This window comes from Mustelus asterias, unplaced genomic scaffold (genome assembly GCF_964213995.1).
Source record: "Mustelus asterias unplaced genomic scaffold, sMusAst1.hap1.1 HAP1_SCAFFOLD_814, whole genome shotgun sequence".
Classification (NCBI taxonomy): domain Eukaryota; kingdom Metazoa; phylum Chordata; class Chondrichthyes; order Carcharhiniformes; family Triakidae; genus Mustelus; species Mustelus asterias.
In genome coordinates this window covers 111,355-183,443 of record NW_027590761.1, presented here as the reverse complement: position 1 = coordinate 183,443, position 72,089 = coordinate 111,355, and the positions used below count along the sequence as shown (strand labels likewise).

Here is a 72,089-nt window from a genome sequence, read left to right as displayed (position 1 = left end):
TGGGACAATGGAAGATAGGTGTGCAAAAGATGTATGGATTGTCAGCTTCAATGTGGCTATGTGCTTAAAGAGAGACTTACGAATGTTCATAAGCATTCCACTGGAAAATTATTCACAAAATACACAAGCAGTTGATCAGCAAACGTCATTTCCGTTTACGTAGTCACATCCCACTTAATATACATTTTGTAAATCGCCAACGAATCAACTGTGAGTGAGGCCGGGAGAGCAATGTGGGTCAGGGACACTGATGAATTGTGTTTTCTTTCTCAATCTGTCCCAGGGACGTGTCTGTGTTTCTTATGACCAATCTGTGTTTCCATCTCTGAGTGCACGGCATAAATATTCAAATGCGAATCAATATATCATGAAATTTGCATCTTACTATGTCTCTTCATTCTCAGCTACCCATACTAACTGCTGATCCATTGGAGCTCAGAAACTTCCTTGGCCGACTTCACCTTCATGTACGCGATCAGACGCACCACAAACGGCCAATGCAACCAAGAACTTTTGGTTGATCAATGCCTGGGAGCGGCTGCTGGCTTCGCGAATGGAAATTTAAACTGTGATTGTGACATTCCCCGCAATCTAGCTCAGCGGCTGTGGCTTTCGGGAAAACTTCACTGGACGACGTGATGAGCGGTAAAGGACAAATATTTACGTACTGCTTACAGAGGGGTTTGTTCATTCTAATATGAATGCAACATGAGTATGCGCTGACAAATTGGACAATGACTATCATTCCATTTCTGGTGACGGACAGTTCCAGGTTAGTTCCCTCGTCGTCGGGAAAATAAAACATGGAGAAAGCAGAAAAGTAAATACCTGAGCAGATGACAGAGGCATCATAGGAATGTGACAAGTCATATCGCGACCATCCACCTGACTGACATTTCCGCAGGGCGTTCTCGTTCCCTCTGCACTGAACATTGTAGGTCACAATGTATCCGGATCCTTCGCCAAAGTAAGCCCCACGGGGAGCAGAGAGTGCAGTCCCACAGCCGAGCTCCCGACACACAACAGCAGCATCTGCCAGGTCCCAGGGAGAATCTTCCACAGTCCCCCACTGCCCTAAGTAGCGAATCTCCAATCTCCCAACGCATTCACTGATCCCGCTCACCAGTCGTAGTTTTTCTGTCCAGTACAAATGATAGCAAGATTCAAAACCAGTTAAACCCCCAGTCTCCCAGCACAGGGACAACACATTCACGATTATAATGAAGAATCAATCTGCCAGTTGGACTATCCTAGGTTCGCAATAAAGGACGAAATTAATTTGAAACATGAAACAATAGAAAGATAAATATATGGAAACCACGTGAGTGAGCAGGTACCAGGAGTCAGAGAGAAGATTCCGCCAAGGCAGCTGCTCAAGAAGAATCTTGGTCGCTGTGGGCCCGGAATTTATTCTGTATTCCAAGGAGAGCTGACGGGGAACGGGACGAGCAGGGTGACAGTGCTCTTAATCACCTTGATTGGCACTGATTGATAGAAAACCGTTCTCAGAGTCCCAGGAATGCTTGGGCCCGGAGTGAATGCTGAAATGCACCTGTCTCTGGCAGTCAATAAGAAAGGCTGGTGTGTGACCTTCTTGTCTGCACGTCAATGTTGCTGAGATAGAAAGCATAGCCCTTTTGTCAGAGACAGTCGTGTGAGTGAAGAGAACCCTACAACCTCTGCACTGAAGGGAACCACCTCAATTGTCACTATGCATGAACATAACAGCAGTCCCTCAACTGGGATGACACACCTTCCGGAAATGCCCGGACGAGCCTCTCTTCTTGTGATTGCTAAAGGGCAGGGGCGCTGTTTACTGACCAGAAATGCACTGAGATTCTCGGCCAGTCTCTGGATGTAATGATCTGGATTGGAAATGATAGAATCAGATAATGTGTAAATAAAGGGCAATTACCTCGACGTTGACTGTTTCCGGGTCCGCCTGTAATGAAATGCTGAGAGTTGGAGTTTGCCCAGGCTCGGAATGAGTGAAGGTTTCATTTAAATACACCAAATGGCTGTGGAAAAAAAATCCCTTCACTTTGCAGAAGTGGCATCTGTGATTTCATTAGATTCGCATGAAACAATATATACAATTCCTGCAGAAATCCAACATTGGTAATGTGATAGAAGAAGGCGAATTGTTTTCACAGATACACACTGATAACTTGGTACAGTCTCTCTTTGTCGTGTCTGTGGTTGGGTCTCTTGTTTGAACAGTGCAAATGCGGTTGCGTTTGGGCTTTTCATTTTGGAAGAGTCGACTGAAACACCATAGTGTTGCCATCCCTGCAGAGAATAATGACATTTAAAAGACGATATTACAGTTTTTAATTCTGAATACCATTGACCAATTATCCCTGATGGTAGTCAATGACCGAAAAAGAACATATTTTTGCTGTAATACGATATTAGAATCTACAGCGAGTAACATTTAATTATATTCGGGATAATGTTCAGAATGTTAACAGTTCTGGGAGGATTCTTCAATATATTTGACTTTTCATATTCTCCTTCGCTAATACTTGCAGCCCATGACCATTTAGATAAATAGCTTGATTTGCTGCTTGATTGCTAATCAATTCAAATTTCAGTTGGCCTTATTGCGGCTGCTGATACTCAAAGACTCACGGGCGACACGGTAGCACACTGGTTAGCACTGCTGTTTCACAGCTCCAGGGACCTGGGTTCGATTCCCGGCTTGGATCAAAGTCTGTGTGGAGTTTGCACACTCTCCTCGTCTCTGCGTGGATTTGGTCCGGGTTTGCATGTGCTCGTCTCTGCGTGGATTTGGTCCGGGTTTCCTCCCACAGTCCAAAGATGTGCGGGTGAGGTTGATTGGCCATGCTTAAAAAAAATGGCCCTAGTGTCCTGAGTTGCGTAGGTTAGAGGGATTAGCGGGCGGGATATGGGGATAGGGCCTGGGTGGGATTGCGGTCGGTACAGACTCGATGGCCGAATGGCCTCTTTCTGCACTGTATGGTTTCTATGGTTCTAATTCGCTCACTGGCATTCTCTGCTCTCATTAACCTACAGCGACTCTGAAACATCAATGCTTCCTGTTATTTGGAACTAAGAGTATTTGTCAACTAAAATCAATAGGTGTCAGTAAAAGTGGTGCTGGAACTGATTATAATCGCCAACAAAATACAATGAAAAAGAAGAATATTTAAGGCTGATGTAAAATGTTGGAAATTATGTTTATTAAAACAGGACATTTCTGAAAAGAGAAGGATAGATTCGGACAATTCAGAAGTTAGCTCTGTTGTGATCTTTTGATTAGAGCACATGGTTACTGTGTTGTTTTACATTCATGTTTTTCAATTCGGATTCGAGCAGCTCCCTGTTAAATATTGTTTTGCTGGATGTCCTGAGAACGTTACTTTTAACCATACATTTGAGACAATGTTAAAATACTGGCCAAAAGGAACACACACTATACAAATATGACCAGTTGTACGAATCACATAACTTTCAATAATTATGTATTCAAATAATCAGCTCTTGACTGAATAAATATTTTCCTGGTTGTAAAATCAGAAAACTCTGATCACTATAACTGTAACCATGAATTCCGTTTTACTGCACGACATAATGTAAATACCTAACAAGTGAGCAGAGACTAATGAACATAAGAAATATGAGCAGGAGTAAGGCACAGATCTAATTCATGCTGCGGATATAATTGAAATCAATGATAATGTCATTCCTAACCTATTCCGTCAACTTTAGGCTAGCAAACAAGTTTATCTCCAGAGATTGTGAAATTTTGATAAGACATACAGAAAAGATATTGGCCATTATGTAAGGTGATACAGAAAAAAACGTATGGCCAAAGTGATATGGGCCATTAACAAAGAGTCTGTGAAGACGATTAATTATCGGAAAGAACTGAACATAAAAATATATGAAATAAAAGATGCCATTGAATGATATAGTTCAGAATGTTGGAGGCCATCAATAACCAGACATAATTGTTCATGCAATCCATGTACGTGAAATCAGTGGTATTATTTTGAATGTTCTCGCTGCTATGTCAGTCTTAATATTTAATAGCAAGAAAGCTATTTTTTCCTTCCTCCCCTGAATACATATCTGCAGCATACTTTTTCTGAATATTCTAAATTCAGTGCAAGTGATTTTAAATTAATAACTTTAATTCCCTGCGCCACACGAAAATTCTAGTTTGAAATCCCATTGACAGAATGGTTGGTGTGGGAGGAGTCGGCACAGCTGCAGTTTTCCCCCTGGATTCTGATTTAGAACTCGCAATATTCTGACACTGAGCTCTCTCTCTCTCTTCCTATCTGTCTGGAAATCGCAAGAGGATAAATCCCCCTCCAGGCTGACGGCAAGGAAAATGGGAAATAAAATCGCCTATTTCAAACGGTAGAGCTGAAAGTCAAATAACACTACATACGTATTAAGTTGTGAATTTTCCTCGACACAAACTGTTCCATATTCGCTACAGATGATCATTCATCGGAATTAAATGCGCACTTTTCATGTTCATTGATTTTGATCAGCTGTCGATTGGTAAAAACGATTCATGGTGCAACATGCATTTCAGACAAACGCAGGAGTAAACTGCCAAGTACATGCTACATTCCGTGTCCATTCACTCCGCCGCTTGCTGAGTGGAATCAGTATTTTAAATGGGCATATTTGACAAAAATGAATGATTTCTTTCCTTCTGCCATGAGGTGAAGAGTGAAATTGTTTACTTTAATGGCAAAACTCATGCTTAAAACAAATCTTGGAAAATTCTATTCGAAATTTCAACAGCAGCAAGAGAGATAATTTACCTAATTTTGTCATAGGCAATACTTTTGCATTATATAATTCATTGGAACTGATTAAGCAACATTCTAATTTTGCAAATGTGAATATTAGATTTTAACATTTTACGGACTGCAGCCCATTTTTGCTGCCACTACGACTCTTTCAGATGCATAATAGACAGGAACTGCAAACCCGAACACATCGTGCAGGAAGCAAAGTTGTTAAAATGTGGAGTGTGGAGGGAAAGTTAACTCCCTGAATGCAGAACATCAACCAAACCAGCACATGCTACCGACTGAACTCACGCGGGTATTTTTCCCATCTATTTCTCAATAAAATAAGTTTCTGAACCCGTGCAAAATAATCTATGGAATTCCCTTCCCCACATGAAGCGTAGTTTTTTGATCCAGTTAGTTAATATTCCATGATGTACAATTCGTGAAAAGCATAAATGTTGTGACAGCGATATCCCGTCAGTTAAACAGTATATTTTTAAATTATTGGTTGAGTAATAAATGCCACCAAACACGATCTGACAATAGTGAGCAAGGAAACTGAGCAATCTGCATTGGAACTCAAACAAACAGACTCGCCCTCGGAAGGAAGCCTATAATACTGTGCAAATACAGCATATTCATCAAAGCATTTTTACAAATGTGCAATTCAAAGTACATGCAATCATGAATATATGTACTGGACATATCAGTTAGGTATGTAACAATTGGATCGTCACACATATTTCTGTCACAGAGATTTCTGAACAGACACCACCACTGTGTGTCAAAATTCATAGAAATAAAATATATGCCGAGAGCCCACACTAAGTGCATTATCTCTTACTCCACAGCACATTACATTCTGCGTAATAAAATGACGCTCCAATTCTATAACATTTGGTTCACAGTAAGTGGGGAGGATCAGTATTTTAGTCTGTTGTGCCTGGAAAAGAACTGCAGAGTTCAAAGTCACATAATCAATGGGGTTGGACTGGGTGTCAAATCTAAGACTGACACAATTCAACAGAGAGCATAACACATATTTGTATCGATGGAAAGTAACTATTGAAAGCTGCCAGTAAAAGGGAAACGGTGAAAGTTGGCTCATTGTTGGCACTCTCAGTTTAATATCATTGTATCAGTCTGTTTTCAAAGTCTCGTTCTACAGACTTGAGCACAATTTCTCGAGAGATATCTCAGTTCAGATCGGAGTGTGTGCTGCATTGTCTGAGGTCCCCGCTTCTGGACAAGACCTTAACGCAAATGTCCCATTGTCCGTTCATAAGGAGCACTCGAACAAGGCAGGGGAATAACCCGGCTGGACTGTTTAATATCTGCCGCTCAAATATCATCGCAAAAGTGGTCTCAGGTGGCCGTTATCAAACTGTTGCACGGAGCAGCACATATAGTTTAAACTGACTTCAACTTTTCCTACAGTACAATAGTTGATACAGGGATTTTAAATGTATCTCATTGAAGTTAAGCTGGTGAAATTCCGCCACGAAATAAATGGCATGAAATTTAATGGTGTTTTTTTTTTCTCGATCGGGCGCGGATGATTACCTTTCAAAATTTGATAGAACTACGAAAGGTACACTCCAAAATTTGTTTTATTAAAACAAATGAGTTAAAATACTTCAGTTTCCAAATTAAGCGATCATGCAAAAAGACAAATTTGAATGAGATCGAACATTTTTTTCTGTAAATTGAACCCAGGCACCACAACAGCCTGTTCAAAAGTGTTCAACTGTATTTCTCACAAGATTCAGCTTAAATAATTAGATTGTCAGTTTCAGCCATTGAGCTGTGCTGGGGAGGCGGGTGTCCCACACCCCGCAGTTACATTCTCACACAGCAGAGTATACTCTAATGTAACAACAGTGAGCTCTTATCCTAGCAGATTATGTATAACTGAAACGGTTATCATCCGAATTTGAGGCCTGTCTGGTAAACTAGCGCAGGGGCCCATCACACGGAATCAGCCGTGCTAATTGTATTTGATTCGACTTACAATCTGATTTTGACAAACTCTGAGTAATAAGAAAAAGAAGCTTTAATTTAATCAGAGTCAAAACATTGTAAACTCTCGTCCTGCCTTCTGTTAAGCACTCTTACCTTTGTGTCAGTCTATCTTCTGTTTAAGTCTCATTGTAGAGACTTGAGTATAGAGTCTCAGCTGATCTCCCAGTTCAGTGCTGAGGATGTTGTCCGAGATTTTCCCTTTCTATTTAGACATTAATGCGTTTTCTTGAACGTCTGCTCAAGTGGATAATTCAGACAAGGCAATGGTGTTCCCCCTTGCTTTTATGGCAACAACATATCACTCAAAACACTTACAAAACACCTTTAATTGGAAATTGCCACAGAATTGTCCGTAGCAATAGTCTGGATTTAAGTAGACAGCAGCGTTTCCTACAGTGGAATACGTGTTGTGGACATTTTAAATGTATCTCATTGGCATTTTAGTATTTCACTTTCCCTGAAAACGTGAATGGAGTGATCTGAAAGAGGATTTTTTTGGCATGAAATAAGGCTGAATTTTTATTGAAGTGTGACAGAAATTAAACATGAAGCAATCATTCAAAAATATACAACACAATATAAATTTGAGACCATAAGGCATTGAAAAATTTGAATTAATGAGCACATAATACTGTAAATTGAAACTTGGCCCCAGAACACGCTGTTCAAGAGGAATCAGATTCTATTTCTGGGAGATACAGGGTAAATAATCAAACTAGAATGTTAACTTCATTGTCTGTGCTGTGCTGAAACTGTGGATTGATTGTGATCGACAAATAAGTCATGATACCGAATACAACTTTCCACAATTTCTTTAAAATATAAGAAAACATCTTTCACTTTCCAAAATAAAGTAATACGTTCCATAGCAAAAAACTGATTAAACAAAATAATGGTGCTCATATCTGAGAAAAGAACAGCGTTACAGTAGATAGAACATAGAACATAGAAAGCCACAGCACAAACAGGCCCTTCGGCCCACAAGTTGCGCTGATCATATCCCTACCTCTAGGCCTATCTATAGCCCTCAATCCCATTAAATCCTATGTACTCATCCAGAAGTCCCTTAAAAGACCCCAACGAGTTTGCCTCCACCACCACCGACGTCAGCCGATTCCACTCACCCACCACCCTCTGAGTGAAAAACTTACCCCTGACATCTCCTCTGTACCTACCCCCCAGCACCTTAAACCTGTGTCCTCTCGTAGCAACCATTTCAGCCCTTGGAAATAGCCTCTGAGAGTCTACCCTATCCAGACCTCTCAACATCTTGTAAACCTCTATCAGGTCACCTCTCATCCTTCGTCTCTCCATGGAGAAGAGACCAAGCTCCCTCAACCTATCCTCATAAGGCATGCCCCCCAATTCAGGCAACATCCTTGTAAATCTCCTCTGCACCCTTTCAATGGCTTCAACATCTTTCCTGTAATGAGGTGACCAGAACTGCGCGCAGTACTCCAAGTGGGGTCTAACCAGGGTCCTATAAAGCTGCAGCATTATCTCCCGACTCCTAAACTCAATCCCTCGATTAATGAAGGCTAGTACGCCGTATGCCTTCTTGACCGCATCCTCCACCTGCGAGGCCGATTTAAGAGTCCTATGGACCCGGACCCCAAGGTCCTTCTGATCCTCTACACTGCTAAGAATGGTACCCTTCATATTATACTGCTGCTTCATCCCATTGGATCTGCCAAAATGGATCACTACACACTTATCCGGGTTGAAGTCCATCTGCCACTTCTCCGCCCAGTCTTGCATTCTATCGATGTCTCGCTGCAACTTCTGACATCCCTCCAAACTATCCACAACACCACCTACCTTGGTGTCGTTAGCAAACTTACCAACCCATCCCTTCACTTCCTCATCCAGGTCATTTATGAAAATGACAAACAGCAAGGGTCCCAGAACAGATCCCTGGGGCACTCCACTGGTCACTGACCTCCATGCAGAGAAAGACCCCAACACAGCCACTCTCTGCCTTCTGCAGGCAAGCCAGTTCTGGATCCACAAGGCAACAGCCCCTTGAATCCCATGCCCTCTCACTTTCTCAAGAAGTCTTGCATGGGGGACCTTATCGAACGCCTTGCTGAAGTCCATATAGACCACATCCACTGCTCTTCCTTCGTCAATGTGTTTGGTCACATTTTCAAAGAACTCAACCAGGCTCGTAAGGCACGACCTGCCCTTGACAAAGCCGTGCTGACTACTTTTGATCATACTAAACTTCTCCAGATGATCATAAATCCTGTCTCTCAGGATCCTCTCCATCAACTTAGCAACCACTGAGGTTAGACTCACCGGTCGGTAATTTCCCGGGCTGTCCCTGTTCCCTTTCTTGAATATAGGGACCACATCTGCAATCCTCCAATCCTCCGGAACCTCTCCCGTCTCCATCGACGATGCAAAGATCATCGCCAAAGGCTCCGCAATCTCCTCCCTCGCCTCCCACAGTAACCTGGGGTACATCCCATCCGGTCCCGGCGACTTACCAACCTTGATGCCATTCAATAGTTCCAACACATCCTCTTTCTTTATGTCCACATGCTCGATCCTTTCTGTCCACCGCAAACCAGCAGTACAACCACCCAGATCCCTTTCCACCGTGAATACCGAGGTAAAGTATTCATTAAGCACCTCCGCCATTTCTAACGGTTCCGCACAAACTTTTCCCCCTTCACCTTTTAAGGGTCCTATGCCTTCACATCTCATCCTTTTACTCTTGACATATTTGTAGAAAGCCTTGGGATTCTCCTTAATCTTACCCGCCAAGGTCTTCTCGTGACCCCTTCTCGCTCTCCTAATTTCCTTCTTAAGCTCCTTCCTACATCCCGTATACTCCTCTAAATCCTTAACACCTCCTAGCTCTCTGAACCTTCTGTACGCCTCTCTTTTCTTATTCACCAGGTTCATCACAACCTTCGTGCACCACGGTTCCCGTACCCTACCAACAACCCCCTGTCTCATCGGAACGTTGTCATGCAGAGCTCCAGACAAACATTCCTTGAAAATCCTCCACTTTCCTTCGGTACTTTTCCCCAAGAATGCCTCCTTCCAATTTACCCGTCTAATTTCCTCCCTGATGACACTGTATTTCCCTTTACTCCAGAGAAACACTTTCCTAGCCTGCCTGATCCTATCTCTTTCCAATGCTATCGTGAAGGAGATAGAATTATGATCGCTATCCCCAAGATGCTCACCCACCGAGAGATCCTCCACCTGTCCAGGTTCATTAGCCAGCACCAGATCAAGTACAGCCTCTCCTCTAGTAGGCTTATCCACATACTGTGTCAGGAAACTCTCCTGGACACACCTAACACACTCCTCTCCATCCAAACCCCTAGCCCTAGGGATATTCCAATCTATGTTTGGGAAATTAAAATCTCCCATCACGACAACTCTGTTATTCCTACATCTCTCCAGGATCTGTTTCCCCATCTGCTCCTCAACATCTCTGTTACTATTGGGCGGCCTATAGAAAACACCCAGCAAAGTTACCGACCCCTTCCTGTTCCTAACCTCCACCCACAGAGACTCCGTAGTCAATCCCTCCACGGCGTCCACCTTCTCTACAGCCGTGACACTATCCCTGATCAACAGTGCCAATCCCCCCCCTCTCTTGACTCCCTCCCTGTCCTTCCTGAAACATCTAAAACCCGGCACCTGAAGCACCCAGTCCTGTCCCTGAGACATCCAAGTCTCCGTAATGGCCACCACATCACAATTCGAAGCAGCAATCCACGCTCTAAGCTCATCCACTTTATTCACTACACTCCTGGCATTAAAATAGACACATCTCAGACCTTCATCCTGAGCACTTCCCTTCTCCATCACTCGTCTAACCTCCCTCTTACCCTGTCTACATTCCTTATCTATTTGCGAGCTAACCTCCTCGCTCTCAGTCCCCTCATTTCGATTCCCTCCCCCCAACCTTTCTAGTTTAAAGTCTCTCCAGTAGCCTTAGCCAACCTTCCCGCCAGGATATTGGTCCCCCTGGGATTCAAGTGCCACCCGTCTTTTTTAAACAGGTCACACCTGCCCCTAAAGAGGTCCCAATGATCCAAGTACCCAAATCCTTGTCCCTTGCTCCAGTCCCTCAGCCACGCATTCATTCTCCACCGATTCCTGTTCTCACTCTCTCGCGGCACAGGCAGCAATCCCGAGATTACTACCTTTGCATTCCTCTTTCTCAGCTGTCTACCTAACTCCCTATATTCTCTTTTCATGACCCCTTCCCTCTCCCTACCTATGTCAGCAGTACCTATATGCATCACGACCTTCGGCTCCTCTCCCTCCCCCTTCAGGATTTCTGGGACTCGACCAGAGACATCCCGGACCCCTGCACCAGGGAGGCAAACCACCATCCGAGAGTCCCGTCTGTGTCCGCAAAAACGCCTATCTGACCCCCTCACCGTAGAGTCCCCAATTAGCACTACCCTCCTTTCCTTACCCTTTTGCACTACTGGGCCAGTTCTCCATATTCCATATTCTCCATATTCCATATTCTTCATATTCCAATTTTGGAGCAGAATCTGAGAACAAGAGACTGCAATGTTAATCGTTGATCAGAATCTGAACAATAGACTGTAATGTTCCAATACTGGATCAGAATCTGAGAACAATGGACCGGAATGTTCCAATACTGGGTCAGAATCTGACAACAATAGACTGCAATGTTCCAATACTGGGCCAGAATCGGAGAATATTAGACTGTAATGTTCCAATACTGGTCCAAAGTCTGGGAACAATGGAAAGGGATTATCCAATAATGGATGAGAATCTGAGAACAACATCCTGTAGTGTTCCAATAATGGATGACAATGTGGGAACAATGGACCGGGATGCTCCAATAATGAATCAGATTATGAGAAAAATAGACTGCAATTTTCCAATAATGGATCAGAATCCGAGAACAATAGTCCATCATGTTCCAATAATGGACGGCAATGTCGGAAAAATTGACCGGGATGTTCTAATAACGGATCAGATTCTGAGAACAATCAACTGCAATGTTCCAATAATGGATCAGAATCTGAGAACAATAGACTGAAATGTTCCAACACTGGAACAAAATCTGAGAACAGTACACTGTAATGTTCGAATACTGGATCAGAATCTGAGATCAATAGTCTGCAAAGTTCCAATAATGGATCAGAATATGAGAACAAGAGAGGGCAATATTCCAATACTGGATTGGAAGGTGGGAACAATGTACCGGGATTTTCCAATACTGGACCACAATCAGAGAAAAACGGACTGCATAGAACCATAGAAAATTACAGCTCAGAAACAGGCCTTTTGGCCCTTCTTGTCTGTGCCGAACCATTTTATGCCTAGTCCCACTGACCTGCACTTGGACCATATCCCTCCACACCCCTCTCATCCATGAACCCGCCAAGTTTTTCTTAAATGTTAAAAGTGACCCCGCATTTACCACTTTATCCGGCAGCTCATTCCACACTCCCACCACTCTCTGCGTGAAGAAGCCCCCCCTAATATTCCCTTTAAACTTTTCTCCTTTCACCCTTAACCCATGCCCTCTGGTTTTTTTCTCCCCTAGCCTCAGCGGAAAAAGCCTGCTTGCATTCACTCTATCTATACCCAGCAAAATCTTGTACACCTCTATCAAATCTCCCCTCCATCTTCTACACTCCAGGGAATAAAGTCCCAACCTATTCAATCTCTCTCTGTAACTCAGCTTCTCAAGTCCCGGCAACATCCTTGTGAACCTTCTCTGCACTCTTGCAATCTTATTTACATCCTTCCTGTAACTAGGTGACCAAAACTGTGCACAATACTCCAAATTCGGCCTCACCAATGCCTTATATAACCTTACCGTACCACTCCAACTTTTATACTCGATACTCCGATTTATAAAGGCCAATGTACCAAAGGCACTCTTTACGACCCGATCCACCTGTGACGTCACTTTTAGGGAATTCTGTACCTGTATTCCCAGATCCCTCTGTTCAACTGCACTCTTCAGAGCCCTACCATTTACCCTGTACGTTCGTCTTTCGTTTGTCCTTCCAAAGTGCAATATCTCACACTTGTCTGCGTTAAATTCCATTTGCCATTTTTCAGCCCATTTTTCTAGTTGGTCCAAATCCCTCTGCAAGCTTTGAAAACCTTCCTCACTGTCCACTACACCTCCAATCTTTGTATCATCAGCAAACCTGCTGATCCAATTGACCACATTATCATCCAGATCATTGATATAGATGACAAACAACAATGGACCCAACACCGATCCCTTCGGCACATCACTAGTCACAGGCCTCCACTCAGAGAAGCAATCCTCCACAACCACTCTCTGGCTTATTCCATTGATGTGGAGATGCCGGCGTTGGACTGGGGTAAACACAGTTAGAAGGTTTACTGTGTTTATCCCAGTCCAACGCCGGCATCTCCACATCATGACTACCATAGACACCGCAAACTGCCAGCTCCAAGTGGAGAGGATCTCCAAGAAGATCGCGCATATCGACACAGACATCAAGTTTCTACAAAGATGCAAGAAAACAGACAAAATACCGAAAGGACTACGGATCACGAACCCACTCAGGTCAACCTATAACACAGACGACACTGAGAGACTTTGCTGTCGCACCTCTCTCACCCTCCTCAACCACCTCATACACCAACTCTACAGCAAACGCCGTAGACTGGAAACCAAGATAGAGTCCATATTCTCAACTTGCACTCAGGATGCAGACCAGCTGCGAAACTCTGCCAAGCAGACGAGACAAAGGAACTACACCATCTACATGCACACCAAGAACAGAAAACTTGAGAAACTCGGCATCACCACCAGCAGCAACCAAGCCTCCCCCGGTACCACAGTAGAAAACAGCACCACTGCAGGGAAGTCCATTGTCAACTTATCGGACCACACACTTCAACCAGATGAAATCGAAGTTCTCAGCCGAGGGCTTAATTTTTGCCCCACCACCAAAATAGACCCCATCATTCTCGCAGCAGACATAGAGGAATTCATCAGGCGAATGAGGCTGAGGGAGTTCTTCCACAAACCCCAAGAGGCCAACAACGAACACAATGGGACAGCCAATGAACCGGAACAGCCGACAGAGAGATCCGCAGTGCATCCGAAGAGGAAAGAGTCGAATTGGACTCCTCCGGAAGGCCGCTGCCCTCGACTTGACATGTATGCCCAAGCCGTCAGGATGTGCGTCAACACCAAATTCATCAGCCGCACTCACAAGACAGCCCCGAACATCACCCAAGCACAACGTAACGCCATCCACGCTCTCAAGACCAACCACAACATTGTCATCAAACCAGCAGACAAAGGAGGAGCCATCGTCATACTGAACAGAACGGATTACTGCAAAGAAGTGTACCGACAACTAAACAACGAGGAACACTACAGACAGTTACTGACAGATCCGACCAAAGAACACACCCGTCAACTCAACACTGTGATCAAGACCTTTGATCCGGACCTTCAGAACACCCTCCGTGCTCTCATAGAACATAGAAAGCCACAGCACAAACAGGCCCTTCGGCCCACAAGTTGCGCCGATCACATCCCCACCTCTAGGCCTATCTATAGCCCTCAATCCCATTAAATCCCATGTACTCATCCAGAAGTCTCTTAAAAGACCCCAACGAGTTTGCCTCCACCACCACCGACGTCAGCCGATTCCACTCACCCACCACCCTCTGAGTGAGAAACTTACCCCTGACATCTCCTCTGTACCTACCCCCCAGCACCTTAAACCTGTGTCCTGTCGTAGCAACCATTTCAGCCCTTGGAAATAGCCTCTGAGAGTCTACCCTATCCAGACCTCTCAACATCTTGTAAACCTCTATCAGGTCACCACTCATCCTTCGTCTCTCCAGGGAGAAGAGACCAAGCTCCCTCAACCTATCCTCATAAGGCATGCCCCCCAATCCAGGCAACATCCTTGTAAATCTCCTCTGCACCCTTTCAATGGCTTCAACATCTTTCCTGTAATGAGGTGACCAGAACTGCGCGCAGTACTCCAAGTGGGGTCTAACCAGGGTCCTATAAAGCTGCAGCATTATCTCCCGACTCCTAAACTCAATCCCTTGATTAATGAAGGCCAGTACGCCGTACGCCTTCTTGACCGCATCCTCCACCTGCGAGGCCGATTTAAGAGTCCTATGGACCCGGACCCCAAGGTCCTTCTGATCCTCTACACTGCTAAGAATGGTACCCTTCATATTATACTGCTGCTTCATCCCATTGGATCTGCCAAAATGGATCACCACACACTTATCCGGGTTGAAGTCCATCTGCCACTTCTCCGCCCAGTTTTGCATTCTATCTATGTCTCGCTGCAACTTCTGACATCCCTCCAAACTATCCACAACACCACCTACCTTGGTGTCGTCAGCAAACTTACCAACCCATCCCTCCACTTCCTCATCCAGGTCATTTATGAAAATGACAAACAGCAATCCCACGTACTCCCCGTGTTGGAGATCTCTACTGCCTCCCGAAGATACACAAGGCAAACACACCCGGCCGTCCCATCGTATCGGGCAATGGGAACCTGTGCGAGAACCTCTCCGGCTATGTCGAGGGCATCCTGAAACCCATTGTACAAAGAACCCCCAGCTTTTGTCGTGACACGAAGGACTTCCTACAGAAACTCGGCACACATGGAGCAGTTGAACCAGGAGCACTCCTCGTCACAATGGATGTCTCGGCACTCTACACCAGCATCCCCCATGACGATGGCATTGCTGCAACGGCCTCAGTGCTCAGCGCCAACAACTGCCAGTTTCCAGATGCAATTTTACATCTCATCCTCTTCATCCTGGACCACAATATCTTCACCTTCAACAACCAGTTCTTCATCCAGACACACGGAACAGCCATGGGGACCAAATTCGCACCTCAATATGCCAACATCTTCATGCACAGGTTCGAACAAGGCTTCTTCACCGCACGGGATCTTCAACCGATGCTAAACACTAGATACAGCGATGATATTTTCTTCCTTTGGACTCATGGTGAACAATCACTGAAACAACTCTATGATGACATCAACAAGTTCCATCCCACCATCAGACTCACCATGGACTACTCTCCGGAATCGGTTGCATTCTTGGACACACGCATCTCCATGAAGGACCTCAGCACCTCACTGTACCGCAAGCCCACGGATAACCTCACGATGCTCCACTTCTCCAGCTTCCTCCCTAAACACGTTAAAGAAGCCATCCCCGACGGACAAGCCCTCCGTATACACAGGATCTGCTCGGATGAGGAGGATCGCAACAGACACCTCCAGACGCTGAAAGGTACCCTCATAAGAACAGGATATGGCGCTCGACTCATTGATCAACAGTTCCATCGCGCCACAGCGAAAAACCGCACCGACCTCCTCAGAAGACAAACACGGGACACAGTGGACAGAGTACCCTTCGTTGTCCAGTACTTCCCCGGAGCGGAGAAGCTATGGCATCTCCTCCGGAGCCTTCAACATGTCATTGATGAAGACGAACATCTCGCCAAGGCCATCCCCACACCCCCACTTCTTGCCTTCAAACAATCGCACAACCACAAACAGACCATTGTCCGCAGCAAACTACCCAGCCTTCAGGAGAACAGTGACCATGACACCACACAACCCTGCCACAGCAACCTCTGCAAGACGTGCCGGATCATCGACACAGATGCCATCATCTCACGTGAGAACACCATCCACCAGGTACACGGTACATACTCTTGCAACTCGGCCAACGTTGTCTACCTGATACGCTGCAAGAAAGGATGTCCCGAGGCATGGTACATTGGGGAAACTATGCAGATGCTGCGACAACGGATGAATGAACACCGCTCGACAATCACCAGGCAAGACTGTCCTCTTCCTGTTGGGGAGCACTTCAGCGGTCACGGGCATTCAGCCTCTGATATTCGGGTCAGCGTTCTCCAGGGCGGCCTTCGCGACACACGACAGCGCAGAGTCGCTGAGCAGAAACTGATAGCCAAGTTCCGCACACACGAGGACGGCCTCAACCGGGATATTGGGTTCATGGCACACTATTTGTAACCCCCACAGAGTTTCACTGGCTGTCTTGTCTGGAGACAATACACACCTTTTTAGCCTGTCTTGATGCTCTCTCCACTCACATTGTTTTGTTTCTTAAAGACTTGATTAGTTGTAAGTATTCGCATTCCAACCATTATTCGTGTAAATTGAGTTTGTGTCTTTATATGCTCTGTTTGTGAACAGAATTCCCACTCACCTGAAGAAGGGGCTTGCAGCTCCGAAAGCTTGTGTGGCTTTTGCTACCAAATAAACCTGTTGGACTTTAACCTGGTGTTGTTAAACTTCTTACTGTGGTTATTCCATTGAGCCAGTATCTTCGCCAATTTACTACGTCCCCATGTATACCTAGCGACTGAACCTTCCTAACTAACCTCCCATGAGGAACCTTGTCAATGGCCTTGCTGCAATCCAGGTAGACAACATCCACCGCCTTCCCTTTATCCACTTTCCTGGTAACCTCCTCGAAAAACTCTAATAGATTGGTCAAACATGACCTACCACGCACAAAGCCATGTTGACTCTCCCTAATAAGTCCCTGTCTATCCAAATATTTGTAGATCCTATCCCTTATCACACGTTCCAATAACTTGCCCACCACCGACGTCAAACTTACTGGCCGATAATTTCCCGGATTTCTTTTGGAACCTTTTTTAAACAACGGAACGACATGAGCCACCCTCCAATCATCCGGCACCTCCCCCGTGAATACTGACATTTTAAATATGTCTGCCAGGGCCCCTGCAAGTTCAACACTAGCTTCCCTCAAGGTCCGTGGGAATACCCTGTCCGGTCCTGGGGATTTATCCACTCTGATTTGCCTCAAGGCAGCGAGCACCTCCTCACCTTTAATCTGTAAAGGTTCCATGACCTCCCTACCAGTTTGCCCTATTTCCGTAGACTCCATGCCCGTTTCCTCAGTAAATACGGATGCAAAGAAACCATTTAGTATCTCCCCCATCTCTTCTGGTTCCATACACAGTCGACCACTCTGGTCTTCAAGAGGACCAATTTTATCCCTCACTATCCTTTTGCTCCTAACATACCTATAGAAGCTCTTTGGATTTTCCTTCACTCTGTCTGCCAAAGCAACCTCATGTCTTCTTTTAGCCCTCCTGATTTCCCTCTTAAGTAGCTTCTTGCACTTTTTATACTCCTCGAGCATCTGATCTGTTCCTTGCTGCCTGTACATTTCATACAACTCTCTCTTCCTCTTAATCAGTGTTACAATCTCCCTCGACAACCAAGGTTCCTTATTCCTATTTACTTTGCCTTTAATCCTGACAGGAACATACAAACTCTGCACTCTCAAAATTTCTCCTTTGAAGGCCTCCCCCTTTCCATTTACATCCTTACCAGAGAACAGCCTGTGCCAATCCACACTTCCCAGATCCCTTCTCATTTCATCAAATTTGGCCTTTTTCCAGTTCAGAACTTCAACCCGAGCACCAGATCTATCCTTATCCACGATCAGGTTGAAACTAATGGCATTATGATCACTGGATCCAAAGTGTTCCCTCACACTCACATCCATCACCTGCCCTAACTCATTTCCCAATAGGAGATCCAATATTGCATCCTCTCTAGTTGGCACCTCTATATACTGATGTAGAAAATTTTCCTGAACACATTTTACAAACTCTACCCCGTCTAAACCTTTAACAGTATGCGAGTCCCAATCTATATGTGGAAAATTAAAATCCCCTACTTTCACAACTTTGTGTTTCTTGCAGTTGTCAGCTATCTCTCCGCTGATTTGCTCCTCCAATTCTCGCTGACTATTGGGTGGTCTATAATACAAGTCCATTAATGTGGTCATACCTTTCCTGTTTCTCAGCTCCACCCATAGGGCCTCTGTAGACAAGCTCCCTAATCGATCCTGCCTGAGTACCGCTGTAACATTTTTCCTGACCAACAATGCCACCCCCCCCACCTTTTATCCCTCTGCCTCTATCCCGCCTGAAACATTGGAACCCTGAAACATTGAGCTGCCAGTCCTGCCCCTCCTGTAGCCAAGTTTCACTAATGGCTATAATGTCATATTTCCACGTGTCTATCCACGCCTTCAGCTCATCCGCCTTCCCCACAATCCTCCTGGCATTGAAATAGACAAACTTCTAAAAATTATTTCCACCACACTCTACCCTTCCATTTGTGACTTGCAATGTTCCAATACTTGATCAGAATCTGAGAACAGTAGGCTGCAAAGTTCCAATAATGGATCAGAATCTGAGAACAAGAGACGGCAATGTTCCAATACTGGATTGGAATGTGGGAACAATGGACCGGGATTTTACAATACTGGACCAGAATCAGAGAACAATGGACTGCAATGTTCCAATACTGGATCAGAATCTAAGAACAATCGACTGTAATGTTCCATTATGGAACAGAATCTGGGAACAATACACTGTAATGTTCCAATACTGGATTAGAATCTGAGAACAATACTCTGTAATGTTCCATTATGGATCAGAATCTGGGAACAATAGGCTGTCATGTTCCAAAAGTGGATCAGAATCTGGGAACAATAGAAATGGATGTTCCATTAATGGATCTGAATCTTAGAACAATACACTGTAATGTTCTATACTGGATCAGAATCTAAGAACAATACAGTGTAATGTTCCATTACGGATCAGAATCTGGGAACAATAGGCTGCCATGTTCCAAAAGCGGATCAGAATCTGAAAACTATAGGCTGTAATATTCCAATACTGGATCAGAATCTGAGATCAAGAGACTGCAAAGTTTCAATACTGCATCAGACTCCGAGAACAAGAGACTGGAATGTTGCACTAAAGGATCACAATCTGAGAACAATACTCTGTAATGTTCCAATACCGGATCAGATACTGAAAACTATAGACTGTAATGTTCAAATACTGGAGTAGAATCTGGGAACAATAGAAACATAGAAACATAGAAACCCTACAGTGCAGAAGGAGGCCATTCGGCCCATCGAGTCTGCACCGACCACAATCCCACCCAGGCCCTACCCTCACATATTTACCCGCTAATCCCTCTAACCTACGCATGTCAGGGGCAATTTTAACCTGGCCAATCAACCTAACCCGCACATCTTTGGACTGTGGGAGGAAACCGGAGCACCCGGAGGAAACCCACGCAGACACGAGGAGAATGTGCAAACTCCACACAGACAGTAAACTGGGATTTTACAATACTGGCTCAGAATCTGAGAAAATTCGACTGCAATGTTCCAATACTGGGTCAGACCCTGAGACCAATAGACTGCACTGTTCCAATAAAGGATCAAAATCTGTGAACAACAGACTGCAGAGTTAGAATAATTGAACAGAATCTGAAAACAATAGACAGTAATGTTCCAATACTGGATCAGAATCTGAGAACAATGGACTACTATGTTCCAATACTGGATCAGAATTTGAGAATAACAGACTGCAATGTTCCAATCATTGATCAGAATCTGAACAATAGACTGTAATGTTCCAATACTGGATCAGAACCTGAGATCAATCAATCGACTGCACAGTTTCAATACTGGATCAGAATCTGAGAGCAATAGACTGTAATGTTCCAATAAAGGATCATAATCTGAGAACAGGAGAGTGCAATGTTAGAATAATTGAACAGAATCCGAAAACAATAGACTGCAGTGTTCAACACTGATCAGAATCTGAGAACAATAGACGGTAATGTTACAATAAAGGATCAGAATTTGAGAACAACAGACTGTAATGTTCCAATCATTGATCAGAATCTGAAAAATAGACTGTAATGTTCCAATACTGGATCAGAACCTGAGAACAATGGGGCGGGATATTACAATGATGGATCAGAATCTGAGATCAATGAACTGTAAAGTTCCAATACTGGATCAGAATGTGAGAAAAAGAGATTACAATGTTCCAATAAAGTATTAGAATTTGAGAACAACCGACTGTAATGTTCAAATCATTGATCAGAATCTGAACAATAGACTGTAATGTTCCAATACTGGAACAGAATCTGAGAACAATAGACTGTAATGTTCCAATAAAGGATCAAAATTTGAGAACAACACTGTAATGTTCCAATCATTGGTCAGAATCTGAACAATAGACTGAAATGTTCCAATACTGGATCAGAATCTGAGAACAATGGACCGGGATATTACAATGATGGATCAGAATCTGAGATCAATAGACTGTAATGTTCAAATAAAGGATCAGAATCTGAGAACAATACACTGCAATGCTCGAATAATGGATCGGACTCTGAGAACAATAGACTGTAATGTTCTAATACAGGATCAGAATTTGAGAACAATAGACTGCAATGTTTCAAAACTGGATCAGAATCTGCGAACAACAGACGGCAAGGATCCAGTACTGGTTCAGAATCTGATAACAACAGACTGCAATGTTCCAATACTGGATCAGAATCTGAGAACAATAGACTGAAATGTTGGAATAATTGCACAGAATCTGAGAATAGTAGACTGCAATGTTCCAATAATGGACCAGAATGAGGGAACAATGGTCCGGGCTGTTCCTATAATGGATCAGAATCTGAGAAAAATAGACTGCAATGTTCCAATACAGGACCAGAATCTGAGAACAATACACTGCAATGTTCCATTATGGATCAGAATCTGGGAACAATAGATTGCAATGGTCCAATACTGGATCGGCATCTGAGAACAATAGACTGTAATTTTCCAATACTGGTTCAGAATCTGAGATAAACAGACTGTCATGTTCCAATAATGGATCAGAAGCTGGAAACAATGGCCCGGGATGTTCCAATAATGGATAAGATTCTAAGAACAATAAACGGTAATGTTCCAATAAAGGATCAGAATTTGAGAACAGCAGACTGTGATGTTCCCATCGTTGATCAGAATCTGAACAATAGGCCGTAATGTTCCAATGCTCGATCAGAATCTGAGAACAATAGACTGCAAAGTTCGAATACTGGATCGGACTCTGAGAACAATAGGCTGTAATGTTCCAATCATTGATCCGAATCTGAGAATAGTAGACTTCAATGTTCCAAGACTGGATCAGAATCTGAGAACAGTGGACTGGGATATTACAATGATGGATCAGAATCTGAGATCAATAGACAGTCATGTTCCAATACTGGAGCAGAATTTGAGAACAACCGACTCCAATGTTCCAACCGTTGATCAGAATCTGAACAATAGACTGTCCTGTTCCAATACTGGATCAGAATCTGATAACAGTGTACCTGAATATTACAATGATGGATCAGACTGTAATGTTCTAATAAAGGATCAGATTCTGAGAACAATCGACTGCAATTTTTCAATACTGGATCAGATTCTGAGGGCAATAGACTGTAAAGTCGCAGACCTCCAGCCGGAAAAAAGACCCTTCGACTGCTACCCTCTGTCTCCTGTGGCCAAGATGTGAAGATGCTGGCGTTGGACTGGGGTAAAAACAGTAAGAAGTTTAACAACACCAGGTTAAAGTCCAACAGGTTTATTTGGTAGCAAAAGCCACAAACGCTTTCGGAGCCCTCACCTGAGGAAGTGGCTTGGAGCTCCGAAAGCTTGTGTGGCTTTTGCTGCCAAATAAACTGTTGGACATTAACCTGGTGTTGTTAAACTTCTTCCTGTGGCCAAGCCAGTTCTCTCCCCATCTAGCCACCTCTCCTTGGATCCCCTGAGCCTTAACCTTCTTAACTAACCTGCCATGAGGGACTTTGTCAAATGCCTTACTGAAATCCATATAGACGACATCCACAGCCCTTCCTTCGTCAACTGTTTTTGTCACTTCCTCAAAAAACCCCACCAATTTTGTAAGGCACGACCTCCCTCTTACAAATACTGGATCAGACTCTGAGAACAATAGACTGTAAAGTTGCACTAAAGGATCATAATCTGAGTAAAATACACTGCAATGTTCGAATAATGGATCGGACTCTGAGAAAAATAGGCTGTAATGTTCCAATCCTGGATCAGAATCTGAGAACAATAGACAGTAATGTTCCAATACTGGATCAGAAACTGAGAACAATAGACTGTATTGTTCTAATTCTGGATTAGAATCTGAGATCAAAAGACTGCAATGTTCCAATACTGGATCAGAATCTGAGAACAATAGACTGTAATTTTCCAATACTGGTTCAGAATCTGAGACAAATACACTGCAATTTTCCAAAAATGGATCAGAATCAGAACAATAGACTGGAATGTTCCAATAACGGATCAGAAGTTGGAAACAATGGACCGGGATGTTCCAATAATGGATAAGATTCTAAGAACCATACACTGCAATGTTCCAATACTGGTTCAGAACCTGAGAACAGTAGACTGCAATGTTCCAATAATTGATCAGAATCTGAGAACTATAGGCTGTAATGTTCCAATACGAATTAGAATCTGGGAACCAATGACTGGGATGTTACAATACTTGGATCAGAATCTGAGAACAATAGAATGTAATATTCCAAAACTGCATCAGAATCTGAGAACAATACACAGTATTGTTCCAGTACTGGATCAGAATCTGAGAACAATAGACCGGGATGTTCCAATAATGGATCAGATTCTGAGAACAGTAGGCTGCAATGTTCCAATAATGGATCAGAATCTGAGAACAATGGACTGTAATGTTCAATAGAGCATCATACTCTGAGAACAATAGTCTGCAATTTTAGAATAATTGAACAGAATCTGAGAGCAATAGACTGTAATGTTCCAATAGTGAATCCGAATCTGAGATCAATAGACTGCCAAGATTCAATACTGGATCAGAATCTGAGAAGAAGAGATTACAATGTTCCAATACTGGATCAGAATCTGAGAACAATAGACTGTACTTCTCCCATAAAGGATCAGAATTTGAAAACAACAGACTGTAATGTTCCAATCGTTGATCAGAATCTGAACAATAGACTGCAATGTTCCAATATTGGATCAGAATCTGAGAACAATGGACTGGAATATTACAATGATGAATCAGAATCTGAGATCTTTAGACTGTAATGTTCCAATTTTGGATCAGATTCTGAGAACAATAGACTGTAATGTTCTAATACTGGATCAGAATCTGAGAACAATAGACTGCAATGTTCCCATAATGTATCAGAATCTGAAAACGATAGACTGTAATGTTCCAATACTGGATCAGGATCTGGGAATAATAGAACGGGATGTTACAATACTGGATCAGAATCTGACAACAATAGACTGTAATGTTAGAACATAAGAACATAAGAAATAGGAGCAGGAGTAGGCCATCTAGCCCCTCAAGCCTGCTCCGCCATTCAATAAAATCATGGCTGATCTGATAGTGGGTTTAGTTCCACTTACCCGTCCGCTCCCCATAACCCTTAATTCCCTTAATGGTTAAAAATCTATCTATCTGTGACTTAAACACATTTAACGAGGTCGCCACGAATTCTTCATTGGGCAGAGAATTCCAAAGATTCACTCCGCTCTGGGAGAAGAAGTTCCTCCTCAACTCTGTTCTAAATTGACTCCCCCATATTTTGAGGCTATGCCCCCTAGTTCTTGTTTCCATTGGAAGTGGAAAAAACCTCGCTTCTTCTACCCTGGCTCGCCCCTTCATTATCTTATATGTATCTAAAAGATCTCCCTTCAAGCTTCTAAACTCTAATGAGTACAGGCCCAGTCTACTCAACCTCTCCTCATAAGCTGACCCCCTCATCTCCGGAATCGACCTGGTGAACCTTCTCTGTCCCCCCTCCAAAGCTAATATATCCTTTCTTAAATAAGGGGACCAAAACTGCACACAGTACTCTAGGTGCGGCCTCATCAGTACCCTGTACAGTTGCAGCATGACATCCCTGCTTTTATACTCCATCCCTCACGCGATGAAGGCCAACATTCCATTTGCCTTCTTGATCACCTGCTGCACCTGCAAACTGAGTTTTTGTGATTCATGCACAAGGACCCCCAGGTCCCTCTGCACAGTAGCACGTTGTAATTTTTCACCGTTTAAATAAGAGTCCATTTTACTATTATTCCTTCCAAAGTGGATAACCTCACACTTACCAACGTTATACTCCATCTGCCAGATCCTTGCCCACTCACTTAGCCTCTCCAAATCTCTCTGCAGACTCTCTTTGTCCTCCACGCAATTTGCTTTCCCACTCATCTTTGTGTCATCCGCAAACTTTGTTACCCTACACTCGCTCCCCTCCTCCAGATCGTCTATGTATATGGTAAATAGTTGAGGCCCCAGCACCGATCCCTGCGGCGCGCCACTCGTCACTGATTGCCAAGCGGAAAAGCAACCATTTATCCCGACTCGCTGCTTTCTGTTAGATAGCCAATCCTCAATCCACGCTAACACTTTACCCCCAACTCCGTGTACCTTTATCTTATGCAGCAACCTTTTGTGAGGCACCTTATTGAATGCCTTCTGGAAATCTATTTACACAACATCCACTGGTTCCCCTCTGTCAACTGCACTCGTCGTATCCTCAAACAATTCCAGTAAATTAGTCAAACATGGCTTTCCCTTCAAGAATCCATGCTGCGTCTGCTTGATTGAACCATTCTTTTCCAGGTGTCCTGTTATTTCTTCCTTAATGATAGATTGCAGCATTTTCCCAACTACGGATGTTAAGCTAACCGGCCTGTAGTTACCTGCCTTTTGTCTACCTCCTTTTTTAAACAGTGGCGTTACATTAGCTGTTTTCCAATCAGCTGGCACCTCCCCAGAGTCCAGTGAATTTTGAAAAATTACAACTAATGAATTTGCGATTACTTCTGTTGTTTCTTTTAGAACCCTGGGATGCATTCCATCCGGACCAGGGCACTTGTCTACCTTTAGTCCCATTAGCCTACCCAGCACTACCTCTTTAGTAATAGTGATCGTTTTAAGGTCTTCACCCCCGACAGTCCCGGGTAAGGGCAGAAGTTGTTTTTTGTAGTTCAGTTAGGGCATCATGATCGGCATAGATTTGGAGGGCCGAAGAGCCTGTTCCTGTGCTGTACTTTCCTTTGTTCTTTGTTGATTATTGATTACCTTGGATGACACCCTCAGGATGTAGTCTCCTTTACTGACAACTTTGCTTACATTATCATCAAAATGGTCTCACGAATGGACCCTGAGGAAGAGTCACACAGTCGTGAAACATTGGCTCTATTCTCTCTCCACAGATACTGTCAGACCTGCTGAGATCTCCCAGCATTTTCTGTTTCTGTATTCATTTATTGACTCCATTTGCTTTCATTCCCACGCAGCTTTCTCCTGTTCAGTTGATATGTAAATGTTGAAATGTTCAGCAAACTGCTGGATAATTCCTGGAAATATTAAGGCAAGTCCCCGAAAAATACATCATTCCTCAATCCATCTCGCGCCAGCTCCCCCATCCTTTACGTCTCTCCTATACATTGCAACAACCCTTTCTTCATCCTTGCCAAGAGTATCGTCACCTTGGCTCATTCCTCTGCCAGGTCACAAGCTCCGCATGAAGCCAAGAGCCAGAGACTCAGTTGGGAGCAGCACACTTGTTTATAAAGCGAGAATTCACAATACAGGAGACGCTGAGGTTGAGAATTTACCATAATGTGGACGTTCCAGAGCATCATCCTTCTGTTTGGACTGCTGGATACAGTCATGGGGGAGTAGGGACTTCGAGGGCCGAAGGGCCTGTTCCGGTGCTGTCCTTTCCTTTGTTCTTTGTATGTATGGGTGACATGGTGGCACAGTGGTTAGCACTGCTGCCTCACAGCGCCAGAGACCCGGGTTTGATCCCCGGTTTGGGTCACTGCCTGTGCGCAGTCTGCACGTTCTCCCCGTGTCTGCATGGGTTTCCTCCGGGTGCTCCGGTTTCCTCCCACAGACCAGAAGACGTGCTGTTTAGTTGCATTGATCATGCTAAATCCTTCCTCAGTGTACCCGAACAGGCGCCGGAGTGTGGCAACTAGGGGATTTTCACCGTAACTTAATTGCACTGTGAATGTGAGCCTACTTGTTTCATGAATAAATAAGCTTTAGAAACGTGATCAGCCCTGTGTGCAAAGCAGAGAATGCCTGTCTTACACCATTGTATCAGTAACATTCTCAAAGGGGCCACACAGCGCCAGGGATCCTGGTTCAAATCCGGCCTCTGTGTGGAGTCCGCACATTCTCCCCGTGTCTGCATGTGTTTCCTCTGGGTGCTCCACTTTCCTCCCACAGTCCAAAGATGTGCAGGTTGGGTGCATTGGCCGTGCTAAAAATTGCCTGTTATTGTCAGGGAGACTATCAGGGTGGATGCGTGGGGTTACGGAAATAGAGCCTGGGTGGGGTTGTGGTCAGTACAGACTCATCATAAATTGTATCACAGAAACCCAACAGTGCAAAAGAGGCCATTCGGCCCATCGAGTCTGCACCAACAACAATCCCGCCCAGGCCCTATCCCCACAACCCCACGTAATTACCCCACCAACACCTCGAACCGACACATTCCGGGACACGAAGGGGAAATTTAGCCTATAATTCACCCCACTGACAGCCTGAATAAATTGCAATTATATTGTATCTTTAATGTAATGAAACAGACCGGAATGAAAAACATGAAACTTATTTCTGAACTGAATTTCTCATCACAATGAAACACTATTTTCATTGAAAATTGGGGATGAAGTGGAAATGATCGAGAGCTTCAGGTTTCTAGGTGTCCAGATCGCCAACAACCTGCCCTGATCCCCCCACACCGATGCAAAAGTTAAGAAAACCCACCGGTGCCTCTACTTTCTCAGGAGGCTAAGGAAATTTGGCATGTCAGCTCCGACTCTCACCAACTTTTACAGATGCACCATAGAAAGCATTCTTTCTGGTTGTATCACAGCTTGGTCTGGCTTCTGCTCTGTCCAAGGCTGCAAGAAACTATAAAGGGTTGTGAACGAAGCCTAGTCCATCACTCAAACCAGCCTCCCACCCATTGACTCTGTCTACACTTCCCGCTGCCTCGGGAAAAGCAGCCGGCATAATCAAGGACCCCACACACCCCGGACATTCTCTCTTCCACCTTCTTCTGTCGGGAAAAAGATACAAAAGTCTGGGGTCACGTACCAACCGACTCAAGAACAGCTTCTTCCCTGCTGCCGTCAGACTTTTGAATGAACCTACCTTATATTCAGGTAGCCGCATAGAACATATAATATATATATTATATAATACTGAATTATTATGTGAAGTTGATCCTTCTCTATACGGTTGCCATGACTGTAACACTACATTCTGCACTCTCTCCTTTCCTTCTCTATGAATGGTATGCTTTGTCCGTGTAGCGCGCAAGAAACAGTGTTTTTCACTGTATACTAACACATGTGACAATAATAATTCAAATCAAATCCAATCATTGCTCCTTCTCAGCGCCAGCATTGCAGTGTGTTGTTTGTTTTCTCACCTGTAATTGATTACTCTAATAGGTTGCTCTGCCGAGTCTCAGGAGTGTTTCTGCTGTTTATTAAAGAGAAGACATTCAGTGTGAGACCTCAGTCAATGGCCATGGTTTATGCCATAGACAGACACCATCGCTTCTCTCAGAAAACACACATCCACTATCGGTCAAGCTGGAGCCAGTTACTATCCTATTCTCGCTGCCATTGGAGTTCCTGGTCGGTGATTGCAACAGATTAAAATATGTTTATTCGTGTCACAAGCGGGCTTACATTAACACTACAATGAAGTTACTGTGAAAATCCCCCAGTCACCACACTCCGGTTCCTGTTCGTGGACACTGAGGGAAAATTTAGCATGGCCAATGCACCTAACCAGCACGTCTTTCAGACTGTGGGAGGAAACCAGAGGAAACCCACGCAGACATGGAGAGAACCTGCAGACTCTGCACAGGCAGTGACACAAGCCGGGAACCGAACCCGGGTCCCTCGCTCTGTGAGGCAGCAGTGCTAACCACTCTGTCACCGCTACACCCGAAATAGATTGGACATAACGTCTGCTATGAGGAGGCTTCCTCCCACCACCTCCTAACTTTGGAGAGAGTGAAGTTGTTTCCCCGCAGCAGAATACCTGGGCTGGTGGAACGGCAGTGGTTCCCTCCTGACCAGAGGGACGGCTCACGGGACCACAGACCCGACCAGCGTCTATAGCTGCTGAGGTGTGATGAGGGGTTGCCAGCGATTCGTCTTTGCTGGAATATTATTGTTCAACTTTGTCAATCGGGGTATAGATTACAAAAACGTAGAGGTCATGATGGAGTTGTATAGGAGCGTTGGTTTGGCCACAGCTGGAGTACTGTGTGCAGTTCTGGTCGACACATTATAGGAAGGATGTGATTGCACTGGAGGTGGTCCAGAGGAGATTCACCAGGATACTGCCTGGGATGGAACATTTAAGCTATGAAGAGAGGTAGGATCGGTTTGGTTTGTTCTCTCTGGAGCAAAGACTGAGGGGTGACCTGATCGAGGTGTACAAGATTATGAAGGACATGGACAGGGTGGTGAGAGAGCAGCTGTTCCCCTGAGCTGAAGGGTCAGTTACGAGGAGGCAAAATTTAAAAATGAGGTGTGGGAGATTTAGGTGGTATATTATGGACAGTCTTATTAAAATTCCAGTTGGTGAGAATAGTCTTATAAGCACTTTCATAGATAGAACATAGAACAGTGCAGCACAGAACAGGCCCTTCGGCCCACAATGTTGTGCCGAGCTTTATCTGAAACCAAGATCATAGAATCATAGAATCCCTGCAGTGCAGAAGGAGGTTATTTGGCCCATCGAGTCTGTACTGACCACATTCCTACCCAGGCCCTATCCCCATAACCCCACATATTTACCCTGCTACCCCACTGTTAATTTCTTGTCAATTATCTCTTCCAGATGTTGATCGATCAAATTCCAGAAATAAGACTCAAGGCAAAACTGCTATCACAATATTCAAGGCAAACCACATGAATTCTGACACTCTTCCACTGCACTGTGGAAATCCAAAATATTCAGAAACAGGGGTGTATTTTGAAACATAAATCTTTCTTGGTTTCTGGATGGACTCTTCAAGTTTTACAACTTCACTCAGCAGAGTGCTAGTCACAGAATATCTCGTCACACAGCCTATATCGAGTCACAGAGCAATACAGCATGGAAACAGGCCCTTCGGCCCAAACAGTCCATGCTAACCATGGTGCCCTCCCAGTTGGTCCCAATTGCCCGCGTTCGGTCCATATCCCTCTAATCCTTTCCCTCTATCCAAATACTTTTTAAATGTTGCTATTGAACTTGCCTCAACCACTTTCTCTGGCAGCTCATTCCATACACACACCACCCTCCGTTTGAAGAAGTTGCCCCTCAGTTCCCTTTGAAATCTTTCCCCTCTCACCTCTATATATAATCATATAACTCAGCTCAGTGACTTTCCTTACATTTCCTCCTTCCCTCCCATCCCCCATTTCATTGTCTCTCGCACCTCTTTGAACTCCACTGTTCCAAGATATTAAGATCGTCCAGTTTCGATCAGGAATGGCTGCCTCCCACTTCGGGTCAAACAAAATGTACTAAGGTCCCCTCATTACTGATGAAACCTTTCCAAGTGATAAGAATCTTTATCTATGATTCTATGAAAATCCCACAGAGTATCTGGAGTATTGTGTCCAGTTTTGGTCTCTTTATTTGAGGAAGGATGTTGCTGCATTGGAGGCAGTTCAGAGGAGGTTCACCAGATTGATTCTGGGGGTGAGAGGATTGACGTATGAGGAGAGATTAATCACTTTGGGCTTGTACTCACTGGAGTTCAGAGGGATGAGAGGGGATCTGATGGAGGTATATAAAATTTTAAAAGGGATTGATAAAGTAACTGTAGACCAAATGTTTCCTCTTATGGGGCAATCTCGAACAAGAGGTCACAGAGTATAGGTTGAGAGGCGATAGATTTAAAACTGAGATGAGGAGGAACTACTTCTCGCAGAGAGGGTGGTGAATTTGTGGAACTCGCTGCCCCAGAGTGCGGGGGAGTCTGAATCATTGAATGGTTTCAAGAAGGAGATGGATATATTTCTAATAAAAAAGGGATTAGGGGATATGGGGAACAGGTGGGGAGGTGGATTTGAGACCAGGGAGAGATCAGCCATGATCTGATTGAATGACGGATCAGGCTCGAAGGGCTGAATTTGCCGACTTCTGCTCTTAATTCCTATGTTCCTATGTTATCGAGTCATTGAGGTTTACAGCATGGAAACAGGCCCTTCGGCCCAACGTGTCCGTGCCGCCAAGTTTTTACCTTTAAGCTCGTCCCAATTGCCCGCAATTGGTCCGTGTCTCTCTATACCCATCGTACCCATGTAACTGACTAAAGGCTTTTTAACGTACAAAATTGTACCCCCCTCTCCTACTGCCTCTGGCAGCTTGTTCCAGAAACTCACCACACTCTATGTGAAAGAATTCCCCTTCTGGACCCTTCTGAATCTTTATTTTGAGGATTCTGTATTCTGCATCTGTTTTCACAGTGGAACACGTCATTTCCATAGCAGGAATAGAGGATAACCAATGGACTTACTCATAAGAGCAAGGAGCTCTCAATATCTGGAGTGGAAGTATAAGTATAAGTCGAGGGAATTAAACCATATAACATCGCCAAAACTTAAAGCTGACTTTAGTGCTCTGAAATAGATAACTGCTGATATAGTAAATGTGCTGTTTTTATTAATGTCACAAGTAGGCTTACATTAACACTGCAATGTAGTTACTGTGAAAATCCCCTAGTCCCCACACTCCAGCGCCTGTTTGGGTATGTGGTGGACTCTCAACTGCCCTCGAGCAAGTAGGGATGGGCAATAAATGGAGAGAACATGCAGATCCGCACAGACAGTGATCCAAGCCAGGAATCGAACCCGGGTCCCTGGCACTGTGAGGCAGCAGTGCTAACCACTGTACCACCGTGCTGCCCATTTCAGTTTACCACTCAAAGAACAAAGAACAGTGCAGCAAAGGAACAGGCCCTTCGGCCCACCAAGCCTGCGCCGACCATAATGCCTGCCTAAACTAAAACCGTATGCACTTACAGAATCCGTATCCTTCCATTCCCATTCCATTCATGTATTCATCGAGATGCCCCTTAAATGCCGCTATCGTACCTGCTCCCACCACCTCCTCGGGCAGTGCGTTCCAGCCATTCACCACCCTCTGTGTAAAAAACTTGCCTCACAGATCTCCTCTGATCTTTTCCCCACGCACCTTTAACCTATGTCCCCTAGTACTTGACGTTTCTACCCGAGGAAAGACCCTCTGACTATCCACTCTGTCTATGCCACTCTTGGACAAGTTGTGGAGACAATATTTACAAATCACTGCAGCCTGTAGGGAGATTGAACTCACATCATTGGTAGTATACTGAATCACACCCTTGTCATGTAGGCAAGTGAGTTCACCGCTCTACACGATGGGGCCAGTTGATGTCATAGATTTGGATTACAACAATCCCATAGCATGCAGCACAAAGAGTCGAGGTGTCCGATTGTGGCTCAGGTTGTCAGCCTGGATTGGATAGATAATTCGTCAGCAGGCACGGAACAGTGAGTCGGGATACTGAAGCACATTCAGGCTGGTTGGCTGTAACTTATGAAATATTGCAAAAATTTGTATTGGGGATGTAGCTGTTTATGTTTTTTTTATTATTTGTTCGTGGGACATGGGCGTCGCTGGCTGGGCCAACATTTATTGCCCATCCCTACTTGCCCGAGGGCAGTTGAGAGTCCACCACATTGCTGCGGCTCTGGAGTCACATGTGAGCCAGACCGGGTCCGCACGGCAGATTTCCTTCCCTGAAGGACATTAGTGAACCAGATGGGCTTTTCCGACAGTCGACAATGGTTTCATGGTCATCAGTAGATTCTTAATTCCAGATATTTTTTATTGCATTCAAATTCCATCGTCTGTCGTGGCGGGATTCGAACCCGGGTCCCTGGAACATTAGCTGAGTTTCTGGATTAATAGTCTGGCGATAATACCACTCGGCCAATATATGTCAACAAAGTAACTGAAGATGCTGGGAGTAAGCTACCAGATTTCCAATATGATTCTAAACTAATTGTGAATTAAAGCTATGAGGAGGATTCAAAGGGGCTGCACAGAGATATAGACAATAGAACAGAATGGGGAACAAGTTGGCAGATGGAGGAATAAATTAAATTATTTAATTTTGTGATGATTTGTTTTGATTTGATTTGATTCTTGTCACATGTATTAGTATACAGTGAAAGGTATTGTTTCTTGCACGCTATACAGACAATGCATATTGCACAGTGGTGAGCAGCACAATGGCATGGTGGTTAGCACTGCTGCATCACAGCTCCAGAGAACTGGGTTTGATTCCCGGCTTGGGCCACTGTCTGTGTGGAATTTTCACATTCTCCCCGTGTCTGCGAGGGTTTCCTCCGGATCTGGTTTCCTCCCAAAGTCCAAAGGTGTGCGGGTTAGGTGCATTGGCAATGATAAATTGCCCCTTAGTGTCCTGGGATATGTAGGTTAGAGGGATTAGCAGGGTAAATATTTGGGACGATGGGGATAGGACCCGGGTGGGATTGTTGTCAATGCAGACTCGATGGGCCGAATGGCCTCTTTCTTCACTGTCGGGTTTCTATGATTCCAGGGAAAGGAGAGGGTGCTGAATGTTACAGTCATATCTAGGGTGGAGAGAAAGGTCAACTTAATGCGGGGTAGGTCCATTCAAAAGTCTGATGGCAGCAAGGAAGAGGCTGTTCTTGAGTTGGTTGGTACGTGACCTCAGACGGAGGTCACCTGATGGAAGAAGGTGGGAGGGAGAATGCCCGGCGTGTGTGGGGTCCTTGATTATGCCGGCTGCTTTTCCGAGGCAGCGGGAAGTGTAGACAGAGTCAATGGATGGGAGGTGTGGATAGAGATGCGCAAAGAGACATATTTAGAACGTATATCTCTGTGAATGGAAAAGTACTGAAGGACCACAATCGATATGTCGATATATTATCCTGTGAATAGGGAGTCACTGAAATTCTGTATCTCGAGTGTAGATGTTTCCCTGTAGGTGGAGAGGCTGTTAGGGTGCAGGGCACTAATCAAGAAAGGTTGTCTTTAATAAAAATGTTAGTTTAAAAGTTTATTTATTAGTGTCACAAGTCGGCTTACATTAACATTGCAATGAAATTGCTGTGACATCTTACCGTTCAACTGAACTCAACCGTCCAACCTGCTTTGAGCTCAGCTCAAGTCATGCCATGGAATGTAAAGCTGTATAAACTCGATCCGCTTGAAGCCAATGCAAAAACAGAACTGAACCACTGGATTCCATTCAACCCAAAATAATGCAACATTTAACAAGGCAAAACCATCATGTGGCCACCGGGATTTACTGGATGGTTTCAGAATGAGAAATGAGAAGGGAGCCTGACGGACAAAGCATCGTCATGAATAACTCCCGTGCAATGTTTTTTTTAGCTCCCATGTTTCACAGATGGCGATGTTTAAAATGAGAAGGAACGTCTTTTTTTATTCCGCACGACATTATAAATAAGAGATTTTTCGGCCAAATTCCCCCGTTAAAACAGCAATGTCATGATGCTGATTTGCTGTCAGCTCAATGATGTGATGCACAGTGTAATGTTTCAGGAATGAATCTTCTGTTTTCTGTTGAGGAACTAGTAAACCTTACAATGAGGCTGCTTGAAATATTCAAATCCTGAAATAAAATGCAGTTTCCACGACAGTTTGGCTCATTGTTCTTCAAAGACTTTTACAAAAAGAAGTTTCAACAAATGCCGAAGGTCGAATGTCTCCTTAAGATTTTAAAAATGTTGACAGTTTACAATCGCACTCTGGTCTTCATTTCTCAGAAGGTGATGCTGCTCTAGTTGCTTCATGTGATATTCAGCTGCAATGAAGCTCGCAGGAAGTGAGTTGATGTCCTCTACAATGATATATTCGGTGTTACTGCTTATGCAACGACTGGGTTGATGTTACATCAAGTGCTGAAGCAGATTCTAAGCGCAAACAACAACCACGCCCCGAAAGACCAGCCAGGAAAGAACGTGTTTGTCTGGGGAGGAAAACAGAAATAATGTTTCAAATTCACTTCTGTGTTAAACATCAAATCACAGAATCCCTGGTGTGCAGAAGGAGGCTATTCGGCCCATCAAGTCTGCACCGACCACAATCCCACCCAGGCCCTATTCCCATAACCCCACATATCCCTGCTAATTCTCCTGACACTAGGGTCAATTTAGCATGGCCAATCAACCTAACCCACACATCTTTGGAATGTGGGAGGAAATCGGAGCACCCGGAGGAAACCCACGCAGACACAGGGAGAATGTGCCAACTCTACACAGTCAGTGACGTGAGACCAGAATTGAACCCGGGTCCCTGGTGCTGTGAAGCAGCAGTGCTAACCACTGTGCCACTGTGCCGCCCCAGATAGTCCACATCTTTTCCCGAAGGTAGGGGACTCCAAACGTAGAGGACATAGCTTTAAGGTGAGAGGGGAGAGATGCAAAAAGGCCCAGAGGGACAATTGTTTCACACAGAGGGCGGTGAATGTCTGGAAGAAGCTGCCAGAGGCAGTAGCAGAGGCGGATACAATTTTGTCTTTTAAGAAGCATTTAGACAGTTACATGGGTAAGATGGGTATAGAGGGATATGGGCCAAATACAGGCAATTGGGAGTAGCTGAGTAGTTAAAAAAAGGTGGCATGGACCAGTTGGGCTGAAGGGCCTGTTTCCATGCTGTAAACCTCTCTGACTCTATGACATGGGGGACAACAGTCAGACTCCGCACAGACAGTAACCCAAGCCGGGAAGCGAACCCTGGTCTCTGACGCTGTGAGGGAGCAGCACTAACCACTGTGTCACCTAGTCTCAGACTATCTGATCTTATTATTGTTGGGTAAACAAATATAGAGAGAGAGAATGAATGATATGAATTAAAAGAGTTTCCACAGCTGGAATCGTGGTCTGTGTGGATGAGCAATCCAAATTAAGATGATTTGCAGAGATACAATTTAAAATTCACTTTGTTATATGACTGCATCATGTAACCACGATTTTGCAAATTATGGGTCTGTGTGAATTATGGAAAAAGCTATTCGATTTCCCATTCATCTGGTTTTCTTGTCGAATTACCTTTCTTTTTACTGAGTTACCTTTTAGATCAACACTAAATCTCAGATCCTGGCAACAAGAAGGTCATTTATTCTTGTTTTCTTTTGAATATTAATGTCTCAAACGGATAAGTAGCGACCGTTTGGTAAATAAGACAACTGCAAATGACTTGCTGGGACTGAAAGGGCTTCACAAAATTGATGTGAGCTTAATTTTCAGCTTATCTGGATTTGATTTGATTTATTATTGTCACATTTATTAATATATAATGAAAAGTATTGTTTCTTGCGCGCGATACAGACAAAACATAGAGAAGGAAAGGAGAGAGTGCAGAATGTAGTGTCACAGTCATAGCGAGGGTGCAGAGAAAGATCAACTAAATGCGAGGTAAGTCAATTCAAAAGTCTGACAGCAGCAGAGAAGAAGCTGTTCTTCAGTCGATTGATACGTGACCTCAGATTTTTGTATCTTTTTCCCGAAGAAAGAAGGTGGAAGAGAGAATGTCCCGGGTACGTGGGGTCCTTAATAATGCTGGATGCGTAGCCGAGACAGCGGGAAGTATAGACAGAGTCAATGGATGCGAGGCTGGTTTGCGTGATGGATTGGGCTACATTCAAAACCTTTTGTACTTCCTTACAGTCTTGGGCAGAGCAGGAGACATACCAAGCTGTGACCCAACCAGAAAGAATGCATCTGTAGAAGTTACTGAGATTCGGAGCTGACATGCCAAATTTCCTCAGTCTTCTGAGAAAGTAAGAGGCGTTGGTGGGCTTTCTGAACTATAGTGTCGGCATGTGGGGATCAGGACAGGTTGTTGGTGTTCTGGACACTAAAAACTTGAATTTCTTGACCCTTTCTTCTTCGTCCCCATTGATGTAGACAGGGGCATGTTCTCCTTTACGCTTCCTGAAGTCGATGACAATCTCCTTCATTTTGCTGACATTGAGGGAGGGATTACTGTGGCTGCACCAGTTCACCAGATTCCCTATCTCATTCCTGTACTCTGTCTCGTCATTGTTTGAGATAAGTTTATTTATTCGTGTCACATGTCGGCTTACATTAGCACAGCAATGACGTTGTGAAAATCCCATAGTCGCCACACTCCGGCACCTGTTCGAGTACAAAGAACAAAGATCAGTACAGCACAGGAAACAGGCCCTTCGGCCCTCCAAGCCTGTGCCGCTCCTTGGTCCAACTAGACCATTCGTTTGTATCCCTCCATTCCCAGACTGCTCATGTGACTATCCAGGTAAGTCTTAAATGATGCCAGCGTGTCTGCCTCCACCACCCTACTTGGCAGCGCATTCCAGGCCCCACCACCCTCTGTGTAAAAAACGTCCCTCTGATGTCTGAGTTATACCTCGCCGCTCTCACCTTGAGCCCGTGACCCCTCGTGATCGTCACCTCCGACCTGGGAAAAAGCTTCCCACTGTTCACTCTATCTATACCCTTCATAATTTTGTACACCTCTATTAGGTCTCCCCTCATTCTCCGTCTTTCCAGGGAGAACAAGCCCAGCTCACCAAATCTCCCCTCATATCTAAGACCCTCCCTACCAGGCAACATCCTGGCAAACCTTCTCTGCACTCTCTTTAAAGCCTCCACGTCCTCCTGGTAGAAATCATAGAAATCATAGAAACCCTACAGTGCAGAAGGAGGCCATTCGGCCCATCGAGTCTGCACCGACCACAATCCCACCCAGGCCCTACCCTCACATATTTTACCTGCTAATCCCTCTAACCTACGCATCCCAGGACTCTAAGGGGCAATTTCTTTAACCTGGCCAATCAACCTAACCCGCACATCTTTGGACTGTGGGAGGAAACCAGAGCACCCGGAGGAAACCCACGCAGACACGAGGAGAATGTGCAAACTCCACACAGACAGTGACCCGAGCCGGGAATCGAACCCAGGACCATGGAGCTGTGAAGCAGCAGTGCTAACCACTGTGCTACCGTGCCGCCCCAGTAGTGTGGCGACCAGAAATGGATGCAATATTCCAAATGTGGACTAACCAGCGTTCTGTACAACTGCCACATCAGACTCCAGCTTTTATACTCTATACCCCGTCCTATCAAGGAAAGCATGCCATATTCCTTCTTCACCACCTTCTCCACCTCTACTGCCGCCTTCAAGGATTTGTGGACTTGCACACCGAGGTCCCTCTGTGTTTCTATACTCTTGATGGCTCTGCCATTTATTGTATACGTCCCCCCTACATTTGTTCTTCCACTGAGGGACAATTTTGCATGGCCAATACATCTAACCAGCACGTCGGTCGGACTGTGGGAGGAAACCAGAGCACCCGGAGGAAACCCATGGAGACACAGACATGGGGACAACGCGGCACGGTGGCACAGTGGTTAGCAGTGCCGTCTCACAGCGCCAGGGACCCGTGTTCAATTCCAGCCTTGGGTCGCTCTCTGTGCGGAGTCTGCATGTTCTCCCCCTGTCTGTATGGGTTTCCTCCGGGTGTTCCGCTTTCCTCCCACACGCCAAAGATGTCTGGGTTACGTGGATTGGTCACGCTACATTACCCCTGAGTGTCAGGAGGACTAGCAGAATAGATATGTGGGGTTGCGGGGACAGGGTCTGTGTGGGATTGTGGTCGGTGCAGATGTGATGGGCTGCATGGCCTCCTTCTGCTGTGTAGGGATTCTATGACTATTCTATATCAACATGCAGATTCAGCACAGACACTGACCCAAGCCAAGAATCAAACCCAGGTCCCTGGCGCTGTGATGCAGCAGTGCTAACCACTCTGGGATAGCAGCATTTGATGCACAGTTTGTGATAAATCTTTTAGAATGTGATTTATTGTTTACTGTATCAGACAGGTTCTGATTACATTGCAAGGTCTCAAGCGCCAGTGAATGACTGGACCATACCGTGACACAATGGTTAGCACTACTGCCTCACAGCACAGGAACCCGGGTTCAATTCCCAACTTGGATCACTGTCTGTGTGATGTCTGCACGTTCTCCCCGTGTCTGCGTGGGTTTCCTCCGGGTGCCCCAGCTTCCTCCCACACTCCAAAGATGTGCGGGTTAGGTGGATTGGCCATGCCTAAATTCCCCCTCAGTGCCAGGGGGCACTAGCAAGGGTAAAGAGGGATTACCGGCATGGGGGCTGGGTGGGTTTGTGGTCAGTGCAGGCGTGAAGGGCCGAATAGACACCTTCTGCACTGCAATCGGCACGTCTTTCATACTGTGGGAGGAAACCGGAGCACCCGGACAAAACACACGCTGATATGGGGGAGAACATGCAAACTCCACACAGTGACCCAAGCCGGGAATCGAACCTGGGTCCCTGGCGCTGTGAGGTAGCAGTGCTGACCACTGTGCTGCCCCAATGAAGTCCCCAGTGATTTTGCACTGTATGTTTCAAGTATTCTCAAGCTTGAAACAAATTTAGTGAATTATTTTAGCGCTTAATCAATCACCTCACGAATTTATTGGAGGAGATGAATGGCAAAAAGTTCAATGAAGTTTGTTATCCTCACTGTAATATTTAGGGACATATCCTGATACAGAACAAACAGATTTATGTTAAAGTTTGCAGGAAATGATGTTGAAACGAACAATATTTGTGCATTGAGAGGCGTTCAGGTCTTCACATTTAAATATTAACTTTGGTCTTAAAAGAAAACATGTACCCGGATCATTCCAATGCAGGTAAGATGCTCTGTCAGAGAGTCAGTGCAGACTCGATGGGCCGTAGGGCCTCCTTCTGCACTGCCGTGGGTTCGATGGTTCACGGGAATGCTGTGATCTTGGAATTCAGCATGTATAATGCACTCTTTATGATACATCTCTTAGATTGTGACTCGCTTTTGCTAAGTGAATATTTGCTGGTCACATTGTAGTCTTTTCACACTCCAGTACCAGTCAATTAAAGGAAACTGAGTAGTTTACAGAGATTATGATGCCGTTTATATTTCTTCACTGTCTGTCTGAATGTTGTATAATCAATATTGTGTCATCAGTATTGTGTAATCAATGTTGTCAAATCAATATTGTGCAACAAATATTGTACAATCAGTATTGTGTAATCAATGTTGTGTAATCAATGTTGTCGAATCAACATTGTGTAATCAATGTTGTGTAATCAATGTTGTGTAATCAATATTGTGTAATCAAAGTTGTGTAATCAAAATTCTGTAATCAAAGTGCTGTAATCAATACTGTGTAATCAAAGTTGTTTAATCAATATTGTTTAATCAATATTGTGTAATCAATGTTGTGGAATCAATATTCTGAATATTCCGGGGTACAAGTGTTTTAGGCGAGACAGAGGAGGGACCAAAAGAGGTGGGGGAGTAGCAGTATTAGTTAGAGAATATAGTACAGCGGTGCAGAGGGGGGACAATTCAGAGGGGTCGTGTAACGAGTCACTGTGGGTGGAGCTTAGAAACAGGAAGGGCACAGTCACGATGTTGGGGGTATGCTACAGGCCCCCCAACAGCCCAAGGGAAGTGGAAGAACGGATATGTCAGGAGATAATGGATAGGTGCAGGAAAAATAGGGTTGTTGTAGTGGGAGACTTCAATGTTCCTGGCATAGACTGGAAATCGCGTAGAGCTGGGAGTCTGAATGGGGAGGAATTTGTAAAATGTGTACAGGAAGGTTCTTTGGAACAATATGTAGATAGCCCGACTAGAGAGGGGGCTATACTGGACCTAGTACCGGGGAATGAGCCCGGTCAGGTTTTCAAAGTTACGGTAGGGGAACATGTGGCAAAAATAACCACAATTCTGTTAGCTTTAGGATAGTGATGGAAAAGGATGAGTGGTGTCCCAAGGGTAAGGTGTTGGATTGGGGGAAGGCTAACTTAAGTGGGATTAGGCAGAAATTGGCAGCTGTTGATTGGGAGAGGCTGTTTGAGGGTAAATCCACATCTGGCATGTGGGAGTCTTTTAAGGAACATTTGATAGGGCTGCAGGATAGGCATGTGCCTGTAAAAAAGAAGGATAGGAAAGGTAGGAATCGAGAACCATGGATAACCAGGGAAATTGAGGGATTGGTGAAAAAGAAAAGAGAGGCGTACGTTAGGTCCAGGCAGCTAAAAACAGAGGGAGCTCCGGAGTAATACAAAGTCGGAAAGAACTCAAACGAGGAATTAGAAGGGCAAAAACGGGTCACGAAATGTCATGGCAGACAGGATTAAGGAGAATCCCAAGGCATTTTATTCATACGTTAGGAACAAAAGGGTTGTCAGGGAAAAAATCGGACCTCTCAGGGACAAAAGTGGGGAATTATGCTTCAGAGCCCAAAGAAGTAGGGGAGATACTAAATGAATACTTTGCATCGGCATTCGCAAAGGAGAGGGATGTGTTGACTGGGAGTGTCTCGGAGGGGAGTGTTGACCCATTAGAGAAAATCTCCATTACAAAGGAGGAATATAAAGACTGACCAATCCCCAGGGCCTGATGGAATCTATCCAAGGCTGCTCATGGAGACGAAAGATGAAATCGCTGGGCCTCTGACGCAAATCTTTGTCTCGTCACTGGACACAGGTGAGGTCCCAGATGATTGGAGGATAGCTGATGTGGTCCCGTTATTTAAGAAGGGTAGGAAGGATAACCCGGGAAATTATAGGTCGGTGAGCTTGACGTCTGTGGTAGGGAAGTTGTTGGAGAGGATTCTTAGAGCTAGGATGTATGCGCATTTAGAAAGGAATAAACTCCTTAACGATAGTCAGCATGGTTTTGTGAGAGGGAGGTCATGCCTCACTAACCTGGTGGAGTTTTTTGAAGAAGTGACTAGAATGGTTGACGAGGGAAGGGCCGTGGATGTCGTCTATATGGACTTTAGTAAATCGTTTGACAAAGTCCCTCATAGTAGGTTGGTGCAAAAGGTTGGATCTCATGGGATAAAGGGGAAGGTGGCTAGATGGGTGGAGAACTGGCTTGGTCACAGAAGACAGAGGGTGGTAGTGGAAGGGTCCTTTTCCGGCTGGATGCCTGTGACTAGTGATGTTCCGCAGGGCTCTGTATTGGGACCTCTGCTATTTGTGATAGCATAAACGATCTGGAAGAAGCTGTAACTGGAGTGATCAGTAACTTTGCGGACAACACGAAAATGGCTGGACTTGCAGATAGTGAGGAACATTGTCAGAGGCTACAGAAGGATATAGATGGGCTGGAAATTTGGGCAAAGAAATGGCAGATGGAGTTCAATCCAGATGAATGCGAAGTGATGCATTTTGGTAGAACTCACGTAGGGAGGAGCTATACGATAAATGGCAGAACAATAAAGGGTGTAGATACGCAGAGGGACCTGGGTGTGCAAGTCCACAGATCCTTGAAGGTGACGTCACAGGTGGAGAAGGCAGTGAATAAGGCATATGGCTTGCTTGCCTTCATAGGATGGGGCAGAGAGTATAAAAGTTGGGGTCTGATGTTGCAATTGTATCGAACGTTGGTTCGGCCGCATTTGGAATACTGCGTCCAGTTCTGGTCGCCACACTACCAGAAGGACGTGGAGGCTTTAGAGAGAGTACAGAGGAGGTTGACCAGGATGTTGCCTGGTATGGAAGGGCTTAGTTATGAGGAGAAATTGGGTAAACTGGGGTTGTTCTCACTGGAAAGACGGAGGATGAGGGGTGACCTAATCGAGGTGTATAAAATTATGAAAGGCATAGTTAGGGTGAACGGTGGGAAGCTTTTTCCCAGGCCGGCGGTGACGTTCACGAGGGGTCATAGGTTCAAGGTGAGGGGGGGGATGGTTTAACACGGATATCAGAAGGACGTATTTTACACAGAGGATGGTGGGAGCCTGGAATGCGCTGCCGTCAAGGTGGTGGAGGCGGATACACTGGGAACCATTAAGACTTATCTGGTTAGCCACATGAACGGAGTGGGAATGGAGGGATACAAAAGAATGGTCTAGTTTGGACCAGGGAGTGGCGCGGACTTGGAGGGCCGAAGGACCTGTTCCTGTGCTGTTTTGTTCTTTGTAATATTGTGTAATCAATGTTGTGTAATCATTACTGTGTAATCAATGTTGTGTAATCAATACTGTGTAATCAATATTGTGTAATCAATGTTGTGTAATAAATATTGTGTAATCAATATTGTGTAATCAATGTTGTGTAATCAGTATTGTGTAGTCAATACTGTGTAATCAGTATTGTGTAATCAATGTTGTGTAATCAATGTTGTGTAATCAAAATTGTGTAATCAATGTTGTGTAATCAATATTGTGTAATCAATGTTGTGTAATCAGTATTGTGTAATCAATGTTGTGTAATCAGTCTTGTGTAATCAGTATTGTGTAATCAGTATTGTGTAATCATTATTGTGTAATCAATATTGTGAATTGAAGGTATTTGACCCAGATTATTTTAACGTGTGTCACTGAACACAGTACTTTAATTTAACAGCAAAGTTCCTTTTCTGACTGTCGATTCTGGGCAGTGGTTCGAGAATCGCCATTTTGTTATAAAATAAGGGACCTTCTGTTTCCACTGTCTGTTTACTTTGGGAGGTATAACTTTATCAAAAACAGAAAATACTGGAAAATCTCAGCAGGTCTGACAGCATCTGTGAATCATAGAATCCCTATAGTGCAGAAGGAGGCCATTTGGCCCATCGAGCCTACACCAACAACAATCCCACCCAGGCCCTATCCCCGTAACCCCACATATTTACCCTGCTAGTCCCCCTGACACTAAGTGCCGATTTATCATGGTCGATCCACCTAACCTGCAGATCTTTGGACTGCGGGAGGAAACCGGAGCACCCGGAGGAAACCCACACAGACACGGAGGGAATGTGCAAACTCCACACAGACAGAAGAGAGAATAGAAACAACGCTTTGAGTCTGACGAAGGGTCATCCAGAGTTGAAACATTTGCTCTATTCTCTCAGATGCTGTCGGACCTGCTGAGTTTTTCCAGCATTTCCTGTTTTTATTTCAGATTCCAGCATCCACGGTATTTTGCTTTTATCTTACTCTTCATCAAAGATGGCACCGTTTACAGATTAAAGTTTATTTATTGGTCACAAGTAGGCTTATATTAACTCTGCAATTAAGTTAATTTTGTTGAAAAGTCACTTATTGCAAACGAGCTGCCAGAGGCAGTAGTGGAGGCGGGTAAAATTTTGCCTTTCAAAAAGCATTTAGACAGTTACATGGGTAAGATGGGCTGCACGGTGGCACAGTGGTTAGCACTGCTGCCTCACAGCGGCAGGGACCCGGGTTCAATTCCAGCCTCAGGTCTCTGTCTGTGTGGAGTCTGCACATTCTCCCCGTGTCTGCGTGGGTTTCCCCCGGGTGCTACAGTTCCCTTCCACAGTCCAAAGGTGAGCAGGTTAGGTTGATTGGCTATAGTAAATTGCCCCTTAGTGTCAGGTGGACGAGCATGATAAATGGGTGGGGTTACAGGGATAGGGTCTGGGTGGGATTGTGATTGGTGCAGACACGATGGGCCAAATGGCCTCCTTCTGCACATTAGGGATTCTATGATTTCTACAGGTATAAAGGGATGTGGGCCAAATGCGGGCAATTGAGACTAGCTTATTGGTGAAAACTGGGATGTGTGGACAGTTTGGGCCAAAGGTCCTGTTTCCATGCTGTAAATCTCTATGAATCGACTGTGAAAATCCCCGAGTCGCCACACTCCGGCACCTGTTCGCATGTACTTAGGGAGAATTTAGCATGGTCAATGCACCTGACCAGCATGTCTTTGGACACTAAGGGGCAATTTAGCATGGCCAATCCCCCGAACCTGTACACCTTTGCACACTAAGGGCCCGATTTTACCATTTTGATTTCATGCACTGAATCTGGACGCAATTCAGATCTGAATTGGAAATCTGTTCTCCGGGGGCCCCATACGCACTTACCCTGGAAAAAACATTGTGAGTGTGAATCGCTCTGTGGGCGGGGCTTCTCGCTCTCGAAACGCTGCAACTCCGATCGGAGCTCTGAACTGCGCGTGCGCAGTGAGAAATACATCTGAAATGGGCGCCCCTGTCACATCGCTCCCGGGCAGCAACAAGCGGATCAAGTGACCTGGGAGCGAAAGGTGGGAGTGATGGCCCCCACAGACATCGCCCCACCCCACAACATAACTATCCCCCTTTACACCCACCTCCCCCACTACCCAGACCGATCGCGACCCCCCCCCCCCCACCAATCACCCGCAGAATGGCAACAGCAACCCTCCCACCCCTGCCCCCTTCACCAGAGAATGATCTGATCCACCTCCCTCCCCTCCCCCCATGACCAGAGAATGACCTGATCCACCTCCGGCCTCCCGCACCCACACCCCCTCTCCCCCCACCACTGATCTGAGTCAGAGAGCCGCCAGAAGCTCTGATCTTACCCCCTCAGAGCTGGACTGCCCGAAACAGACCTTTGCCGAGCACATCTGTTCCGCGCCGAATCTGGACGGGCGAACGCGATGGTAAGGGGGGAAATGCAGGTAAGATTGGGCATCCAGCTCATTAAGTCAATTTAAATGCATCACCCATTTCGGGCGCGGTTCGGATCGTGGCCATTTTCGGGCCTTGGTAAAGTGGACATCTGCACGGATTGTACTAATCGCCTCACACCTGACTTTACCAAGTTTTCGCGCCCGTTAAGGCAATTTAACATGGCCAATCAACCCATCCTCCATATCTTTGGACACGAAGGGGCAAGTTAGCATGGTTAATCCACCTGTCCTTCTCATCTTTGGACACGAAGGGGCAATTTAGCATGGCCAATCCACCCAACCTGCACATCTTTGGACACTACACAACCTGCTGGTCTGAGGCTTTATCCCGCTGGCAAATCAGACCATGAGGCCCTTAGTGTGGTGTAACATAACCGATGTTTCGTGCCAAAATCAGTATTGTTCATTCTCAGTGTGTGGGCATTGCTGACTTTAGTGTCCATCCTTGGAAATTCATCGTTGGAGCTTTCTTACAAACACAGGGCAGACTCAGTCACTTCAGAGGACAGTTGAGTCAACCACATTGGTGTGGGGCTGGAGTCACGTAGAGCTGAGCCTGGGTAAGGACCTCTCCTGAAGTACATCAGTGAACTGGTCAGGCTTTTAAAACAACCCATCAACTTCACCGCTATTTTCACTGACTTATTTCCAGATTTTACAAACTGAATTGAAATGTTTAAAGCCCCGTTCTCTGGCCCAGCTCAACACGAAGGTGCCCGAAAATCCTCTTATTCTGCTCACACTCTGTACCCCCAACATTAATTAATCTTCATATTCAGAAATAGATTGATACTTCGTGGGGTGGCACAGCGCCAGGGACCCTGGTTCGATTCCTGGCCTCGGGTCACTGTCTGTGTGGAGTTTGCACGTTCTCCCCGTGTCTGCGTGGGTTTCCTCCGGGTGCTCCGGTTTCCTCCCACAGTCCAAAGATATGCAGGTTCGGTGGATTGGCCATGCTAAATTGCCCCTTAGTGTCAGGGAGACTTGCTAGAGTAAATGCATGGGGTTACAGGGACAGGGCCTGGGTGGGATTGTGGCCGGTGCAGACTCGATGGGCTGAATGGCCTCCTTCTGCACTAGAATTATACGATTCAGCGTGGCATGAGTGCTAAATTTAGCATGACCAATTCACCTAACCTGCAAATCTTTGGATAGTAAGGGGCAATTAGCATGGCCAATACACCTAACCCGCACATCTGTGGACACTGAGGGGCAATGTAGAATGGCCAATCCACCGAACCAGTACATCTGTGGACACTAAGAGGCAATGTAGAATGGCCAATCCACTGAACCAGTACATCTGTGGACACTAAGGGGCAAGGTAGAATGGCCAATCCACCTATCCAGTACATCTGTGGACACTAGGGGGCAATGTAGAATGGCCAATCCACCTATCCAGTACATCTGTGGACACTAAGGGGCAATGTAGAATGGCCAATCCACCTATCCAGTACATCTGTGGACACTAAGGACACTTTAGCATTGCCAATCCACCTAACAGCACGTTTTTCAGACTGTGGGAGGAAACCGGAGCAGCCGGAGGAAACCCATGCAGACATGGGGAGAACATGCAGACTCCGCACAGACAGTGACCCAAGCCGGGAATCGAACCTGTGTCCCTGGTGCTGTGAGGCAACATAGCTAATCCAATTAGCCAGGCAGCAGGTTATTTTAGTCTTGGCATTCTGCAATGTGATCGGATTCATTGAACTGTCATGATTTTTTCACTATCTGTTTAAATTTCCAAGGATTATCACATTAAAAGCATCTGAGGGAAATGTCTGAGTGAATAACCCATCGCCCCCATGACTGTTTTGGAGGAGTTGAACAACAGGAACTGAACTGAAGGATGTTTTTCTGACCATAAAAGTGAGATCCATAACCTGATGTGAAGAAGATTTATGTTAAATCTTGGATAAAATTATTTCCAAATCAACATGCTTAAAGATGCCTTAAGAACAAAGAAAAGTGCTGCAGAGGAACAGACCCTTCGATGTTCACTCTCCCATGTATCTCTTGGAATGGGATTGATTTTGCTGTGTAAACAAGTGCTGATTGTATCGGGAGGTTTAACACTCAAGCATCAGTGAATAAGTATAAAGGTTATTTATTCGTGTCACAAGTAGGCTTACATCAACACTGCAATGAAGTTACTGTGAAAATCCCACAGTTGCTACACTCTGGCGCCTGTTTGGATAACACTGAGGGAGTATTTAGCATGGCCAATGTACCTAACCAGCACTTCTATGGGACTTTGGAAGGAAACCGGAGCGCCCGGAGAAAACTCATGCAGACACGGGGAGAACGTGCAGACTCCACACAGACAGTGACCCGAGCCGGGAATCAAACCCAGGTCCCTGGAGCTGTGAAGCAGCAGTGCTAACCACTGTGCTACCGTGCCGGATTCACCACCCTCTGGCTGAAGAAATTCCTCCTCGTCTCAGTTCTGAACTAAGAAGTCTCACAACAGCAGGTTAAAGTCCCACAGGTTTATTTCGAATCACGAGCTTTCGGAACGCTGCTCCTTCATCAGGTGAGTGGGAAACTGGTGTTGTGAGACTTCTTACTGCGCAACCCCAGTCCAACACCGCCATCTCCACATCACATTTCTAAAGGGCCGTCCCTTTCCTCTGAGTCTGTGCCCTCGGGTCCAAGTCTCCCCAACTAATGGAAACATCTTCCCCAAGTGCACTCTATCCAGGCCTTTCATTATTCTGTAAGTTTCAATGTTATCCCCTTCCTCATACTTCCAAACTGCATCGAGTGTGGACCCCCAGACATCAGACGCTCCTCATGCGTCAAGTCTTTCATTCCCCGGATCATTCTTGTGAACCTGCTCTGGACCCTCTCCAAGGCCAGCACATCCTTCCTTAGATACGGGGACCATAATTGCTGACAATATTGTGAATGCGGTCAGACCAGTGTCTTATAAACCCTCAGCAGTACACCCCTGCTTTTGTATTCTCGTCGTCTCGAAATTAACACTAGCAGAGTGATCTCTGCTGTATCGAATTAATATTGACCCTACATTATTTCCAACTTTCCATCCCTCCCTGACCCTCAACACCCCATCGAGGCTGTAACTGTTCTACGTTGGGTATAAAAAGTGTTGGATTGAAGGGGGTTAAGTGAAGCTGTTTGTTTAGTGACTGGAATTGATGTGAGTCTCCATGGATCCGATTAGTGTGCCTGGAGGGATTCCCCTCTTCTATTAATAAGGGATTCCGTTCAATGTGTTGTCCCATTGGGTCAGCGGGAGCGGCAACTCCGACAGCAACAGAGATCAGCGGCTGTGGAGAGAGAGGGAGGGAGAGGAGAGATCAGAATCTGGGAGCAATGGATTGGAGTCTTCCAACAATGGATCAGAATCTGGGAACAATGGATTGGAATGTTACGACAATGGATCAGAATCTGGGAGCAATGGATTGGAATCTTGCAACAATGGATCGGAATCTGGGAACAATGAACCGGAATGTTCCAACCAAGGACAGGAGTTTATTCTATTGGATTTCTGTGTTTACTGCTGATTATTGGTGGATGACATCAGCTGTTCGGATTCAATATCTACTGTACGCGATTCAATGTATTTACTATCCCCTCCTGGCGATTGTTGGTGTTCCGGGTAAGTCTCTGGCTGGAATTGGACCGGCCCGACCGCCACGGGAATCGGTGCAGGCGAGGGGCGGAGAATGGGAAGGTCTGTTGAACACGGGTGGGATTTTGGAGCTTGGGGAAGAGTGAGGCTGGAAAGTCCCGTCCCCTGTGTCCAGTTCCTAATTCTAGAAAGGCTGTTTAACTGTATTGATTTTCTTGTCATTTCCTGTACTGGGTTTGCTGCTCTTGTTGAATCTCTGTATCCGGTTATTAATTCTTTCAGCCACTGACAATTGTCTCAGGGTCTATGGGCTGGGATGTCTTCTGAGTGCTGTGACTTTCCATAGACATGTGACCTCAAACACTATTCCTTCATGCGTAAAATATTGAGACAGAATCCTTTTCACCCTCTGCATATAACACCAGTTCACCCACCCAATCACCAGGCCACAGAATTAATTTTATTGGTCATATCTGCACAGCAGGATCTCACAGAGAGAAAACATATTTCATTAAATTTGAAATTTATTCATCAGTGTCACAAGTATGCGAACATTAACATTGCAATGAAGTTACTATAAAAATCCCCGAGTCACCACACTCCAGCGCCTGTTCAGGTACACTGAGGGAAAATTTAGCACGGCCAATGCACCCAACCAGCACAACTTTCAGATAGTGGGAGGAAACTGGAGCACTCGGAGGAAACTCACGCAGACATGGGGAGAACATGCAGAATCTGCACAGACAGTGGCCAAACCTGCAATTGAACCAGGACCTCTGCTGCTGTGAGGCAGCAATGCTATCCCCTGTGCCACCACAAGCTCTCCGAGAGCAACAGGAATACAAACACACAGACACACCCAAACACACATACATTAAAACACACATTTGTTGATAGAAGCAATCAGATTTAGATACTCCCACTCACACACAAATTCAAGAACCAAAATTGCTGCAACACTCCAGAATAACGCACACTTAGGAACACTCGTCAGGTACTCTGTTGCTCACACACAAACACGCACACACACACATGCATACTGGTACAGACAATATAGACACACGCAACACACACACGATAGGGGGGCAGGATAACAGCTACTCCCTGTCCATTGATGGTGGGGTGATCAAGTAAAACCGCGTGACAGCCTGGAACTCAGGTCCACGTCCCATTTCTCACCTCTTGCAACCTTCACCGGCAATGGATAAACAGCGGATTCAGTCTCCTGCCCATTTCCGGCAAGAGGCTGAATAAATTATTTCAATCTATTTTAAAACAAATTTAAATGAAATTAGTGAGCCTGGGATGGAATTGTGCGCCACACTTGCCTTCGCAGCCTCACCGGGAGAGGTTGGGTCCGGTGAGGAAAACAGCTGGCCACATGTATGAGGACGAGTCATGATGACCTCGCCGGGAGAACTGAAGGCCATTGAGGACACCGGGCAAGGTCGAGGGCAAAGGTAGGTGCCCCTTGGGCAATGCCCACCGGGCAGTACCAGGGAGTGGGGCATGAGGTGGTGGGGTCTACAGGGGCGGAGCCTGAAGGTAGCGGGGCCGACTCTGAACGTAGTTGCTGGGTGGGAGAGGGTGCCGTTACCACTCTGCCCGCTGTCTGTGGGGTGGGGTGGTCCCCGCTGCCACTCTGCACGTGATTGGTGTTGGTAAGGAGGGGGGCATCACTGCCTCTCTGCATGCACATTGGGGTAGGAAGGGGGTCTCGCTGCCACACCGAACGTGATTGGTGGAGGCAGGGAGGGGGGCATCACTGCCTCTTTGCATGCACAGTGGGGTAGGGAGGGGGTTTCACTGCCTCTCTGCATGCACAGTGGGGTAGGGAGGGGGTCTCGCTGCCTCTCTGCATGCACAGTGGGGGTAGTGTGGGGGTCTCGCTGCCTCTCTGCATGCACAGTGGGGTAGGGAGGGGGTCTCACTGCCTCACTGCATGCACAGTGGGGTAGGGAGGGGGTCTCGCTGCCTCTCTACATACACAGTGGGGTGGGGAGGGGGTCTGGTTGCCTCTCTGCATGCACAGTGGGGTAGGGAGGGGGGCATCACTGCCTCTCTGCATGCACAGTGGGGTAGGGAGGGGTCTCGCTGCCTCTCTGCATGCACAGTGGGGTAGGGAGGGGGTCTTGCTGCCTCTCTGCCTGCACAGTGGGGTAGGGAGGGGGATCTTGCTGCCTCTCTGCCTGCACAGTGGGTTAAGGAGGCGTGCCCTGCTGACACTCTGCATGCAATTGGTGTGGGGGAAGGGGCGGTGATTGGTCCAGGTGGTGGGGAGGGGGCTGGGTCTATATCTGGTCGGGGGCTGCTCAGAAAGAGCTGAGGAGCCCCGGACTACCTGGAGGCAGCTGTTGTGTTGAAGCGAGCTGCAGCAGCAGAGAGCTGACAGATGTCTCTCTCAGACCAGGCAGCTCACTGCTGGCTGCAATTGCGCATTTGCAACCAGATAGGTTTGGGAGGTAGTGGGTATCCCAGCCAGCGCTGTGAGAGCTGCAAGTGATGGGGCCACTGCTGTGGGTGGTCCAACAGCCATCGAGTTTTAACAGCACAAAATGAGGCCCTTCGACCATTATGTCTGAATAGGTCATCAAACACCTATCCAATCCAATCCCATTTTCCAGCACTCGATCCATAGCCTTGTCATAGAGTTTACAGAATGGAAACAGGCCCTTCGGCCCATCTTATCCATGCTGCCCTTTCTTTTTAAACCCCTAAACTAATCCCAATTGCCCACATTTGCCCCATATCCCTCTATACCCATCGTGCCCATTTAACTATCTAAACGCTTTTAAAAAATAAAATTGTACCCGCCTCTACTACTGCCTCTGGCAGCTCGTTCCAGACACTCACCACCCTCTGTGTGATAAAATTGCCCCTCTGGACACTTTTGTATCTTTCCCCTCTCTCCTTAAACCTGTGCCATCTAGTTTTAGACTCCCCTACCTTTAGGAAAAGATATTGACTATTGAGCTGATCTGTGCCCCTCATTATTTTATAGACCTCTAGAAGATCACCCCTCAGCCTCCTACGCTCCAGAGAAAAAAGTCCCAGTCTATTCAGCCTATCCTTATAACTCAATCCATCAAGTCCCAGTCGCATCCTCGGAAATCTTTTCTGCACTCTTTCTAGTTTAATAATTATATGCTCTGGCGTTTGAGTTGCTGATCTAAATGCCTCTTGTGGTTTTTCCCGCTTCTACCATCCTTTCAGGCCGTGAGCTGCAGATCCCATCACCCTGTGGATGAAAACATTTTCCCTCAAATCCACACAAACACCTGCCCTTTACCTTAACTCCACGCCCCTCTGGTTATTGACACCTCTACTAAAGGGAAAAGGTTTCTTCCTATCCGTGTGCCACATAATTGTGTTCATATCACTCAGCTCCCCCCCCCACCCCCCGCCCCCACCTGAAAGCATTCCCCACCACCACCCACTACACCCACTCCACCTCCAGCCGTCTCTGCTCTAAGGTAAAAAACCCAGCCTAACCAGCCTCTCCTCATAGCTGAAACTCTCCAGCCCAGGCAGCATCCTGGTGAATCTCCTCTCCACCGTTTCCAGTGTAATCACATCCTTCCTGTAGTGTGATGACCAGAGCTGTACACAGTTCTCTTGCTCTGGTCCAACCAGCATTTTATACACTTCCATCATCACCTCCCAGCTCTTATAGTCTATGCTGCGGCTGCTAAAGGCAAGTATCCTACATGTCGTCTTAACCACCTCATCTACCTGTCTTGCTGCTTTTGGAGATCCACATATCTGCAGCCCAAATTCATTCTGGTCCTCTGCACTTCCTCAGACTCGACCGGACATGGTGCATTTCCTTGTCCGGATAGTCGTCCCAAATGCATGGCCTCACATTCGTCAGGTGTAAATTACATTTGCCCATTTGCCCAGCCTTTCAGTTTCCTCAGCACGGTGGCACAGTGGTTAGCACTGCTGCCCCACAGCGCCAGGGACGTGTGTTCCATTTCTGGCTTGGACCACATCTGTGTGGAGTTTGCACATTCTCCCCGTGTCTGCATGGGTTTCCTCTGGGTGCTCCAGTTTCCGCCCACAGTCGGAAGACTTGTGGGTTAGGTGGATTGGCCAGGATATACTGGACTTACTGTCAGGGAGAATTGCTTGGGTAAATGCATGGGGTTCAGGGGATATCGCCTGGGTGGGATTGTGCTCAGTCCAGACTCGATGGGCTGAATGGCCTCCTTCTGCACTGTAGGATTCTATGATTCCTGTCATCTAAGGCTTTCCTCCTCAATATTTACCACACCACCAATTTTTGTATCATCTGCAAACTTACTGATCACACATCACACATTCATGTCCAGACCATCAATGTACACTACAAACAGCAAGGGACCCAGCATCGATCCCTGTGGAACCCCACTGAACACAGGCTTGCAGTCACAAAAACAACCTTCCACCATCACCCTCTGCCACTCAGCCATTTTGAATATAATTTACCAAATTGACCTGGTTCCAATCGGAATCACTTCCTTGTTCAGTCTTCCATATTTGTCAAAAGCTTTTCTGAAGAACACGTAGACTACATCGACTGCACTTCCCTCATCTCCTCATCCAGTCACCTCCTCAATATATTCCAGCGAATTGTCAGACATGATCTCCCCCTGTCAAAGGCACGCTGACTATTGTTCATAAATCCTTACCTCTCGAAGTGGAGATTAATTCTGTCCCTCAGGTTGTTTTCCAATCATTTCCCGAACACGGATATGGTGATGGTGGTGTCCTGGCCGTGATCTTGGATATCTCCAGGGCACCTTGCAGGATGGCAGTATGGCACAGTGGTTAGCACTGCTGCCTCACAGCATCAGGGATCCCATTTCAATTCCTGGGATTCCATCAGCACCAGTGAAGCTTCTTTTTAAAACTTTGTTCCATTCTCACATCTCGCCTGTTGGGATTTCTCCTATTACAAGAACGTGTGGTGTTCCTCTGGAAAGAATCCACTGTGAGCAAGTCCAGTTTCTCGCAGCTCCCCAATGTCCACATTCAGCCTTGTAAATTCAGTCTCGGTCACAGCCGTCCCGTGTACATCATCAACCTGCATAAGTTCATTGGTAAGGTCAGGGCACATCGTGCTGATGTTTCAGCTTGAGATGCAAAAGACTGATTTGATTTGAATTGATTTGGTTTATTATTTTCACATATAATAAATATGTGATCCAAGCCGGGAATCGAACTCAGGTCCCTGTGAGACAGCAGTGCTAACCATTGTGCCACCATGCTGCCGACTCAGGAACAGCTTCTTCTCTGCTGCCATCTGACGTTTTAATGGACCCACATCGCATTCAGATGATCTTATTCTACACCCTCGCTCTGAGTCCAACATTACATTCTGCACTCTCTCCTTCTCTATGTTCAGGGTTACAGTGTTACAGAGTTCAGTGTTGGGCCAGGGAGATGGTGTCTGTGGACCTGTTGGGGAGGTTGGTGAACTGTAGTGTATCCAGGCAATCTGGGAGGCCGGAATTGATTCATGCCATGACTAACCTTTTGATGCATTTCATAACATTGGATATAAAGTGAAAAGTGTTGTTGCTTGAGTGCCATACAGACAAAGCATACTGTACATAGAGAAGGAGAGAGGGCAGAATGTAATGTTGCAGTCATAGCTAGGATGTAGTAAAAGATCATCTTAATGCAATGTGGGTCCATTCAAACGTCTGATGGCAGCAGAGAAGCTGTTCCTGAGTCGGCAGCATGGTGGCACAATGGTTAGCGCTGCTGTCTCACAGGAACCTGAGTTCGATTCCCGGCTTGGATCACTGTCTGTGTGGAATTTGCACATTCCACCCGTATGCGCATGGGTTTGCTCCGGATGCTCCAGTTTTCCCCCACAGTCCAAAATGTGCAGGTTAGGTTGATTGGCCATGTTAACTGCCCATTAGCGTCCTGGGATATGTATGTTTGGGGGATTAGCAGGGTGCATATGTGGGATTTCGGGGATAGGACCTGGGTGGGATTGTTGTCGGTGTAGACTCGATGGGTCAAATGGCCCCCTTCTGCACTGTAGTGATTCTATGATTCTATGAGTCGGTTGGTCCATGTCCTCACACATTTTTTATCTTTTTCTCTGATGGAACAAGTGGGAAAAGTTGATGTCCGTGGTGCGCTATTCCTGAATTAGGCTGGTTGCTTTTGTGAGGTAACGGGAGGTTGAGACAGAGTTAATGAGTGGGAGGTTGGTTTGAGTGATGGACTGGTCTGCATTCACCAAGCTTTGAAGTTTCTCGCAGTCTTGGACAGAGCAGGAGCCATACCAAGCTAGAATGTTATTTATGGTGCATCTGTAAAAGTTGATGAGAGTCGCAGCTGACATGCCAAATGTCCCTAAACCTCTGAGAAAATAGAGGCGTTCGGAGACTTTTTTAATTATAGGGACGTCATGGAGGAACCAGGAAAGGTTTTTCGTGATGTGGACCCTAAAACGTGAAGCTCTCGACTATTTCAACTTCATCCCATTGATGTAGATCGGGGCATGTACTCCACTAGGCTTCCAGAAGTCGATTTGCTTTGTTGACATTGAGGAAGAGATTATTGTTGTCGCCCCAGTTCACCAGATTCTCTGTCTCTTCCTCCGACCCACTGCAGGTGTCATCAGCAAACTTGGGAACCGAGTTGCAGGGGAATTTGGCCACACAGTCACCAGTGTATAAGGAGTATAGTAAGGGGCTGAGGACGCAGCCTTACGGGGCACCGCTGTTCAGGATGATTGTGAAGGAGATGTTGTTGATTGTCCTTAATTTTGCTCTCTATGGATTAGGAAGTTGAGGATCCAATTGCAGAGGCAGGAGCCAAGCCCAGCGCCACGAACTTTGGACATGAGTTTCGTAGGACTAATGGTGTTGCAGGCTGAGCTGTAGTTGATAAACACGAGTCTGTGTTCCAGGGTTCACTGTCGGGCCAGGGAGATGGCATTGTGGACCTGTTGTGGATGTCGGTGAACTGTCGTGGATCCAGGCAATCTGGGAAGCCGGAACTGATTCATACCATGACTAACCTTTTGATGCATTTCATAATATTGGACATCAGAGTCACCGGACGATAGGCATTAAGGCAGCCTGCTTGGCTTTTCCTTTGGTACTGGCCTTTGTTTGAGTTTTACCTGGTGCATAGATTGGCAACCTTCCTGCCGAGAGACGACTGCAGCTGCACTGGTCCAGTAGACCAACGTGGGACAGCAGTAATCGCACTGAGCATTATGGACGATAGCGATTCGCTGAACCCTGAAACTTTCTCCCACTCTTGAAAGAAACACTGGAAGTTGTGTTCTGTGCCAATCGAGTGTGAGATTACTATTTTTTCCTGTGTTGTGCTAACAGTGGCCACAATGCTGTGATCTCCTCTCCAGGGTACAGTTCTGTGTAAATATAATAGAGATTCTGTGCTGTCAAGGCATCAGGATCTCCCTCTGCCAATTGTTAGTATTGTCCAGAGGCAAGGGTCAAACCAGCCCTCTTTGGTACCAGCTCTGTTGCAGGGGTTGTCAGTAAACTGTCTGAGAGACGACAGATTACCATCTACAGGATTCCAGTCTGGATTTTCTGTCAGGGTTTACTCCCTCACCCTTGGAGCTGAGTGAGGGTCAATGTTGTGGACTCTCCGGAAAGCTCTCTCCCAAATGTATACCAGTGTGTTGCTACCATGGACTGCACGGTGACACAGTAGTTAGCACTGCTGATTCACAGCGTCAGGGAGCTGGGTTCAATTCCAGGCTTGGGTCACTGTCTGTGTGGAGTTTGGACCTTCTCCCCGTGTCTGTGTGGGTTTCCTCCGGATGCTCCACTTTCCTCTCACACTGCAAAAGACGTGCTGGTTTAAAAAAAAGATTTAAGTCATTTTATGTGTATACATTCTTTTTTATTTTAACCCATCCTCAGTCCAAATGGTAACTTCTTTCCCTGAATCCTGTCTAATTTTATTCTTTATTTCCCTTCCTGACAGTGAACATAATCACAATTGTGACTCTGACGAGCAGAAACTGTGGTCTGTCCAAATGTGTGACTCGTTACCTGGTGGCCATGTCAGCGGGGGATCTGCTGGTCGTTATCCTCGACCTGATATTCAGACACATTCCCATTCTTTATTGGGAACAGTTTGATTTCCTGCGCTCGCTCCCCGTGTGTAACATCCACGCCGTCCTGCTTTATGCAGCCACTGACTGTTCTGTCTGGTTCACCGTCACTTTCACCTTTGATCGATTTGTGGCCATTTGCTGCCCCAAGCTGAAGAGTAAATATTGCAGTGAGAAATCGGCGGCTGTGGTTCTGGGAACAGTGACGGTGCTGAGCTGTTTAAAGAACATTTCCTGGTATTTTATGTTATTAAATAGATATTGGCTGGGGAACGACCCCTGGTTTTGTGAGGTCACAATGGATGTGATGTTATCTCCGGTCTGGGGAACAATCGAGTTCCTCCACAACATTCTAACCCCGACTGTCCCGTTCGTCCTGATTCTGCTGCTCAACGTTTTCACCGTCAGACACATTTTAATGAGCAGCAGAGCCCGCAGGAGACTCCGGACTCACAGCAGTGGGGAGAATCCCAGAGACCCAGAGATGGAGAGTCGCAGGAAATCCATCATTTTACTGTTTGTTATCTCAGCCAATTTCATCCTCTTATGGTCGACATTAATGGTTTATTCTATATGGAGTCGGATGGATTATTTGGGCTATAAGTCGGTCTGGTTAGATTCCTATGTTATGGAATTTGGTTTCATGTTGCAACTCACAAGTTGTTGTACAAACACTGCCATTTATGCTGTGACACAGACTCACTTCAGGCAGCAGCTCATCAATCTGCTGAAAGCTCCCCTTACTTCAATTCTTCAACTCATTAGACCCTGAGAGGAAACTACAACTACAAGACCCCTGACTCTTTCTATTGGACTTTCAAATATAAATAACAAACAGTTGCCATGTCTGGTGGCCAGGTATGGATACGAATATTTGCCCGTGGGTCAGTGTTGACAATATCAACAAGGGCAGAAGTACCACCAATCACTACTCTTCACACTTGGGAATGGCCAGGACATCCGGAGACGTGGCTGCACACGGAGAGTGCCGGTCCGTTCATGGGGTCTATGTTCCTGAAATGGTAGATGCTGATTCAAAATGGATGGCCGTTCACAGGGTGAGTTACTCAAACACAAGGACAAGAGTGGAGAAACTTCACACCTCTTTCATGACACCCGGGATCCCGGAAATGTTAGTTTCTGAAAATAAACCACTCTTCATCAGCCAGGAATTTGTGCATTCGATGAAGTTGGACAGAATTTGACACGTTTGGGCAGTGTCATATTATGATGTGGAGATGCCGGCGTTGGACTGGGGTAAACACAGTAAGAAGTTTACAACACCAGGTTAAAGTCCAACAGGTTTATTTGGTAGCAAAAGCCACTTTTGCTACCAAATAAACCTGTTGGACTTTAACCTGGTGTTGTTAAACTTCTTACAGTGTCATATTACCCATCATCCAATGGCCTGGCAGAAAGAGCGGCCCAAACAGTAAAAGCAGGTTCAAAATACCATCCCTCAGTCTCTTTGGACACCAAACCATCCAGATTTCATCTTCAATTACAGAATGACACCCTCCAACCTCCCCCCGACCTCCCCTCTTCAACAACTGGAATAGCCCCAGCAGAGTTGGTCATGGGAAGTTCACTCCGCCCAATGTTAAGTCTGACCTTCTGAAGGTGGGAGCTAACACCCAGTGCCGTTCCCACCAGCCGGGAGAGGCACCTAAAGGCAGGTGATAGGTTATTGGTAAAGAATCATGGCAATGGGTCCACGTGGTTATGAGGCACGGTCGAGTCTGGAACAGGGCCAGTTTCCTATCAAGTCCGCTTGGGAGATACCATCCTATGGGAATGCTTCAATCATCTACAAGCCATGAAGCCCCAAGCCGTGCAGGAAAAAGCAATTCCCAGCACAGCGGGAACTTTGGAAAGAATTCCAGGCACTCCGGCTCCTGTTCCCCATCTCCGCCAGTGGGAACCTCGGAGTCTGAAATGGACACAGTGGGTTTAGCCTCTCGATCACATTGTCACCCGATAAAGGGAACTCGGGCCACACGCTCATGGTGGAAGAGGCGAGCTCCGGTCTGCTGAACCCCACTCACTTCCGAGGCTGAGCAGCAGGAACCGGACCCAGCATTGAAACTCCAAAAAATGCTTCCAAGGTGGTCAGCCCTCGGCGGTTACTCAGACCTAGAGGGGGAGGGGGTGCAGTGACTTCAATCAGGTTCATGAGTTGGACACGGGCAAATATAAACTACCAAACTGAGGCCTGTGAAATGTGCCCACTCAGGGAGCTCCACAGAGTGCAAGCTGCAGAGAGTGAAGCACTGAGAGCTGGGGTAAGTGTGGGAGTTTAGGGAAGTGGTGGAGAGGTATTGCTGTGTCTTGTGTCCCTTACTGCCCGGTCCCTTACGGCCAGGTCCAGGGCGGGTAGGTGTCCCCCAGACATTACTGTTCAGAAAGTGACGTGAGCAGATGTGTTTATTGAGACTTTCAGAAGGCTTTCGACAAGATCTCACATCGCAGACTGCCATGTAAAGTGAAAGCACATGGGATTACAGGCAATGTTTTGAGACGGATAGAAAGCTGGTTCACTGATAGAAAGCAAAGAGTTGGCAATAAATGGGCCTTTTTCTGATTAGCAGTCAGTGTCTAGTGGGGTTCTGCAGGAATCTGTGCACGGACCCCAACTGCTCACATTATATATTAATTATTTTGAAAATGGAACTAGATGTATCATCTCCAAATTTGCAGATGATAAAAGGTGTGTGAGGGTGAGCTATGAGAAACATGCAGACATGCTTCAGTGTGATTTGAACAGGCTCAATGTGTGGGGATGTGCAAAGCAGTTGCAGTAAAATGTGGATCAATGTGAAGTTATCCAATTTAGCAGCAATAATAGGAAGACAGATTATTATTTGAATGGGTGTAAATTGAGAGAGGTGGATACTCAGCGAGGCCTTGGTGTCCGTATGCATCAGTAAGTGAAAGTCAGCGCGCATGTACAACAGGCAGTAAAGAAGACAACTGTAATGCTGCCCTTCATAGGGATAATATTGGAGTACAGGAAGAGAGATGTGTCATTGCAGTTGTACAGGGCATTGCTGAGGCCACATTTCGAGTATTGTGTGCAGTTTTGGTGTCCTTATCTGAGGAAGGATATCCTCGCTATAGAGGGAGTACAGCGAATGTTTACCAGGCTGATTCCTGGGATGGCAAGTCTGTGATATGAAGAGAGACTAAGTCGGTTAGGGCTTTATTCATTGGAGTTCATTCGAGTGAAACATATAATATTGGACCATGTTTAGACAGGGTAGATTCAGAAAGAATGTTCCTGATGCTCAGGGAGTTGAGGACGAGTGTTCATGGTTTGAGGATAAGCATCAACCTTTTAGAACAGAGGTGAGGAGAAATTTCTCCACTCTGATGACCTATGGACTTCGCTACCACAGAATGTAGCTGAGGCCAAAACCTTTCGTGATTTCAGGAAGAAATTATGTATCGCTCTTGGGGCTAAAGTGATCACGGGATATGGGAGCAAGGGATGGTCAGGATATTGAAGTTGATGATGATCCCTGATCAAACTGAATGTCGGAGCTGGGTCGAAGGGCCGAATGGCCTGCTCCTGCTGTTCCTATATTTCAATGTTTCTATGATTGTGAAGCTGAGGTGAGTCTGTACACGGTGTGAATCTGAACATGATCCGAGTCCGAACCTTGTGTGAATCTGAACAGCGTCTCTGTCTGAACCTGGGTGGGTCTGAACCTGGTGCGGGGCCTCTCGACATGATTGCCAGTATTCCACTTGCCTTCCTAACTGCCGATTGAACCTGCAGGTTAACCTTTAGAGAATCTTGAACAAGGCCTCCCAAATTCCTTTGTGCATCTGATTTTCTAAGCATTTCCCCATTTCGAAAATAGTCTCTGCCTCCATTCCTCCTTCCAAAGTGCATAACCTCACACTTTTCCTCCTTGTATTCCATCTGCCCCCTCTTTATCCACTGTCCTAACCTGTCCAAGTCCTTCTGCAGCCCTCCTCCTCCCCCTCCCCCCTCCCACTTCCGCAATACTCCCTGTCCCTCTGCATATAATTGTATCATCACCAAACTTAGCAACAGCGCCTTCATTTCGTTTTTCCAAATTATTAATGTGTATTGTGAAAGGTTGTGGTCCCAGGACCGACCCCCGAGGCACACCACTTGTCACCGGCTGCCATCCTGAGAGAAGATCCCTTCATCCCCACTCTCTGCCTTCTGCCAGTCAGCCAATCCTCTATCCATGCCAGGATCTTACCCTCAACACCATTGGCACTTAACTTATATAACAGTCTCCTATGCTGCGCCTTATCAAAGAAAGATCACCACCAATGCCACCACAATTTCCTCAGCTATGTCTTTTAGAAACCTGGGGTGTACTCCATCCGGTCCAGGTGATTTACCACCCACAGACCTTTCAGTTTCCCCAGAACCTTCTCCTGAGTGATGGCCACTACACCCACCTGTGTCCCCCGACTCTCCTGGAGCTCTGGCATCCCACTGGTGTCTTCCACCGTGAAGACTGATGCAAACTATTCAGTTCCTCTGCCATTTCTTTGTTTCCTATTATTCCTTCTCCAGCCTCATTTTTTAGTGATCCAATGGCTATTTTTGCCTCTCTCTTAACTTATATTGGAAAACCTTCTCCTCTCCTCTTTTATAATACAAGCTTGCTTACACTCATATTTCATCTTCTCCCCTCTTATTGCTTTTTTAAGTTGTCCTCTGCTTGCTTTCAAAAGCTTCTCAATCTTCTGCCTTCCCACTAATCCTTGCCACTAAGGATGCTTTCCCTTTTGTGTTTTTGCTGCCCTTGGCTTCCCCGTCAGCCATGGATTCCTCGTCCTCCCTGTGGCATGTTTCCTCCTCCTTGGGATGAATTTCTGTTGTGCCTCGCAAATAACTCTCAAGAACTCCTGTCATTGCTGTTCCACTTTCTCCCCTGCTCGGCTCCCTTTACAATCAACTCTGGCCAGCTCCACCTTCATGTCCTTGTAGTTATCTTTATTTAATTCAAATACCTTTACATCTGATTCCAGGTTCTTCCTCTCAAACTGCAGGGTAAATTCTATCATATTGTGGTCACTGCTCCCTAAGGGTTCCTTCAACTTAAGTTCCCTAATCAAGTCTGCCTCATTACACATCGCCAAATCCAGAATTGCCTGTTCCGTAGTAGGCTCTGTCACAAGCTGCTCCAAAAACCCTCTCTTAGACATTCCACAAATTCCTTTTCTTGGGATCCACGACCTATCTGATTTTCCCAGTCCACCTTAGAATCTTAGAAACCTACATATTGAAGTCCCCCATGATGATTGTAACATTGCCTTTTCTATCTCCTGATGTATTTTCTGCCCCTCATTCTCTCACTATCCTCATCCCTACCCTCAGACTGTACTTTACCCTTTACCTCCGCCAATCAGACACGATGTTTACATTTGAAGGCCAGTTTCCAATATTCAAAGTCTCTCTATTTTTCCCTTGCCTCCTTTTTCCGTTTTGCCTGTAATTCAGATTGATTCAATTATTTTGCTTGCTGTTCCTCCCTTTCCTTTTCTTTTCCCTGTAATTCAAATAGTTTTAATTATTTTTTATATTGAGTCACTTTCATTTGTAACTGAATTTCCAACGATTCTGACTGAGCTTCTGACAATTCCAAATGTTGTGCTATTGCCACAATTATCTCTCCTTTCTGTACTCTGTCAGGCAATGTCAACTGGAATGTGTTTCCAATTCCAAAAGCTTTGCTTTCGTCACTATCTGTCAGGTAACTTGCGTGACTTCCTCCACCCGCAGAAACTTCTGAGCCTCTGAAAGAGACATTAATCCAAACCACACTCCCTATTTAAACTGGAATACAACACCTGAAAAGAAAACACAAATCTGCTCAGCGCTCACTGTCTTTGAGTTCACTAATCCAAAATCAATCAAGAAATACAGGTTTCAATCCCGGAGCCCCCAGTTGTTCTCAGTCAGGTTGGATACTCCCAGTTGTTCCATGAAGCTCGAGTGACCTGTAACTCTTTACCTTGAATCTGGCTCGAAGGAGCACGAGAGGTTTCACTTCAGGTGGGAGTGAACTGACCCACGAGGAACTCTTATTCAATACAAAGCTTAATTGAGAATATTGTTGACATGTATAGTAAGACAATTAGCAAGAACATTTAACAATTACAAACAAGAAACACAACAACCACGATAATGTACAACTCTGAAGGAAATATCTCTAGTGTGTTCCAACCAAAGCCAACACCCAATCCACAAAACCCTCCAAATCACCACAATACAGCAGAGGTTAATGCCGAATTATTACACGTGTCCAGCCTCCTGGGCTGAATGCTCAAAATCCCTTGAGAAACTCAGCAGAGGTTGCAGTCGAGTCTGTTCCACAAAACACAGCCTTTTCAAAAGAGAAGGACAGGGAGAGGGAGAGAGATTGCTTCTGAGCTTGCTGCTAAACTGCTTCCCAAAACTAAACTAAAAGACCAAAAAAAAACCACCACCTGACTGCCACAGCTTAGCTCCACCTCCATGTAAGCTGCATGATTTAAACAAAATTGCTGAAAGGTCCACTCACATGACAACATTAACACCCTCACTCTCAACTCAGCACTCCCCATTACCCCAACACTCTCTCTCTCTCACCAACACTATCCTGTCACGTCAACACACCCCCTCACCTCAACACACCCCCGCTCACCTCAATACTCCCCTTCCCCTCTCTGCACAATCTCTATCACACAGACATTACACCCTTTCTCCTCAACACTAGCCGTCTCGCTTCTAAGTTCCCCCTCTCACATTTACATTGTCCCATAGAGGGTTAACATCAATTCCTCTCACCAGAACACGCGCTCTCAATTCAACACTCCCCCAATCAACACAACTCTCCCCCTCTCACCTGAACATGTTCCCCCCCTCACATCAATCCTCCCACTCACTTCTACATTCCCCCACGCACCACAACACTACCCATCTCATCTCGACGCTCCTCACCTCAAGATCCCCAAGATATGAATTTCCCGTCCCACACCGCATGGGAGTCGGAGCAGATGGGCACAGACCGTGTCAAGATCCAATTACCTCTGGTGGGATTATCCGAATTTGGGGAGAGCGCGGGGCCAAATCCGACACTCTGTCTCACATCAACATTCTCCCTCTCTCATATCAGCTCTCTCTTCCCATCTCAGCACTCTGTCTCGCCTCAGCTCCCGCCATCTCCTTTTAACTTTCCCCCTCACCTCAACAAACTCCCCCTCATCTCAATACACCGCCTCTCAACTCATCACTCTCCCCCTCACTTCCATAATAAACTTTCACTCCACACACAGCCCCCCACTCCACACAACTCAAACATCCGCCCGTTGTCCCTGCCCTGGGTGTGTTTGCTGGGGAAATTGCAGATGGAGTTTTATCTTGTGTTTCCCCGATGCTACACCTGTCCCTGCAGATGCAGAAATAACCTGATTCTTATTGGAACCAGGTATTTAGGAACAGCAGTGACCGCACTCTCCTTTCACAACCTGCACAGATACATTACTGAATTGCTCTGATTGTCAATACACATCCAGGTGCATGGCTAACCTCATCCCTCCTGCCTTTAACTTCCAGGTGTATCACCGACTTCATTCTTATTACCAACTGACAAACAGATACATCACTGACCTCACTCTTATTGTCGCTACTGATTCCCTGCGACCCCCACGTTACAAAACGAATAAAGGCAACACAGCAGCAGCGTCACACAAACTGTCTCAAAAACCTTCAGCTCCTTCAATCATTCTGATCCTGGGCTGATCTCAACAACATAAAGTTTGAATGCAGAATGTAAGTTTGTTCCTCCACGAATACACTTGGATTAAATAATTGCGGAACAGAGCATCTATTTCAGGTCAAGCAGAGGTGGCAGTGTGGGAGCATGGTGCTAAATATCAGAATTATCTGTATCAATATCTGACTGCTCAGAGACCGGAATTAAAATAAATATATTCACTGCATGTGAAACATGTATAAAATGATATGCATTACAAAGTTACTGCTGGTGTTCAGTGACTGGAACTAATGTTATTCACCTTGAGTTCTCTGTAAATGTACCTCTTCTGTTCTGTACAGTCAGTTGGAGAAACGGATTTCGAAATGTTTTTCAATTAGATTGTATAAGATCTCCACATGCATTTTCACAAATTCCCTCAATAAATCCCCAGCTGAATTTAACAAGGCAATCCCCACCAATTGAATTCTGGTTTTCACTCTGCGTGAGATGTCAGCCCCTCCGGGAATGTCACCCCGCTTGGTTAACGCTGACACACAGACTCACTGTTACTGGGAGATATTGCAAAGTGTTCTTGTGTTGGATCGGGTCATCTCACTGTCCCAATACTGCAAACAATCACAATATGGAACGGGTTCTCACTTCTACACGGGACAATTATTCCCCATTTGGCATTGATTGCAATCAGTTGATCAATCTGATTTACTTAACTGGGGCAGTTTTCACCTGGCCTTCATCAATCGAGAGATTGAGTTTAGGAGTCCGGGGATAATGATGCAGCTATATAAGACCCTCGTCAGACCCCACTTGGAGTACTGTGCTCAGTTCTGGTCGCCTCATTACAGGAGGGACGTGGAAATTATTGAAAGGGTGCAGAGAAGATTTACAAGGATGTTGCCTGGATTGGTTGGCATGCCTCATGAGGATATGTTGAGAGAGCTCGGTCTTTTCTCCTTGGAGAGATGAAGGATGAGAGGTGACCTGATAGAGGTATAAAAGATGTTGAGTGGTATAGATCAGGTGGACTCACAGAGGCTTTTTCCCAGGGCTGAAATGGCTGCTACGAGAGGACACAGGTTAAAGGTGCTGGGGAATAGCTACAGAGGAGATGTGAGGGGTAGGTTTTGCACTCAGAGGGTGGTGGGTGAGTGGAATCGGCTGCCGCCAGTGGTGGTGGAGGCAAACTCGATGGTGTCTTTTAAGAGACTCCTGGATGAGTACATGGGACTTAATAGGATTGAGGGTTCTAGGTAAGCCTGTATATAAGCCGAGGTAGGTAGGGACATGACCGGCGCAACTTGTGGGCCGAAGGGCCTGTTTGTGCTGTAGCTTTTCTATGTTCTTTACAACAGAAAATGTTTGCAATTCATTCATTCGAATTCCCAAGTGTCTGAACTGTATTTAGGAAAGATCTGAAGGAGTATTTCACAAAACTATAACAACAAATTAACAGAAGACAGTTATTATGAAAGCACGTGTGGAAAATATCATTATCAGTGAGGCTGCCCTGGGATTACTTCATGGACAGTGATGGAAACGTGTTTGATACAGAAGATACACGTCCCTTTTATCAGCCTGTTTGAATTGGCAGTGCAGCAAGACCATACACTTTACCCAGTGCTGTCCCTATCCTTGGAAATGTTCAATGGAAGCACAATTTACAGGAACCCAATGGCAAATACAGAAACATGGTTCAGAATGGGGTTCGACACAGAGTAAACACCCTTTGCAGTCAACTATTCAATGGGACACTGCAGAGTGAGCTTTGCTCTGTCTGCAATCCCGTGTGTAACTGTTCTGGGAGGGTTTCAGAGGTCAGTATCAAGAGGAGATGTATCTGTATTGAACTTTTCTTTACCCATACATGGGATTTTTTTCTGGCAATATACAGGGAGAGCAGAACTATATGTATCTCTGTGTCCACCTGCGCTCGAGTTCCTGATAGGACAGTGTGGAGAGATTTTCTGTGGACCTTACCCTGTTCTGCTCTTGCTCAGGTCTTTAGTGTTTGGACAGTCTATGCAGACATTTTTTGTGCATCTCACCCTTGCTACCCCTTCACTGGAGTTCTTGGTGAAACAGTGTGATGGGAGGTTTCTGGAAATCTCAGCCTGAGCTGCATCTGAACTCTCACTAGTTGCATCTGTCTTTGGAGAGTTTGATGGGGACATTATAGAGGGAGATTTATTCTACATTTAACGACGTACTGTCCCTATCCTGGGTATCCTGGGAGTGCTTGATGAGGACACTGGAGAGAGAGGTTTATTATGTATCTACCCCCCCACCCCGGCCAATGCTGTAGCCGTTCTGGGTGGTGCAGAGGGAATTTTACCGTGTGAATGTTTGATGGGCACAGTCTTAAATTTACTCTGTGTCGATCCCCATGCTGTACACGTCCTGGGAGTGTTTGATGGGGACATTGATGAGGGAAATTTACTCTGTATCTAACCCCGTCCAGTACCTGTCCTGTACGTTGCCCGTCTCCCAAGTTAGCATGGCTAATCCAACTAACTCCCACATCTTTGGAGTGTGGGAGGAAATGAGAGCACACAGAGGATTCCCACGCAGACAGGGGAGAACGTGCGCACTCCACACAGAGAGTGACCCGAGGCTGGATTCAAACCCGGGTCTTTGGCGCCATGAGGCAGCAGCGCCAACCAGTGTGTTACAGAACCTCACCCCCCACCACAAAATTCCCTTCTCACCTCCACACTCCCACTGTCACCTCCACACTCCCACTGTCACCTAAACACTCCCCCTCTCGCCTCCACGCTCCCCCCCGCTCGCCTCCGCGCTCCCCCCGCTCGCCTCCGCGCTCCCCCCCTCTCGCCTCCGCGCTCCCCCCCTCTCGCCTCAGCGCTCCCCCCTCTCGCCGCAGCGCTCCCCCCTCTCCCCTCAACGCTCTCCCCCTCTCGCCACAACGCTCTCCCCCTCTCGCCTCAGCGCTCCCCCCCTCTCGCCTCCGCGCTCCCCCCCCTCTCGCCTCAGCGCTCCCCCCCTCTCGCCTCAACGCTCTCCCCCTCTCGCCTCAACGCTCTCCCCCTCTCGCCTCAACGCTCTCCCCCTCTCGCCTCAACGCTCTCCCCCTCTCGCCTCAGCGCTCTCCCCCTCTCGCCTCAGCGCTCTCCCCCTCTCGCCTCAGCGCTCTCCCCCTCTCGCCTCAGCGCTCCCCCCTCTCGCCTCAGCGCTCCCCCCCTCTCGCCTCAGCGCTCCCCCCCTCTCGCCTCAGCGCTCCCCCCCTCTCGCCTCAGCGCTCCCCCCCTCTCGCCTCAGCGCTCCCCCCCTCTCGCCTCAGCGCTCCCCCCTCTCGCCTCAGCGCTCCCCCCTCTCGCCTCAGCGCTCCCCCCTCTCTCGCCTCAACGCTCTCCCCCTCTCGCCTCAGCGCTCTCCCCCTCTCGCCTCAGCGCTCCCCCCCTCTCGCCTCAGCGCTCCCCCCCTCTCGCCTCAACGCTCTCCCCCTCTCGCCTCAACGCTCTCCCCCTCTCGCCTCAACGCTCTCCCCCTCTCGCCTCAACGCTCTCCCCCTCTCGCCTCAACGCTCTCCCCCTCTCGCCTCAACGCTCTCCCCCTCTCGCCTCAACGCTCTCCCCCTCTCGCCTCAACGCTCTCCACCTCTCGCCTCAACGCTCTCCCCCTCTCGCCTCAACGCTCTCCCCCTCTCGCCTCAACGCTCTCCCCCTCTCGCCTCAACGCTCTCCCCCTCTCGCCTCAACGCTCTCCCCCTCTCGCCTCAACGCTCTCCACCTCTCGTCTCAATGCTCCCCCCCTCTCGCCTCAACGCTCCCCCCTCTCGCCTCAGCGCTCCCCCCCTCTCGCCTCAACGCTCTCCCCTCTCTCGCCTCAACGCTCTACCCCCTCTCGCCTCAACGCTCTCCCCCTCTCGCCTCAACGCTCCCCCCCTCTCGCCTCAGCGCTCCCCCCCTCTCGCCTCAGCGCTCCCCCCCTCTCGCCTCAGCGCTCCCCCCCCTCTCGCCTCAACGCTCTCCCCCTCTCGCCTCAACGCTCTCCCCCTCTCGCCTCAACGCTCTCCCCCTCTCGCCTCAACGCTCTCCCCCTCTCGCCTCAACGCTCTCCCCCTCTCGCCTCAAAGCTCTCCCCCTCTCGCCTCAACGCTCTCCCCCTCTCGCCTCAACGCTCTCCCCCTCTCGCCTCAACACTCTCCCCCTCTCGCCTCAACGCTCTCCCCCTCTCGCCTCAACGCTCTCCCCCTCTCGCCTCAACACTCTCCACCTCTCGCCTCAACGCTCTCCACCTCTCGCCTCAACGCTCTCCCCCTCTCGCCTCAACGCTCTCCCCCTCTCGCCTCAACGCTCTTCGCCTCAACGCTCTCCCCCTCTCGCCTCAACGCTCTCCACCTCTCGCCTCAACGCTCCCCCCTCTCGCCTCAACGCTCCCCCCCTCTCGCCTCAACGCTCTCCCCCCTCTCGCCTCAACACTCTCCCCCTCTCGCCTCAACATCCACCCCTCTCGCCTCAACGCTCCCCCCCTCTCGCCTCAACGCTCTCCCCGTCTCGCCTCAACGCTCTCCCCCTCTCGCCTCAACGCTCTCCCCCTCTCGCCTCAACACTCTCACCCTCTCGCCTCAACACGCTCCCCCTCTCGTCTCAACGTTCCCCCCCTCTCACCTGTCCACACTGTCTATCTCACCCTCTGCTATACCTGCACTGGAGATTCGTGTTTGGACAGTGTAGAGGGAGACTGTTTGTGTATCTGGGCCTGTGCTGCATCTACAATGAGGGTATTTGATGGGAGTGTAGAGGCAGCTTATCCTTGTAAATGTCTGATGGGCGCAAGCTGACGGATATCGAGCCTGAAGGTTGCCTGACTAAGTTGAACCTTCACTTTAGCAGCCATGAGACCGCCTGGTCACACAGTTAAGATGGGGTGGGAGTGACACTGGACCTCTGTAGCTGACATTGGAGTGTTTGATGGGATGTTGCAGATGATGTTTGCTCCGTGTTTAAGGGCTGTCACCGTTCCCTCCGCACTCTGGCTGGCAGCGTGAGGGGACAGACTGACTTCACACCTAATCCCTGCAGTAAATATCCTGGGAGTGTTTGTTGGATCAGTGTGTATTGATATAACACCATGTTGTTCCCCTCTCATCTGAAAGCTCCCTCCTCACATCAACACACTCCCTCTCACCTCAGTAACCGCCTCTCACCTCAACTCCCACCGTCCACAGCAACACCCCTCACCTCAACACTGAACCTCTCACCTCAAAATTCCCCTTCACCTCAACACTCTCTCTCTCACCCCACTCACATCAAAAATAGGATTGACCTTGTGAGTTCCTTCAATCTTTCTGATTCTAGGCTGCCATCAACAGCATAACGTTTCACTGTGCACCGTCCGTCTGTTCCTCCAGAACAAAGAACAATACAGCACAGGAACAGGCCCTTCGGCCCTCCAAGCCCGTGCCACTCCCTGGTCCAAACTAGACCATTCTTTTGTATCCCTCCATTCCCACTCCATTCATGTGGCTGTCTAGATAAATCTTCAACGTTCCCAGTGTGTCCGCCTTCACCACCTTGCCTGGCAGCGCATTAGAGGCCCCCAGCACCCTCTGTGTAAAATATGTCCTTCTGATATCTGTGTTAAACCTCCCCCCCCCTTCACATTGAACCTATGACCCCTCGTGAACATCACCACCGACCTGGGGAAAAGCTTCCCACCGTTCACCCTATCTATGCCTTTCATAATTTTATACACCTCTATTAAGTCTCCCCTCATCCTCCATCTTTCCAGGGAGAACAACCCCAGTTTACCCAATCTCTCCTCATAACTAAGCCCCTCCATACCAGGCAACATCCTGGTAAACCTCCTCTGTACTCTCTCCAAAGCCTCCAGTAGTGTGGCGACCAGAATTGGACACAGTAATCCAAATGCGGCCGAACCAACGTTCTATACATCTGCAACATCAGACCCCAACTTTTATACTCTATGCCCCGTCCTATAAAGGCAAGCATGCCATGTGCCTTCTTCACCACCTTCTCCACCTGTGACGTCACCTTCAAGGATCTGTGGACTTGCACACCCAGGTCCCTCTGCGTGTCTACACCCTTTATGGTTCTGCCATTTATGTATAGCTCCTCCCTACATTATTTCTACCAAAATGCATCACTTCATATTTATCAGGATTGAACCCAATCTGCCATTTCTTTGCCCAAATTTCCAGCCTATCTATATCCTTCTGTAGCCTCTGACAATGCACCTCACTTTCTGCAAGTCCTGCCAATTTTGTGTCGTCCGCAAACTTACTGATCACCCCAGTTACACCTTCTTCCAGATCGTTTGCATAAATCACAAACAGCAGAGGTCCCAATACAGAGCCCTGCGGAACTCCACTAGTCACAGGCCTCCAGCCGGAAAAAGACCCTTCCACTACCACCCTCTGTCTTCTGTGACCAAGCTAGTTCTCCACCCATCTAGCCACCTCCCCCTTTATCCCATGAGATCCAACCTTTTTCACCAGCCTACCATGAGGGACTTTGTCAAACGCTTTACTAAAGTCCATATAGACGACATCCACGGCCCTTCCCTCGTCAACCATTCTGGTCACTTCTTCAAAAAACTCCACCAGGTTAGTGAGGCATGACCTCCCTCTCACAAAACCATGCTGACTATCGTTAATGAGTTTATTCCTTTCTAAATGCGCATACATCCTATCTCTAAGAATCTTCAACAACTTGCCCACCACGGACGTCAAGCTCACCGGCCTATAATTTCCCAGGTTATTCTTCCTACCCTTCTTAAATAACGGGACCACATTAGCTATCCTCCAATCCTCTGGGACCTCACCTGCGTCCAGTGACGAGACAAAGCTTTGCGTCAGAGGCCCAGCGATTTCACCTCTCGTCTCCCTGAGCAGCCTTGGATAGATTCCATCAGGCCCTGGGGATTTGGCAGTCTTTATATTCTCTAACAAACCTAACACTTCCTCCCTTGTAATGGAGATTTTCTCCAACGGTTCAACACTCCCCTCCGAGACACTCCCAGTCAACACATCCCTCTCCTTTGTGAATACCGACGCAAAGTATTCATTTAGGATCTCCCCTACTTCTTTGGGCTCCAAGCATAATTCCCCACTTTTGTCCCTGAGAGGTCCGATTTTTTCCCTGACAACCCGTTTGTTCCTAACGTATGAATAAAATGCCTTGGGATTCTCCTTAATCCTGTCTGCCAAGGACATTTCGTGACCCCTTTTTGCCCTTCGAATTCCCCATTTCAGTTCCTTGCTACTTTCTTTGTACTCCTCCAGAGCTCCCTCTGTTTTTAGCTGCCTGGACCTAACATATGCCTCTCTTTTCTTTTTGACCAGTCCCTCAATTTCCCTGGTTATC

At 46.5% G+C, this 72,089-nt stretch overlaps 1 long non-coding RNA gene across 1 annotated transcript; it reads right to left on the bottom strand.

Moving 5' to 3' along the window:
- Positions 1-33,860: 33,860 nt before the first annotated feature.
- Positions 33,861-53,897, bottom strand: LOC144487462 (uncharacterized). The gene is made up of 3 exons (XR_013496419.1): positions 53,574-53,897; positions 36,531-36,977; positions 33,861-34,807 (listed from the first exon to the last, which is right to left on the bottom strand). It is a non-coding gene; the product is annotated as an uncharacterized LOC144487462 (long non-coding RNA).
- Positions 53,898-72,089: the final 18,192 nt, after the last annotated feature.